The sequence below is a fragment of the Protomyctophum bolini genome, assembly GCF_963924005.1.
Source record: "Protomyctophum bolini genome assembly, chromosome: 20".
Taxonomy (NCBI): domain Eukaryota; kingdom Metazoa; phylum Chordata; class Actinopteri; order Myctophiformes; family Myctophidae; genus Protomyctophum; species Protomyctophum bolini.
In genome coordinates, this window is record NC_137881.1 from 39,485,025 (window position 1) to 39,551,682 (window position 66,658).

General features: G+C 42.4%; 7 protein-coding genes across 8 annotated transcripts; 5 read left to right on the top strand and 2 right to left on the bottom strand.

Annotated features, from left to right (window-relative positions):
• Positions 1 to 25,472: 25,472 nt before the first annotated feature.
• Positions 25,473 to 25,850, top strand: LOC308335414 (histone H2B 1/2-like; the record flags this gene model as incomplete). The annotated part of the gene is made up of 1 exon (XM_080792441.1): positions 25,473 to 25,850. The coding sequence occupies one exon, from the start codon at positions 25,473 to 25,475 to the stop codon at positions 25,848 to 25,850; it is 378 nt and encodes a 125-aa protein (XP_080648567.1).
• An 880-nt stretch (positions 25,851 to 26,730) lies between these two features.
• On the bottom strand, positions 26,731 to 27,114 carry LOC308335400 (histone H2A-like; the record flags this gene model as incomplete). The annotated part of the gene is made up of 1 exon (XM_080792427.1): positions 26,731 to 27,114. One exon carries the CDS (start codon positions 27,112 to 27,114, stop codon positions 26,731 to 26,733), a length of 384 nt encoding a protein of 127 aa, XP_080648553.1.
• Positions 27,115 to 29,764: 2,650 nt separating this feature from the next.
• Positions 29,765 to 30,175, top strand: LOC308335394 (histone H3.2; the record flags this gene model as incomplete). Its single annotated transcript, XM_080792416.1, has 1 exon — positions 29,765 to 30,175. One exon carries the CDS (start codon positions 29,765 to 29,767, stop codon positions 30,173 to 30,175), a length of 411 nt encoding a protein of 136 aa, XP_080648542.1.
• A 5,058-nt stretch (positions 30,176 to 35,233) lies between these two features.
• On the top strand, positions 35,234 to 49,864 carry LOC308335381 (histone H1-like; the record flags this gene model as incomplete). 2 transcript variants are annotated; one of them, XM_080792399.1, is made up of 2 exons in its annotated part: positions 35,234 to 35,830; positions 49,808 to 49,864. In XM_080792399.1, the coding sequence occupies 2 exons, from the start codon at positions 35,234 to 35,236 to the stop codon at positions 49,862 to 49,864; spliced, it is 654 nt and encodes a 217-aa protein (XP_080648525.1). The 2 variants fall into 2 exon arrangements, with proteins under 2 accessions (XP_080648525.1, XP_080648524.1); XM_080792398.1 differs by having other exon boundaries at positions 35,234 to 35,803; positions 49,676 to 49,864.
• Positions 37,240 to 37,649, top strand: LOC308335419 (histone H4). The gene has a single exon (XM_080792446.1). The coding sequence runs from the start codon at positions 37,251 to 37,253 to the stop codon at positions 37,560 to 37,562; it is 312 nt and encodes a 103-aa protein (XP_080648572.1). The 5' UTR covers positions 37,240 to 37,250; the 3' UTR covers positions 37,563 to 37,649.
• On the bottom strand, positions 40,131 to 40,514 carry LOC308335408 (histone H2A-like; the record flags this gene model as incomplete). The annotated part of the gene is made up of 1 exon (XM_080792435.1): positions 40,131 to 40,514. One exon carries the CDS (start codon positions 40,512 to 40,514, stop codon positions 40,131 to 40,133), a length of 384 nt encoding a protein of 127 aa, XP_080648561.1.
• LOC308335870 (THO complex subunit 4-like) lies at positions 46,273 to 47,076 on the top strand (the record flags this gene model as incomplete). The annotated part of the gene is made up of 1 exon (XM_080793089.1): positions 46,273 to 47,076. One exon carries the CDS (start codon positions 46,273 to 46,275, stop codon positions 47,074 to 47,076), a length of 804 nt encoding a protein of 267 aa, XP_080649215.1.
• Positions 49,865 to 66,658: the final 16,794 nt, after the last annotated feature.

The window sequence follows — 66,658 nt, forward strand, 5'->3', positions numbered from 1 at the left end:
CAGCTGTATAAGAGCTTTCTGCCCGTCAATTAATTCATACGTGGCATAGTTATTAATCTTAAAGTTTTTTCCATGTTTCCAAGGACAGTATCATACGTTATTGTTAATTCATCTCAATGGATTTCAGTCATGCGCAGTGTCATATTAAAGTAGGTTAAGATTGCAAATTGCATTTGCAGTAATCTCATGTCAAGTGTCATAGCCTTCTGTCTAGTTTATTTACTTCCGTAGATTTGTTTCTAGCTGTTATTTTGGATGTATTTCTTAATGGGCATTTAATTAGTGCTTCCTTTGTCGTTCTATCATGTCTCAGCTTCACTATCCGGGTTGAGCTGTCTTGGAGAAGAGCTAAAAGCTTAACAAACTGCTGCCTCCGTCCGCCCCCCAAGCCTATCTAGCTGTCGGTCCAGTCACTCTAGCGTATACCCTCCTCACTCTCTTTGAGGTCAGAAGTTCAGATTAAATATACGTATACGTATATAGCGTTCCGTCACCGTGCGTCCCATTGCCCATTCGTCACTTTAAATGTCTCAGATTCATATTGTATGTTCTGTTGATCAGTCCTCGAGTAAGATTAGGTAATGGCAGTTGCTTTGTGGGACTGAAGATGTTTCAGAAGGTGGTAGGCTAGCAGCTTGCTGTGTCGCTTCATTTCTGCACAGCTAACATCCACTGCCAGGAGCTCTAAATTGAAACTCCTAAGCATTAATTCATCACTTATCTGCGAGAGGATCTGGGTTGAAGGAAGGCAGCCATAGACTATGTCTATGTTCGCAGCAAGCTTGGCTTCTGTTCCCCGGTGCAGTCTGGGAAATGTACTCTGCCAGTTGTATTCAGATCAGTAATCGATTTGATGTCGCTCAGTGCCACTATAGTATTGAGTAACAGCATTAGGAAAATGTAACCAAATGTAACCAAGTGTAACCCTAACCCTAACCTTAACCCAACAGGATAATTATGTCATGGTATACATGGAGGCCTCATATCTGGTCTCGAAACGAGCCTCCAGATTCCTAGGCTGCCCCTGGTTAGTTGTGTGACCTCATGCAGCGTGTCATCAGGACGACGGATCCAAATGTTTGGCTCATGGTGCTCATTAAACGTTAAAGTAGTCTATAGTAGTGCAAGATGGCCAGTATATCTTGTTAACCTATTCAACGTTGCAGTTAGTAGGGATGGGGCAGATTTTCTTGTGGCTGCTTGGTAGCTACTTTTTCAGGTGGAATCCTACTGTAAGCCTACATTTTCTGGTACCAGCTCAGCGGCCTCGTGGTTAGACCCGGACTGGGAGGTTGCGGCTCGATCACCGGCTGGGTCATTCCAAAGACTAAAAATAAAATGGGACCCAGTGCCTCCTTCGATCCTCGGCACCAATGGTCGGAGTGGAGTAAGTCCCTGCGTCATACTAGTGTCACGTCCAGGGGCTGTACGTGTACATCAATCTGCTCACTCTGCTGAAACAAGAGTTAGGCTCCTGCCCTCGGGCCTCATGACTCGGCAAGGCTGTTTTCTGCCCATCTTAGTTATTGCAACTAATGGCATGACCGTAATCAATTCATAGTTAATTGCATAGATGTTGTCAAACAACCGTAACCTTTGTCATTGCTTCTTCATAGAAGCTGTTTAGCGTTGTGTTAAATTAATTTATAATATTAATTAATTATTAATACTAATTAATATTTTATACAAAAGTGGCTATTCAGGACAGGCACATATCTAGGCATGCTTTCTCTCAAAGCATATCATGTTTTATCTGTTATCTGTGGCTCATCCGTTCATCAGGTCATGACCCCCAGATGATCTTCTGGTCCTAAGCTTTCTTTCAGCACAATCACAGATGTCCTGGGTCGCTCAGTCAGGAGATTCACCAATACTTCTTCAGCCGGTGTGGGCCCGTTGGGGTTTCTTCGAAAGTGATGGTTCTAGTATCTAGCGAAGAAGTAAGTCCATCACCATCACCCACGTGCAGGCTGCAGTGCTGTCAATCCTGCAGCATTATAGATTTCTTGCATGGGACATAGTAGTGTATCTCATCTTAGTTCTGGACGAGGGTGGTCTCGAACAGTTCTCGGGTCTGTATGACATGAAGCTTATTTTAACTTCTTTAAAGCTCATAATCAATTGCTCAAAGGCTGCATGAAGAGCATATGCCGCTTATGTAAGTTATTCATAAAGGGCCTCTATCACTTGGGTGTTTAAATAGTTTAGGATTAAGATCTAAGGCTTCTCTCTTTAAGTATTGGTATCTCGGCTTGCGCGGTGTGGGAAGTCTCTCCTGCTGATCTCGACCCTCAGCATGATCTCTGTTTTCCGATCCGCGCTAGGATCCCCTATTCACTCTTTAATTCATTCATTCAGTCAGGATGAAGTATAAGTAACTCTGTCTCTGCTTGTGTCTTTAGTTCTGCATCGGGCAACCTGCTCTGGCTGTGTTCTGGACTCCTTCAGGTGGCGTGAGCCCTGCTTAATCGGCTATCGGTCTCCTCAGCTCATTCCCTGGCTACTCCCGATTCTACCGCCACGCTGATGCATCAGTCGCCACCTGAAACTCAGGCCAATGGTCCTCAGCTGCCCATGAATCATCATGTGCATCTAATCGGAAGAGCTTTCAGTTGTTTATTCAGAATGTAATGAGTGCAAGTGCTGTATTCGATCAGGGATGGTAATCTTATTTCCTTGCATATACGGTGGTCGCTGGGGGCAGTTAAATTGGTGGCATTTCACAAACTAATGTTAATAATGGTTCGTTGATGTTCCTCTACAGTGGCATTAAAGGAACATCGGGGTAATGGTGTTTTCTCACTCTGGCATTAGAGGAATGTTGGGGTAACATGAATGGTCGCACTACATGTAAGATCCGTTTCGCTGGGTGAAGTTCCTACAGGTCGTTATAAGCTAATGGCTTATAGTTCAGTTTCTCCTCAAGCTCATGTTTATAGTGGCTCTAGAGAAACAGCGCATGCCGATGGAGTTTCCTCAGTATGGCATAGAGGACGTCGGCATAACGGCGAGCATGCCGATGGCGTTTCCTCATACTGGCGTAGAGGACGTTGGCATAACGGCGAGCATGCCGATGGCGTTTCCTCATACTGGCGTAGAGGACGTTGGCATAACGGCGAGCATGCCGATGGCGTTTCCTCATACTGGCGTAGAGGACGTCGGCATACCGGTGAATGGTTGCACTACACGTAAGCCCTGCCAAAGCAGCATAGAATATTCCTCCATATGCTATGGAGGAATACCGGTGAACGGTTGCACTACACGTAAGCCCTGCGAAAGCAGCGTAGAATATTCCTCCATATGCTGTGGAGGAATACCGGTGAATGGTTGCACTACACGTAAGCCCTGCGAAAGCAGCGTAGAATATTCCTCCATAATGGCGTTATGGAGGAATGGCCTATCGGCTAGCGCAGCCATGCAGGCCTCATTCAGCTTAAGCTTAAAGTCTAGCATGCCTATTCTCAAAAATGGTTTTGAGTCCGGCGCTCACCCCACACATATAACTTTCCCAGATAAGCCTCACGATTACCAGCGTGGCGTCATGGCACACATAGCTCACATAAAGTTAAAATATCCGTGCAGATCCAGAAATTGCATAGCGTTGCATTTCGTCACTATCGAGTGGGATATCTGCCCGGATGGGTATCGGTTGAGGATTCCCGTAGGTTTGATAGATTGAAATATTTTCAATGTAGGAATACAGTACATTTTAAGCACAAACTCAATACAGAGACTGTCCACTGTGAGTGTAAGCCCCGCGAAGCAGCGTAGAATATTCCTCCATAATGGCGTTATGGAGGAATGGCCTATCGGCTAGCGCAGCCATGCAGGCCTCATTCAGCTTAAGCTTAAAGTCTAGCATGCTTATACTCAAAAATGGTTTTGAGTTCGGCGCTCACCCCACACATTATTTTTCTCAGCTAAGCCTCACGATTACCAGCGTGGCGTCATGGCACACATAGCTCACATAAAGTTAAAATATCCGTGCAGGATCCAGAAATTGCATAGCCGTTGCATTTCGTCACTATCGAGTGGGATATCTGCCCGGATGTGTATCGGTTGAGTCTTCCCGTAGGGCGTTCTCGGTTCTGCTTGTTGGGGGGTTATCCGTGCAGGTTCCAGAAATGCATATTCGCATTTCGTCACTGTGCATTCATAGTGGGTCACCTGCCCGGATTGACGGTGAAGGTTCACCGAAGGTATGCGTGTTGGGGGGTTATTGTATATCTATCTCCCTGCTCTTATGTTTTATGTTGTTGCTAATCATGCCGAGCAGGGAGAATTCCAGCAGAGCCGAACGCCAAGTCAAATATCATATGCACACTTGTTACTCATGCTGCAATAAATATTGTTTAATCTATTCGTGAGTTGTCTGACTGAAATCAAACGCAGCTTGCGGAGTCAGTTCAGTCAGTCAACCTCAAGGGAAGTTCTTGCCATGCTCAAAGGCCCATGCTATGCTCAAGGGGTTAACATGCTGCATTACTATGTGGGAGTATACGTGTGTACAAGTCTCACACGTCATTCGCCGATGCGGCAGTCAGCTGACTAACTGGGCAGGCTACTTAAGCTCACTAGTCTCCATGCTCTTCCTGCCTTCCTCTGCTCATGGTTTCCAGCTGCATGTGATGTTTTCTCCCACCACCACCCCAGCACCACCGGTGGGCTCTGCTATCTATGCTCCCCACGGGGGGGTTATTGTATATCTATCTCCCTGCTCTTATGTTTTATGTTGTTGCTAATCATGCCGAGCAGGGAGAATTCCAGCAGAGCCGAACGCCAAGTCAAATATCATATGCACACTTGTTACTCATGCTGCAATAAATATTGTTTAATCTATTCGTGAGTTGTCTGACTGAACTGTATGTGGCAATCCTGCAGAATCTTTTTTGCAGTCTTTGGCCCTTTCCCAATTCCTTGTTTAACCATACCCCTCATTCCCCTTGCCCCTACATAATGAGTGTCAAGGGGTAGGGGGAATTGGAACGTCCCTAAATATTGAACGTCCCTTGTAGATATTGATATATGTGATATACAACCTGTTCTCAGAAAATAGCTGATCTGCAAGCTAACTACAGGCCAGTGGTCCCCAAACCTTTTCATGTCAAGGACCCCCAAATTAGCCCGCAGACCGCATTTGAAGAGATATGCCAGGGACCCCATAAACTTTTACGAATCTAGCAGTGTCACGGACCGCCAGTGTGACATGCATTAGTCCATGGATGGACCCATTTGATGGCATTTCTGTCTCTGGGACCCCCAATTTATATTGTAAAATCAATGTTAATTAACTCTGAGAGTGTGGACCCTTATGGATCCATTTGGTTCCAAACTATCATTTAGCTGGGGACCCCCTGGAACTCTCTCAAGGACCCCTGGGAGTCCCCATAACCCACTTTGGAAACCACTTTCCATAAGCTGTAGATCGGCTATTTTGGGAGAAGAGATGGAACGTAAATATAACATTGCTGCGGTTATGAAGAAATCAATATATTGTAATTTTGTCTCATCTTGGTAGCCCACCAAAATGTAATTCAGCTAGATATATAGCTCATTCTGACACCTGCTCAACAGTTGTACCTGATTAATTGATTATTATATTAACAGATTGTATAGGGTACAGATATTTCATGTTTCATTTCACTTAAATCTGACACTGTCCAAATCCAAACTGTCACGCACTATGTCCTTCCGCAATATCAGAAACATTAATCAAACCGACCTCACCACTGGTATTGACCGTTTTCCCACCATCACCCCCCCATGCACCTCAGAACAACTGGTTTCCTCCTACAATGATGGTCTCCAGACTCTTCCCCCTGGTTGTCCCCCCACCTACGTCAGCTGAAAGCAGAAGGTCGCCAGCTGGAGCGGCTTTCCAGCAAAACTGGTCTCACTGTCCACAAACAGATGTACCACTCCCACATCCTTCTCTACAAAGATGCCCTCTCCTCAGCCAAATCTCAATATTTCACGGACAAAATCACTGCTGGTGCTGGTAACACCAGGGCCCTGTTTTCAGTGGTAAATAACTCACTCCGCCCCCCGAATTCCCTCCCCCCACACTTCTACTCCACTGACCACTGCAACTCCCTGATGTCATTTTGTAATACAAAAATAGCCACTATTCATCAGCAACTGACCCCTCACATGTCCAGTTGTCCACCTCCTTTTGTTCCCCCCCCCCCCTCTCTACCTCTCTCCTGCTTTGAACTCCCCTCTGCCACTGATATAGCTAAACTCATCCGGAAATCCAAGCCTTCCACCTGCCAACTTGACCCCCTGCCATCCTCCCTGGTTATAGCCTCCCTCCCCTCTCTGCTGCCCCTGATAACTGCCATCATTCACTCCTCTACAGGCAGAAATATTTAAAAGAAAAATAAGAATGAAAACGGTTAAAACATTCTGTGGACACCTAAGCAGCTAAAAGGTTAAAAGAAGCATACGGGGCAGCTTAAACGTCTGACTAGGCAAATGCCTTACTAAAGAGGAAGGTCTTTACACATAACACATACTTTGTTGTCATCCAATAATATAGGCAGCTATAAAGCCTATATATATATATATATATATATTTACCAGATGGAGACTTCTGGGAGGCCAGCAGACAGGTGAGCGGCTCGCAGTAGGCGAGCACCCTGAAGCCTCCCGTCTTGCACTTCAACACAGCCTTGTTTAATTTGTACTGGGCCCCCTGGGTGCTCCTGGAGGCTTCCCCGGCTCTCTGGGGGAACTGGGAGGAAGACTTTTACAATACAAGTACAAACAAACACCAAGTTATGAGGTGCATGCGAGGAATTCAAAAAAAGAATTGTCACACAACCCAAAATTAAAAGATTAACAGACAATGTTGATGTCCATCGGTCATCACCTGCAGCTGCAGATTGCACTGAGCAGACTCTAGCTCCGCCCTCCTCCTGAGACTCTGCTCCTCCTCCAGTGTCCTGACCATGTCCGACCTGTCGAAGCGCTCCGGGTTGTCGGGTAGCCGCTGCCCCGTATTCAGGACGTCCAGCCTCACGCCGGTGACGTCGTCGGACAGGACGAACTCCGGGTCGTCCGTGTTGGGGTCCAGGGTGACGGGGCTGAAGGACACCATCTCCTTCATCTTGTCCCACACGCTGAACGCCAGGTTGCCCAGGTGTCGGGCCTCGTCGATCAGCGACCCCGAGACCACCTGGGGTTCCGCGTAGGGCTGTCGGAAAGTCGATGAGACGATTTCATTGGTCACACAGATCATTGCCGATTAAACAATTGAATTGTGCTTCTTGCATTTAACCCATTTTGGGGCGGGAAACCCCTTTTGGTGTTAGCATTATGCTATGCTTTAGCTATTGAAAAATTGCAGATCTACAAGCTCATAGCGCGCCACTGAGTGGCGCGCTACGAGCTTGTAGGTCTGCTATTTTTGAAGAATCGACTGACATAGAAACATAGCTTTTTCAGAAAACTGTCAGGATGTAGAAGACATTTTTAGAATCTGATCTCAGGTCAAAATGGGTTAAAACATTATACTTGCCCTCTATAACTAAAATTAAAAACACTTGAAATATTGTATTTCTTTCATAAATAGAGAATATTTCACTCAATAGGAACTGCTCCTGTCGCAAGTTGATGATGTCATATGTCTGTCTGGTCCAGCCCTATGGAATGTTGTGGCGCTCCGCGCCTATAACACTCTCCTACACGCATGCACGCACGCACGCACATGCACATGCACGTCACTTCCTCAAGCGCGCTCCCGTTCCATTCATTCATTCTCGTAGCGCCCGGGCACGTGACGTAGGAGTGTCCATTTGTCTGCGTGACGTGCGTGCATGTGCATGCGTGCATGCGCGTAGGAGAGTGTTACAGGCGCGGAGCGCCACAATGTATGGATTGCACGTGCTAATACAAACTATTTAAATGTTTGCTTTGACACTCACATTATCCTTAGGAAGCATAAAGTTGCTTTTTAACAACTTGGTTTTCACAAGGCAGATATGACGAATAACTTAAATCTAAAAATTGAAATCACAGACACCGGCTTTAATATTTTTTTAACAATTAATATATTTTTACGCCACTTGTTGTAAGAATAGCAGATCTACAAGCTTACAACACGCCATGTGGTGTAAGAATAGCAGATCTACAAGCTTACAACATGCCACGTGTTGTAAGCTTGTAGATCAAATATTTCTGCCATTTGGTAAATGTTTTGGAAAGAAAAATAGCAGATCTACAAGCTTACAACACAAAGTGTCGTGTTGTAAGGTTGTAGATCTGCTATTTTTGAAAACGTATGGATATTTTTCCAACATGGAAACTATTGACGGTTATAATAGTTAAAAGTATTAAAAGATAATCATACTATAATTCAGTCAATGTCTGTCTGTGTTTCTGTGTGTGTTTCTGTGTGTCTGTGTGTCTGTCTGTCTGTCATTTGACACGTTAATGATTAATAATTAATTTATTAGTGAATTAAAAAAGCGAAAACGCACCCAGGGCACAGTGGGGGGGGGGGGGGTACTGCGCCCGTCTCACAACGGGTAAGGGCTAGTGTAGTAAATAGTGACGGGCCCATATTATTAGATACCTGCAGGGTGAGCTGGACCCGCTCCATCATGGTCCTGTAGTTCTGCAGGAAGGAGACGTGGTCCTCGGCCCTCAGCTGGTCCTCCACGGCGCCGATGGCGTCCGAGAGGGACGCCGCCTCCCCGTCCAGCTCCGCCCCCCTCTCCGCCACCGTCCGGCTCTTGGCCGCCTCCTCCCGCCGCAGGTCGGAGATCCTGGCCCACTCTTCGTCCTTCAGGAACCGCCGGAACTCCTCGAACTGCGCCTTGATCCGCGTCTCCGCGCTCTGCGCCTGGAGCGGGATGTGATCTCCCGTCCGGTCGCATATCGCCTTCGCCCTCCGGCAGACCTCCAGCTTCTCCCTCAGCGGCTTCAGCGACTCCCGCGCCGTCTCCCTGAGGCGGCCCGATGCCTCGTCCACGGGCGAGAACTTGTGCCCGGCGTGCCTGTCGGAGTCCCGGCACACGAGACACGCCAGACGCTCGTCGTCTCGGCAGAAGAGGCGGAGCTTCTCCCTGTGCGCGGCGCAGAGGTCGAGCTCCTCCGAGGCCGCCGCGGCCGCTGCAGCCGCCGCACTCTGGCGTTTCTCCTCCAGGTACTTCTCGCACAGGTTCTTCAGCACCAGGTTGGTGGGCGGCGGGTGTTTAGCGGAGGACTTTTTGGTCTTCTTCTTGCACACGGGACACTCCTGCACGGGTCTCTCCGTCCACCACTCCTGCAGACAGCCTCTGCAGAAGCTGTGGCTGCAGGTCAGCACCACGGGGTCCTTGAGAAGGATTGAGACATTAAGCCATTTTGACCTGAGATCAGATTCTAAAAATGTCTTCTACATCTTGACAGTTTTCCATTTTGACCTGAGATCAGATTCTAAAAAATGTCTTCTGCATCCTGACAGTTTTCTGAAAAAGCCATGTTTCTATGTCAGTGGTTCTTCGATTTTATAAAAAAAATAGCAGACCTACAAGCTTTTTTTTGTAATTTCTCTTATTTTATTCATGTTTTCCGAGCTTAATTGAACCCAAAAAAGAAAACGTGAACTTTTTAACATTCAGAAGATTTTCTGTGGTCTGGAGTTTTCTGGCTCAACTCAGTCCTTGTTTAACCCATTTAGACCTGAGGACGATTCTACAAATGTCTTCTAAATCCTGACAGTTTTCTGTGTCGTTCATAGACCCCCAAAGATATATTAAATTGGCCCGCTGACCACCATCTGAAAATATGATGTTCCAGCAAAGAGTTTCGTTAAAAACGTTCACCCTGAAAGAATACGATATATTCAAAGATTTGCGCCACATTTCCATGATTTTTCCAAAATAGCAGATCTACAAGCTCGTAGCGCGCCACTCGGTGCCGCACTATGCGCTTGTAGATCTGCTATTTTGCAATAGCTAAAGTATAACATAATGCTTAAAGCACCAACAGGTGTTCCCGTCCAAAATGGGTTAAGAGTCTAAAGAATATCCCATATATGACAATGGTGATTTGCCAGCAGATGTCACTGCTGAGGCCTGTTTTCACTGCAGCTCAAAAAGCTTTAGAACACACCGAGAAAAACGCGAGACCGCAGAAAGTCCACTGAATGTTCAAAGTTTACGGTTGTGTGAGTGTAATAATTGAGGTCATAAAACATATAAGAGAATTAAAATAAAACATAAATTAAACTTAACCCATTCTGACCTGAGATCAGATTCTAAAAATGTCTTCTACATCCTGACAGTTTTTATTCTGACCTGAGATCAGATTCTATAAATGTCTTGTATACATCCTGACAGTTTTCATTCTGACCCGAGATCAGATTCTAAAAAGTGTCTTCTACATCCTGACAGTTTTCATTCTGACCTGAGATCAGATTCTATAAATGTCTTCTACATCCTGACAGTTTTCATTCTGACCTGAGATCAGATTCTAAAAATGTCTTCTACATCCGGACAGTTTTCTGAAAAAGCTATGTTTCTATGTCAGTCGTTCTTCGATTTTTCAAAAATAGCAGACCTACAAGCTCGTAGCGCGCCACTCGGTGGCGTGCTATGAGCTTGTAGATCTGCTATTTTTCAATAGCTAAAGCATAACATAATGCTAACACCAAAAGGCGTTCCCGCCTAAAATGGGTTAATGTCAGGAAACCTTGAAGACGTCGCAGCACACAGGGCAGGTGAGCTCCTCTTCCAGGCGAGTGAAAGGAGACGCCATTTCCGTCCGCGGTCTCTCTGGAAGGCTGCAAACACCCGGAGTAGCAGAAAACAAAGGAAATGGTGCATTTTATATAGAAATGGTAAATGGTGCATTTATATAGCGCCTTCATCCAAGGTGCTTTACATAGATTGTGCATTACGTTCACCCATTCACACACACATTTATACACCGATGGCGACGGAAACCATGCAAGGCACCGACCAGCACATCAGGAGCAATTTAAGGGGTTCAGTGTCTTTGCTCAAGGACACTTCGACACTAAAGGCTCATTCATAGTCTGGATTTTCGGTGGTGAGCTGACCACCAGAGCTGAAATAACGTTGAGAGGTGGTGAGTAAAAAGGGCTGAGGGGCGGTGGTGGTGGTTTTCTCTTCACCGCGGCTCAGTGACGTCATGTTGTAGTTCGGTGGTCACCTCACCACCGAAAACCTAGACTATGAATGAGCCTTAATGAGGCCGATTCAAAGTAGCAACAACAGTACTAGTCTATAGAGATGCTCCGATCAGGTTTTTTGGGGCCGATCACCGATCACCGGACGCAGTACCTGCCGATACCGATATTGCCGATACTGATCACAGCGTTGTGAATTCACACCTTGCAAACTGCGAGTTTGGTGTCCTTTTCTGACACAGTAAACCAGGAATACTCAAATAGCTGAACATGTGGGCCACATTATGAAAATGGCATGGGGCCAGGGGCCGGTTGCTAAAATGACAACATTAATGTTACTTTATTATTTACCTTATTTCCACATGACGTATGAAAAGACGAGTGCAATGTGCATTATTTTATGGCTTGCCCATTTTCTCTCTTTTTAATAATTCTGTGCAATTAGCACTTTCAACACAAACAACTGTTTCCATAAAACAAACTAACATAGGCTACTTCTCTATAAGCAGAATCATGAATAGGCCTATTTAATTTATGCAAAAGGACAAGAGAGAGAGCAATGCGTTTGTGGCTCAAACTTTGTCTAATATTATTTTAGAGCAGTGGTTCTCAAACATTTTCATGCCAAGAGCAAAGGATTCCCAATATTTTTTCAATCTACAAAAGTAATCCCAAAATCGCTTATAAACAGATGTGGCAACACTGGCCAGAAACGACCAGTGTTGCTTCTTTTTGGCTTATTATGTATATACCTAGGTTGCTTGTTTCTGCCATAGAGTTATACTGGCAACACTTCTGGCTTCTAGCTGGATATGCTGCGCGTCGTCGTCGTGTCTATATGTGTCTGTGTCAGTCCGAGCTCCGTGACTGGGAGATGGTCTGGATAGAACTTTCTGTTACAGTTAAATCCACACAACTGAAAAGTCTGTGACCGCAAATTAGAAACTTGTGTGGCTATAACGAGGCACAGCTGTTTACAATGCGATGCAAAATTAACAGCGGGGGCATTGCTTTTGGTCTGGATGAAATTGCACAGGTTTCTCAATCGCTTTTTTTGGACTGGAACGTAACGTACGACACGAGCAAAACTTTTGTGAAATGGAATGGAAGGCAGTTACTCCACTGCAGTACAAGGGGTCTGGGAAGGGAGTGCATTGCAAGGGGGACTTAAACTTTTTGATTGATTGATTGAAATATTTATTAACAGTTTGTAGAATTACAGTAGGCTACATTTCAAGCACAAACTCAATACAGAGACTGTTAACTGTTAAACAGAAGCACGTTTGTCAACACTGCGTCACACAGATATTTCATGGTGGTGGTGGTGCTCTCTGGCTGGTGCTTTCCTCCTTTCTTTTCTTCCACCTCTCTCTCTCTCTCTCTCTCTCTCTCTCACACACATTTTGTTTTGTTACAGCCTCATTTCAAAAGGGATTAAATTCGTTTTTTTCCTCATAAATCTACACACAATACCCCATAATGATGAAGTGAAAAATGTTTTTTCAAATATTTTGTTAATTTATAAAACATAAGAAACTGGAAAAACACATGTAGCCTACATAAGTATTCACACTCTTGACTTAGTGCTAAATTGAGGCACATTTGGAGGCAATTAGAGCCTTACTCCCCTTTGAAATTAGGCTGTAACAAAACAAAATGTGGTAAAAGTGAAGGAGTGTGAATACTTTCCGGATGCACTGCCGTACAAAAATATTCTCTCACGGGGGTCCTCGGCATTTTAGCCCCTCTCGGAACCCTACATAAAGCTTTTATGAAATTAATCAAAGTGTCAGAAACTTTACTACATTCGGGTTCTGCTTGCGGGGCTATCGGCATTTATAAATGGGGGTCCGCGGGCTATAAATGAGTATCATTTTGGGCGTCCTTGACATGAACATTTTGGGAACCACTGCTGTTGTTGTTGTTGTTGCTGCTGCAGTAGGTTTAGTATCAATGTAATAATCATTATAGTTTCTTACCTTAAACAACAGTAGACTGTAGCTGTTGTAGAAGTGATGATAAAAGTCGTGTGTGTAGCCACATGAGCCAAATGAACCACATGAGCTGCACGTTAACACGCCATTGGTCGCTTAGTTGTTGGCAACAACGCTTGCTGATTTGCCAATATCGTCACACCCCCAGAGAGAAAGCTTTTGGTCCATGGCCGCAAGTTGAACGCACGCCAACGTATGGCATGACACTACCCTCTAGTGGTTGTACAAGGTAACGACAGCATTGAAACGAAAGGGTACACATAATTGAATTTGTTTATTTATATTTGTCATTTATCTTTTTATGTTGCTTCAGTTCAGTTTAACTTTCAACAGTTTAGTAACAGTTTAACTTGGTGAACTCTTGGTGAAGTTAAAAACGTGGTTCACTTTGTTTTATTGCCATAAATATGATGGCATACGAAGTATAAAAGTATTTGTTAAGATGTCTTCTATGGGGATTGCATTGAGTTAGATTGGATGATTATTGAAAAAAAACATTGAGATGTGATTTGTTAAAGGAGACCCATTCTGAACGGGAACCCCTTTTGGTGTTTCAAGCATTATGTTTTAATGTTTATATACTTTAGCTATTGAAAAATAGCAGATCTACAAGCTTGTAGCGTGCCACCGAGTGGCGTGCTACGAGCTTGTAGTTTTCTGAAAAACCCATGTTTCTGTGTCAGCGGTTCTCAAAATATTTCTTGTCAAGGACCCCCAGAATTATCTGTATTTGGCCACCGACCCCCCGTCTCAAAATATGTTGTTTCAAGGACCCCCCCCCCCCCCCCAGAGTTAAAAACGTTCGCTCTGAAAGAATATATATTCAAAGATTTGCGCCACATTTTCACGATTTTTCAAAAATAGCAGATCTACAAGCTCGTAGCGCGGCACTCGGTTCCGCACTATGAGGTCTGCTATCTGCTTGTAGATCTGCTATTTTCCAACAGCTAACGCCAGGAATGGGTTATGTAGTGTCATGGAACGTGTCGAGATATGGTGATGACACGCTGAACTACACTGGCTGCAGTCATCTCTTCACCCGTGAAGTTGTCTGATTCTTCTTCAGACTCGCTATGCTCACCCGTGACCTGCCGTGTCTTTACCATGAACTTTTTGTCCTCTGGGGGCAGGAATGGGCATTTACTCAGAAAATGTTCATCAGGTCTTCTGGCCTCCTTGCAAAGGGGGCACACCCTCCTCCTCGGCACATAGTTTGTCTGTTTTGGCTTGGGAAATCTAGAGCTAGGAAATCTAGAACTAGACCTGGAAAACCCAGCAACGGCTGTGCGCATAACCCTTGCATCCACTGATGCCTGTAGCTCATCTAACAGGGAATCAAGGGCCTGTGAAATCTCTGGCTTAAAGGGGGAGTGTCCCGGCCCGAGATTAACATTGCTGATAAGGTACATCACGTGGTCTGAATGAAAACAGTTTCAAACGACACGTGACTATATCTCAGGCTCTGACGTGACCTAGCATCTAGGCGAGCTGAGTGGCTAGCGCACCAGCGCTAGTGGTTTTGAGGTCACTTTTTGCGTCATACTAGGTGAATTATCATCAAAAAAAAAATATTCGTTAGAATGATATTGAGTTGACGTGGAAGTTTTAGCGTAAACTGTTGCATAATCGCAATTTCGCACTCGGACTTCCAGAGAGCTGGGATGCAGCCCCGCTCACGACCGTTTGTCCCCTCTCACCGCCGGGGCACAGAGAGCTGGGATGCAGCCCCTCTCACCGCCGGGGCACAGAGCCTATTCTGTTCATGCAGGCTGCGCAGTGCCTCTCTGCCCCGCATTGAACTGGGCATGTGTGTACATACACACACACACACAACATTGTTTCTTCATGTGAAATGTTTGTTTATGCATAATGAATTAATGAGAATCGCGTGTCCCGGGTTTACAGTACTTACAGTGTTTGCATAATCATTCAGGCTACAGGAATGTTTTAGCCAATAACCAGGTGTGAAACAGTTGTCGCACCGTCATTGTTCTGATTGTGAGGGAGGTATTTTTTATGAGTCTAAGACTCTACTTTACTCTGTGAGTGTGAGTCTGTACGAAATAATAAATTGCCTCAACTGATCATCTGACCGTCTGTCCTAGATTCTAAGCCATGAAAATATTCTGCATTATTTTCCATTCTGCAGCAAGGGGCGATATAATGCTGTGGTTCATTCCACTTTACCGACTGTTTCATTGCCTATATGTCCGATTGTCCGTCATGAGTGACTATACTCGTCGCCATAATATAAATATGAAATGGGAATATTTAGGTCAAATTGCTGATTGATTTTGAACATGCATTAACAATAGCCCCGAGAAGATAAGAACACAAGACGGACAACATGCATTTATTTATTCCAAGTTTATTCATTAGTCAAGTCAAGCCGATCCCTCTCTGCCCTGTCCTTGGAATTGACGTCGGCTATGGCTAAGACTGTCTACAGAATTCATGAGTGAAAAACATTGTATGGGTAATTGGGTATTATGAGGGCCCTCTCTCTCTCTCTCTCTCTCTCTCAATTCAATTCAATTCAACAGGCTTTATTGGCATGACGTTTTACAAGTGTTGCCAAAGCACAATCACAGATATTACAAATAACAACATAATATCAAAGACATGAAAAAATAAACTCTCTCTCTCTCACACACACACACACACACACACACCGCGTCTCGCCGTTTTGCAGTTGCAATGGATGACGGATAGAGCCGATGCTCTTGGTAAATAAACAACTCTTCGCGTTCACAACAGCTATACACAGGCTAAAACATATCGATATAATCAACTTGGTATGATTGCTCAGATGCCCCGCGCACTTTACCCGCGCACAGAATCTGTGCCTTTCAATTCAATTCAAAGGGCTTTATTGGCATGAGAAAACATACGTTTACATTGCCAAAGCAGAAAGAACAATACAGCAATACAATCAAAACAAAAATTATGTACTTTGAAGGTCAGAATCTTCAATAGATCAACTATGTACCAAGATCACTCGATGCAGGTATAGTGCAGGAATATACACAATGATTAGTCTTTATCTCCATAGAAAAGTAAGGGCTTACAGCACACATTTGTTTTGTACAGTATTTCACAAAGCCCACGTTGGAACAGATATTATACTCTTACTAGATCAAGTGGGGTGACGTTCATTTTAATACCAAATTGATTATATCGATATGTTTTAGCCTGTGTATAGCTGTTGTGAACGCGAAGAGTTGTGTTTATTATTTACAAAGCTTTGTCAAATTGTCACCCATGCGATCCTCCCTGAACCTGTGTGTGTGTGTGAGAGAGAGAGAGAGAAAGAGAGAGAGAGAGAGAGACCGCCCCCCATATCGGTGTGTGAGAGAGAGAGAGAGAGAGAGAGAGTGTGTGTGTGTGTGTGTGTGTGTGTGTGTGTGTGTGTGTGTGTGTGTGTGTGTGTGTGTGTGTGTGTGAGAGAGAGAGAGAGAGAGAGAGAGAGAGAGAGAGAGGGCTCAGGTTAGCCTGGCGCAGTCACAGTGCCGCTAGACAGGCAGACCAGTGGTAAACTGGCTGTGGTGAAGCTCCAGGGCTCCGGGCTCAGCACTTAGCCGTGGTTGAGCGCATGGGGAGCGGGGGAGACAGATAGACAAGATAGGTACAATGGAACCCGTCACGCGAAATTGCGATTATGCAACAGTTTTCCCTAAAACTTACACGTCAACTCGGTATCATTCTAACGAAGATTTTGGAAAAAAAATATAATTTTTCCACCAAACTTTTACCCAGCTATGAAGCTAAAAGTGACCTCAAAACCACTAGCATGAGTTGATAGCCACCAGGAACGCTAACTCGCAGAGCCCAGAGCCGCTCTGACATTTAGACCAGATACAAGATCAATTTCATTGGTCAAATTGAGCTGGCACTTACGTACGTCACAATCTAGATGCTAGCGTTAATAGCCTTAATAGCTTCCCGAGGGGCGTGTCAGTCCCGCTTTAATGGATGCGAGCGTGCGTGATCGTAGCTCTGTGCCATATCGCTGCTTCACCAGCCTGGGTAACTCCTCATGCAGTAGGCGGAGCCACGTGAGCACAATAAAGTTCTCAAGTGATGGTGACAGTTCCTCATCTTCTCTCACAGCCTCTCCCATGTGACTGATACCAGAGTCTTTGTGCAACAAATTGTCCTCCATAAATGCCATTAAGCGCTGGAATAAGTCTTCTGGTCTCTCATTGGGTTCCAATTTAATAGCAGCAAAGTCAATGAAATGTGCTCCTGTGCACTGAAATCCATAGTGCTGGCGGATAGCTTGCCATATATTGTCAATACATGTGGAATTTTTCACGAAGCTTTGACGTGAAATTACAGGGCAGTAATTGGCTATTTGCCCCAACATCAATTCCAACATGCTCACTTTTTGTTCCTTTGTGCGGCGCTGCGCGCGGGCTACGTCATCCTCGTCGTCAGTGAAGCCTCTGGGCGCGTTCGGAAATGCGCCCTGAACGCACTGGTGTGCTCTCTTGTCGTTCGTTTATTCAGTGCACTCAGTGCGTTGTCGTTCGAAAATCCAGTGCGCTGCGCACCGGGTGTGCTGAGTGCACGCACTGAGCAACCCTACCCTCAGGGTAGGGTTGCTCGGTGTGAATGGTGTGCTTACGTCACAGCTGTGTCTCTAGCGCTCCCAGGTGGCGTTCTGTACCTAGGTACAGAACGCACACAGTCAGTGGGCAGCGCTGTGATTAGCCCAAGGCTATAGTGCCTACTTTATACATTCTCAACTTCGCCGTCATCCTCGTCGCTGTCCACTATTGCAACAACAACAACGGCTGAACTTGCCAACAGAGAAACAACTGTAGCCATCGCTTCTGCCATGTTGCTCTTCTACAGTAGGCTAGGCTACTTGCTTGTGAAGTTGTACTTGTGCTGCGTTTCTCGTTGGCTGCAGAGACTCGAGTTTTAGTGCAGGCGTAGGATCAAAACAATCACAAACGTGCACGCCCCCTACAGGAAGGTGTGTTTGGTTGTAACTGGTCGTTCGTAAATAAGGCACACTGAACGCACTCTGTGACGTTACCGCCCACCACACTCAACAAACTGACCACATTCCCGGTGCGCATTTCCGAACGCGCCCTCTGTGTGGTGACGCTCTAGTCTTTTTCTCCCACACTGCGCCGTCAACAAGGAACGGAGCGAACTCGCTGTCAAGTAACAGCGTATACAGGAGATTCTGTCGCCAGTTTTCAAACGAGTTCACGTTCTCTATCTTTGTCAAGCACCATTGTTTAGGCGCTCTGTGTGACATCGCCATAATGATCCTCTCGCGTTCCGACGGTAGAAGTATATCCACAGTGCGGCTGTCTCTTTGCTTGGTATACGATCCTCTTTATGTGCGAGACGTAAGTCCGATCGCCGCTGCCACCACGCCAGTTTAGGCACAGGGATATATCCAAAGGAGCCACAGACACGGGAGGAAACGGTAGCGAACGTTTAATGGTAAACAAACAGATACAGGAGGAAATGACGGTACCCGATAGATCCGGTCCCCTGGGACTCGGGTGCCTATATACCGTTGCCATGACACTGTTGCCATGACACTACATAACCCATTCCTGGCGTAAAGCATAACATAATGCTTGAAACACCAAAATGGCGGCTGTGGCTCAGGAGGTACAAGCAGGTCGTCCAATGATCCCTGGGTCGGCGGTTCGAATCCCGGCTCCTCCTCCTGTCCACATGTCGAAGTGTCCTTGGGCAAGACACTGAACCCTGCATTGCGTCCAATGAGTCGGTCGGTGTGAGCTCGCCACCATTGGTGTGTGAATGTGGGAAGTGAGGACGCTGGCGTCGACTGTTTACCGCTTCACCTCCCAATGTATAAATGAATGAACCATTGTAAAGCGATTTGAGCACTTGGAAAAGCGCTATAAAAATGCAATTAAAATGTGCTGTCAAAATCAACAACAGTGAGGAGCCCCCACCGGGAGGATGTAGAGCCTTCGTCCTCCTCCTCCCGCACAACACTCCTTGATGGCAGGTTATGTTGGGGGTCCCCAGTTCAATAAGATTATTTTTTATTCAATAACAGTGGTTCTCAAACATTTTCATGTCAAGGACCCCCACATTGAGATTATATATTTGGCTGCAAAGTCTGCACTGCTTAGGCAAGTCAGATTTAACTTAAATACCTTATATTTAATATTGTGAGCTTGTAGATATGTTCAAGCTGTTACTTTGGACTTGTTTATCTGTAAAGAAAGACTGACTATAGGAAGGAGGTGGATCTGCTTACAGAGTGGTGCAGTTCGCATAACCTCTTTCTGAATGTGGACAAAACAAAGGAGATGGTGGTTGGTTTTAGGAGGAGAGCCAGCAGCTGCCACCTACACCACTGACCATCGGTGGTGCCCATGTGGAAAGGGTTAATAGTATCAAATTCCTGGGGGTGCATTTGGCAGACGATCTGACCTCCACGATCAACACCACAGCCATCATCAAGAAGGCTCAGCAGAGACTTTACCCCCTCCGGAGGCTCAGGAAGGCGGGCCTTCCCATTCCCCTCCTCACCACCTTATACAGGGGCACCATATAGAGTCAATCCTGACCTACAGCTTCACCTCTTGGTTCGGCAGCCTCAAGGCACAGGAACAACACCAGCTGAATCGGGTGGTGGAGACAGCTGGAAGGATCATTGGTGCCTCTGTTCCCCCCTTGTTGGAGCTCTATAAAGAGCCACCAGCATCAATTGGGACCCTCATCATCCCTCCCACGGCCTGTTTATGCTCCTACCCTCAGGGAAAAGGTACAGGAGTATTAGGGCAAGGACAACTAGGATGAAAAACAGTTTTTTCCCAAGTGCAGTGAGGCTCTTAAACGAACTGCGCCCCCTACCCCCCCTCCCCCGGCTCGTAAACGAGCTGCGCCCCCTCCCCCGGCAAAATGAATGAAGCGTTGGACTGAACTGGACAAAAAAATGCACTTTGGATGCACAATAGCACTTTAAAAAAACAGTGCTGGTAACGTTTTGTTTTTAAGGATAGCACCATGCCACTTTACTTATTTATAGGTTGTGCGTGGTGTTGGTAACTCTTAACTTTTCCATATGAATTGCACGTCATCATACATACTGGGGCTCTTTTTAAATGTTTTAGTTTTTAGCTTGTGTTTTAAATAGGCTCTATGTTTTATGTTGCACTGCCAATAACTGAGGGGAAACGATATGTCATGTTCTTTTGTATGCAAGTACATAGGAAAATGACAAATAAATGATTCTGATTAATCCGGCCGATTAATTAATCGAACCGATGCATCTATAAACGACTAAAATCAGCCGATACCGATGTGTTTGCTGATTAATCTCCCATCACTACTCTGAAAGAATAGATTCAAAGTTTGTGCCACATCTTCACGATTAAAGAAAAATAGCAGATCTACAAGCTAGTAGTCCAGTGCTATGAGCTTGTAGATCTGCTATGTTTCAATAGCAAAAGTATAACATAATGCTAAAAACACCAAAAGAGGTTCTCTTCCTGAATGTTAAAATCTCAACCCAGTCAGGCAGGGTGTGAGCTGTTTTGTTTGTAAATAGTAAGTATGTAAAAGGACATTAAACTGTCATAACACTGCTCTATAGCTAAAGATCAGGGGCAGGCAGATGACATGGAAGAACCAAGTCCCATCACACCTGCAAGGCTTCTTCAGTGGATCACAGGGCAAGGTCACATCCCACTACTTCCCTCAGAGAAGGATTTTGGGGTAGTTATCGACTTCAACCACGACTGCGCTACAGAGTTTAAGGAGCACACTGTCTGTTTCCCAGTTGTGAGTGCATGTGCCGCAGGACCATTACGCTTCCGATAAAACACGTGAGCTCCTCGGAGCAATTCAAAGCTGTTTTAACAGAGGCTTTTTATCTAGGGCAAGAATTTAGCCCAGTCTAGCTCTGTCTAAAGCATTTCTAGAACAATATCCATCCAGTTTTAGGGTGTCGTTTTAATTTTGTTCAGACAATTTCCACTACTTCTGTATGACATATTACAGAGAACATTTTCTTCAAGATGTCGTCTTGAACATTTGGTTAGGTACCCATACAACCAAAGTATGACTGATATATTTAGTACTGTCTGGCCTTTTTTCTTTCACTTAAAGGGCAACTTTAAGGTTCATGGTTTAAGTTATTAGAGAAACTAAAAGGTGAGTATTAATTACTTTCATTTTAGGGGATTTTAGCTCTTTTTGACAGGGGGGCAGGGGCATTCAAGCATGGGGCTAAATATGTTTTTTTTTACAAAATTTGATGGCGATTAAAAAAGAAATCACAGGGTATGCGCGTGACATCATCATCATACCTGGAAGTTATGCGGGAATGCCTACTGAGTGGCAAAAACTACTTTCTGGCCTTGACAGCCCATACATCCAAACAGAAAAGTCTTATTTGATTGCATTAAATTACTTTAAACAACATTAAATTCACTTTGCCACTCGATCTGCCATTCACTTTATGCATGCACATACCCTCTATAGAATGTAACAAACATGACACACAGTATGGCTTCCCCCAGTAGGCCTCCTTCACATTCAGTTTGGCCAATTCTGTGGCCAGATTTAATTTCCTGTGGTTTATTAGGACTATAGTAAATAATAAAAATAAATCATCATAAAATGTTGTATTTTTTTTTTTACCTATTTAGCCCCATTCTCGAATGTCAAAAAGAGCTAAAATTCCTAAAACGAAAGAAAGCAGCAAATGAAAAAAATGAACACTCCTTTATTTCTTCGAGTGCTTATTATTCTATTCATAAACCTAACCTACTACAAAATGAGTGGACGAGGCAAAACCTTACTGAATCAAATGTCGAATTATGGGAAGAGATGAAGAGATGCGTAAAAAGGCAACTCATTTTAAAATGTAAATATTTAAATATGGAACGGAATAAAGAGTATAATAAACTAATGCAACTATATGTTGAACTCAAATGTAAAAGTAGCACATCAGAACATGATGAAAAGAAATTAGACGACATTACTAGCACTTTGAAGATTTTTAATAATGATTATTTTAATGCAGCTAAAGTACAAGCAGGCTTCGATATGGACGAACCAGCAAACATACGAAAAGTTATAGAGAAATATAAAGAGAGACAGGAGTTTAACTGTATAAATGCACTGACAAATAAACATGGTCAAATTGTAAATGATGATAATGGAATAATGGAATTGATTGTGGAACATTTTAAGGAAATGTATTGTGGTGATGGTACTTTGTTGGATGCAGAGGCCTTTTTATCAGAGGTGAAAAAAATAGATGGAGTGCACTTTGACACACTCCTGGGTGATTTCACAAGCGAGGAAGTAAAAAAAGCAATTTCTTTGTTAAACCGAGGGAAGTCTCCCGGCCCGGATGGCCTACCCTCCGAATTTTATCAGGTCTTTGCTAACGAACTTGCTGATATTTTGGCCTCTGCATTTAATGACGGGTGTTTTAAGAAGTCAATGCATGACGGGTTTTATCAGGGTACCATCTCGATGATCTTTAAAAAAGGGGATGAAAAAGATATAAATAATTGGAGACAGATCACACTAACTAATATAGAATATAAGATACTCGCCAAAATCATAATGATAAGACTAAATACAGTATTAAACGAAATAATTGAAAAAGAACAGACATGCGCCATTAAAGGACGTATGATGTGGGACAATTTAAATAGGATCAGAGAGATGATAAACTCACGTCATGAGCCTGGCTTTTTTATTGTTGGCTTTGACCAAAAGAGAGCTTTTGATTTTGTAAATAGAGAATATTTATGGGGTGTTTTAGATAAATATGGGTTTCCACAGGTATTTATAAAAATGGTTAAAATGTTGTATGCAAAATCTCAGGTGGCGGTAAAAGTAAATGGAAGGACGTCTAATTACATTGACATAAAGAAAGGGGTGAAACAGGGCTGTCCGCTGAGCGCAGCGCTCTACGTTCTGGCCATCAGCCCATTACTAAATAAAATAAAAAATGATAACCGAATACAAGGAGTTCGGATTAATAGAACGGCAGCCAAGGTGTCCGCATACGCGGACGATGTAACTGCCTTTATAAAATCGCAGAGAGAACTGGATTATGTCAGAGAACACTTCCACCTCTATGAGCAGGTCGCGGGGGCCAAGCTAAATGAGACCAAAACGGAATGTATTTGGATAGGAGAGGAGGATCGGAGGCCGGCCCTGCTCATGGAGGTGAAAGAGGAAATGAAAATACTTGGCATTTTCTTTGCTAATAGGGACTGTGCAAAAAATAATTGGGACAGAAAATAAATGGAAATACATGCCGAAGTTGAAAAATGGAAAGTTAGGGACACAACTTATAAATCGAGAATAGAGATTGTAAAAACATTTATTTTGTCAAAGTTATTGTTCCTGGCCACCATTTTTCCGCCACCTGAGAAATGCATAACAAGAATTAATAGGATGTGTGTACGCTTGATTTGGGGAAACAACCGGGAGGTTACCAAAAGGATTTTTATGTTTAAAAATGTCAAACAGGGAGGCCTTGGCGCAATGGACGTCGGCAGCAAAATAATGATTGCATTTTGTAAAAATGTGGCTAGGGGCATTCTGTGTGGAGCAGCTTGGGTAGGAGACCACAAAACATGGAGAAAACAGAGGGGCAGGGGCAGACTGTCACTGCCATACTATAAACTGGCATATGGGGACTTTACCACAAAACATAGCAATTGAAATATTAACTGGGGAACCCAATCAAATAAAATAATATAAGTAATAAGATATATGGAGGTATGGTACTTTTTAAACACTGCTCCTTTGAAGAAAGTAAAAACCTAGTAAATAATTTTAACAGTGGCCTCGTCACTGGGAAGATGCAGGACGTTATGTGGTTAACTGCCCACTTCCAACTAGAGCAGTGGTTAAATGGAGCTGCTTTGTAACCACGACGGAATGCCCCATGCCAGACTGCAGAACTAGAGACCATATGGCACTTACTCGTAGACTGCAAGAGGTCAAAAGCAATCTGGAGCAAGATGCACGATTTAGGTGTGAAGGTGCCATGCCACAGAGACATTTTGTACGGTAATTTTAACTGCAGAAAAGAAGATTATGATATATTTTGGGTTTGTATTTGTGTGACAATTTTTAGGATCTGGATAACTCGGTGTAAAATGTCAATAGACCACCTAGTAATTGATGCAAACACTGTGTTTAAACATATTAAAACGGAACTTAAAAGGAGAAAAAAACAATGGATCTGAAGAGATTGCACACACACCTAAACTGGCCCACCTTGGCACTGTAGCATGTCTGGAACAGTCCAGACAAATATAATCTTTGTAACGTATATATATATCTTTTCTGCCCTTATTCTGCCTTATCCTGATGTGAGGACTCCCTCTTGGACATGTTATACCTTTAAGTGTTGGTATTGAGTGTGGGTGGCTCCGGGGGTTTTGTTGCATGCCAGCTGATAGTCACACATGGCACCAAAGCATGGTGCTATTTGTTGGCGAGTGGCGAGACCCTCGGAGCAGCACATACAGACGCAGGCATTTGGGCTTTAGGGGGTGTCGCGGATAGTACACATCGCACCAAAGGATGGTACTGTGGCGCTCGCGCTCCCTGGCGCCTATAAGTGGCTGTGAGCTAAATGTATTTGATGTATGTATTATGTATTGATGATGTATTATGATGTATGTATTTGATGTGATGTTTTTATACGATGACAAGCAGTATGTTTTTATATGGATTTCCAAGCTTTGATTTATGTGATGAATTTAATAAAATACTTCTGGTAAAGCTTGTACTCTCTCTGAATGAATGAAATTTGGTGCCAATAAAGAACATGTTAATTAATGTAGTAGGCTATAGTTAATCCGGTTCCTGGTTTCAGCAGGCCGGTTTCTGTCAGGTTTTATCATTATCTTACGTTGCAATATTCAGAATACAGTGTTTCCCTGTATAGTTAGGTAAAGTTAGCTTAAGTTGTGGCAAATGAATATGCAGATATACCTTTATAATGGGGAAATGTGGGTGTCATAGCAGCAACAGCAGTCATAAAGGAGGATCAATGCAAAATCAAAACAAAACACATTATGATAAAAATGGGCTTTCAATTATACATTTACAATACATATTAATAATGTATAAAGAGGCTAGTATATTTAGCCCCTCACAATGATACAGGGACAATAGAGCACACGAGCGGAAAACATAATACAGAAAACAAAGTCTCTTTGTGGCAGGATCAGCCAATCATATGCTAGGAGTCCCACGCTTCATTTGCATTGGCTTTGTATAAATAGTGGTACGAGAGCGTCTTCTTACACATTCTTCACTGCAACTGAACTATTCTACTGAATACAAGCACGATGCCTGAAGTAGCAAAGCCAGCGCCCAAGAAGGGCTCCAAGAAGGGCGCCGTCACCAAGACCGCCACGAAGGGCGGCAAGAAGCGCAGAAAGGGCAGGAAGGAAAGCTACGCCATCTACATATACAAGGTCTTGAAGCAGGTCCACCCCGATACCGGTGTCTCTTCCAAGGCCATGGGCATCATGAACTCCTTCGTCAACGACATCTTTGAGCGCATCGCCGGTGAAGCCTCCAAACTGGCTAACTATAACAAGCGCCGCACCATCTCATCCAGGGAGATTCAGACCGCCGTCCGCCTGCTGCTCCCCGGTGAGCTGGCCAAGCACGCAGTGTCTGAAGGCACCAAAGCTGTGACCAAGTACACCAGCTCCAAGTAAACTGTTCTGTCTGCTCTAAACACAATGGTCCTTTTAAGGACCACTCATCTTTTCCAAGAAAGAGTTCATTCAAATACTATAAGCAAATGGCCTTTTCACAGCCTGTAGGGTGTAGGCTAAACCAGTTGGTCCAGGTCAGTCTTCTGACACTCTTCTGAATAACTGCTAATACTGGGCATGTAACGTTTTTAATAGTACTGCAGATTAATTCATAAGCCTGTTGAAATTAATTTAATTTACTCTACTACACTAGCAATCATGTAAAATGAACATATGATCCACAAGTTAAAAAATATATAAAATATACACAATATAACAGCTGCAAGCATGGCACATGATCTAAAAAAATATATAATTCGTCTAATTTCTTCATATCTTGACTTCACTGAAGATCTTATCTCAACACTATAAGCAAATGGCCTTTTCACAGCCTGTCAGCTAAACCAGGTCAGACGTCTGACGCTGAATGATAATACAAGGCTTGTTTTAATTATATATTATATTATATATATTAAGTACCAGGTAATGATTGCTGTAAGTGGTATTTGTGTATGAACAACTTTAAAGAAGCTTGTAAAAATAAGACTTCATTAAAAGGTCTGTCATGGGCCAATGTGTGTCAAAACAGCTGCAAGCATGGCACACATGATCTTTAAATAATAAATGTATAATTGTAATCTCTTCATAACCTCAATGTTTAGAGACAAGGTTCATTTTACTACTACTTATTTAAATAATACTAGAGGAATTAACAAGGAAGTTAAATAGCATAATTGATACATTTATATAATGTGGAAGATATCAGAAATGACCCTCATATAGAAACAGTGGGTGGCTCTTAAAAGAGCCTTTGTGGGGTTTGGTCAGTCGAAATGAAGGTTTATTTCTTGGCAGCTTTCTCAGTCTTCTTGGGCAGCAGAACAGCCTGGATGTTGGGCAGCACACCGCCCTGAGCGATGGTCACTCCGCCCAGCAGTTTGTTGAGCTCCTCGTCGTTGCGGACGGCCAGCTGGAGGTGACGGGGGATGATACGACTCTTCTTGTTGTCGCGGGCAGCGTTTCCAGCCAACTCCAGGATCTCAGCGGTCAGATACTCGAGGACAGCCGCCAGATAGACCGGGGCGCCGGCACCGACTCTCTGGGCATAGTTGCCTTTACGCAGCAGCCTGTGGACACGACCTACGGGGAACTGGAGCCCGGCACGGGATGAGCGGGTCTTGGCCTTCTGCCTCACCTTTCCTCCGGTTTTGCCTCGACCACTCATTTTGGTTTTGTAGAATAATAAGCACTCGAAGAAATGTGCTGGGGTAGAGGCGTGCGAGACATTTTATATATTCAGCTTAGTAAAGTATAGTGTGGGGTTGAGCGCCCCACCAATCATAGAGACGGATGAGAGCGCGGGCTGAGTGTGTATGAGTTTCCCACCAATCACTGCTAGTGGAGTGATCGGTTCCTCCCAGTGTAAACTCTGACTCCTCCCAAATAGGGAGGTTCCTGACCACACATCTTCAACAACACTGAAAGTGTGTGTGCTGCACTGCAGCACTGCTGCCTCTCAGAGCTAGTGAGATAAAATGCTAGCCTGATTGTCAAACCAGGCTAATAAAATGCTATGAGCAGGTCGCGGGGGCCAAGCTAAATGAGACCAAAACGGAATGTATTTGGATAGGAGAGGAGGATCGGAGGCCGGCCCTGCTCATGGAGGTGAAAGAGGAAATGAAAATACTTGGCATTTTCTTTGCTAATAGGGACTGTGCAAAAAATAATTGGGACAGAAAATAAATGGAAATACATGCCGAAGTTGAAAAATGGAAAGTTAGGGACACAACTTATAAATCGAGAATAGAGATTGTAAAAACTTTTATTTTGTCAAAGTTATTGTTCCTGGCCACCATTTTTCCGCCACCTGAGAAATGCATAACAAGAATTAATAGGATGTGTGTACGTTTGATTTGGGGAAACAACCGGGAGGTTGCCAAAAGGATTTTTATGTTTAAAAGTGTCAAAGAGGGAGGCCTTGGCGCAATGGACGTCGGCAGCAAAATAATGATTGCATTCTGTAAAAATGTGGCTAGGGGCATTCTGTGTGGAGCAGCTTGGGTAGGAGACCACAAAACATGGAGAAAACAGAGGGGCAGGGGCAGACTGTCACTGCCATACTATAAACTGGCATATGGGGACTTTACCACAAAACATAGCAATTTAAACATTAACTGGGGAACCCAATCAAATAAAATAATATATAATCGAATAAGTAATAAGATATATGGAGGTATGGTACTTTTTAAACACTGCTCCTTTGAAGAAAGTAAAAACCTAGTAAATAATTTTAACAGTGGCCTCGTCACTGGGAAGATGCAGGACGTTATGTGGTTAACTGCACATGGTAGACTTCCGACTAGAGCAGTGGTTAAATGGAGCTGCTTTGTAACCACAACGGAATGCCCCATGCCAGACTGTGCAGAACTAGAGACAATATGGCACTTACTCGTAGACTGCAAGAGATCAAAAGCAATCTGGAGCAAGATGTACGATTTAGGAGTGAAGGTGCCGTGCCACAGAGACATTTTGTACGGTATCTTTAACTGCAGAAAAGAAGATTATGATATATTTTGGGTTTGTATTTGTGTGACAATTTTTAGGATCTGGATAACTCGGTGCAAAATGTCAATAGACCACCTAGTAATTGATGCAAACACTGTGTTTAAACATATTAAAACGGAACTTAAAAGGAAAAAAACAATGGATCTGAAGAGATTGCACACGCACCTAAACTGGTCCACCTTGGCACTGTAGCCTGTCTGGAACAGTCCAGACAATATAATATTTGTAACGTGTATATATCTATATATCTTTTCTGCCTTATCCTGATGCGAGGACTCCCTCTTTGGACATTTTATATATTTATTAAATGTTTGTACTGAGTGTGTTGCTCTGGGGGTCTTGTTGCATGCCAGCGGATAGTCACACATGGCACCAAAGCATGGTGCTATCTGCTGGCGGGCGGCGAGACCCTCAGAGCGGCACATACAGGCGCAGGCGCTTGGGCTTTAGGGGGTGACGCGGGGAGTACACATCGCATCAACGGATGGTACTGTAGCGCTCGCGCTCCCTGGCGCCTAGGTGGCTGTGAACTAAATGTTTTTGATGTATGTATTGATGATGTTTTATGTATTATGATGTATGTAATTTGATGTGATGATTTTATACATTGACAAGCAGCATATATTTTTGTATGGATTTTCAAGTTTCAATATATGTATGACTTGTAACTTTGTGGAAATGTAATAAAATACTTTAAAAAGCTAATAAAATGCAGCAGTTTGCTCAAGTTACATGTCAGTACAACTGCTTTACAGAGAGAGAAATGTTAAGAACCATACAAACAGACCACATGTAAATAAGATTAAGAAACCCCAGCTGACATAATACATTTAGTGTCACAGCATGGATTTCAGTGCCTGCATATAATATTCAAGTGCAAGACACGTTTTAGCTCTAGTCCACAATCATCACTTCTGTGCCAAAAGCACATAGGCCTACATGTAAGATTGACCACATTAATATTTTGCATTAGTATTTTACACACATACATCCTTGTGTTTAGTGACAAAAGGAAAGGTGTCCATGGAGATGCAAACTAGAACAAATGCCCTTCGATTAGTTAATCCAAGATTCGTGAAATAGGCCCCTGGTATTCCATAGTATTTATTAGCTATATTACAGCAGTCCCAGTCAGATTGACGTGTGTAAGAGCTGCCCTCCAATCGGTGCCAGTGATGCATGGTACCTCCCCAAACAAGGAGGTTTCAGAACACTGACCAATCATAGGACGACGGCGTCTCCGTGGCGCTAATAAAATCAGCAGTTTGCTCTGCTTAGTCACTCTATTCTAGACCTCTATACAACAGACAATGGCCAGAACTAAGCAGACAGCTCGTAAGTCCACCGGGGGCAAAGCGCCCAGGAAGCAGCTCGCCACCAAGGCAGCTCGTAAGAGCGCGCCGGCCACCGGCGGAGTGAAAAAGCCTCACCGTTACCGTCCCGGTACAGTGGCTCTGAGGGAGATCCGTCGTTACCAGAAATCCACCGAGCTGCTGATCCGCAAGCTGCCCTTCCAGCGCCTGGTGAGGGAGATCGCCCAGGACTTCAAGACCGACCTGCGCTTCCAGAGCTCCGCCGTCATGGCTCTGCAGGAGTCCGCAGAGGCTTATCTGGTCGGTCTGTTTGAAGACACCAACTTGTGCGCCATCCACGCCAAGAGGGTGACCATCATGCCCAAAGACATCCAGCTGGCCCGTCGTATCCGCGGAGAACGTGCTTAAACAAATCCGTCACTGTCACAACCCCAAAACGGCTCTTTTAAGAGCCACCACATGTGTTATTTAAAGAGCTATTATCCTTTGGTATTGACTAGTTATGCACTTTTAACTAACTGAACAATGACAATGAGCCAAAAATGACAATTATTAATTTGGTAATGTGTGCTGAGAAAATTTGACTAACTCTCATGTGCACATTAAAGTGTTTATTCATCAATGCCATTGCACAAAAAAACAATACAAATACTGTATCATTTGAGTTACATTGTGTGAAGGCTATAATAAGTCATTAAAACTGCTACCTGTGTGTGCTCCTTACTATTATCTCAGACACCCATTCACATGAAATTATTACTTGCGCAAGCAGAGCGCGCAAGTAATCGTTTCGCTTGGTCTCTTCGAAGTGAAGACAAGTTTTCTTCAACGGTAAATCTGTGCCTGGTTTGCTGGGACTAGTTACAACATTACGTCATCCTTGAGAGAGTACATGGTGTGTATATGACGTAATGTTACAAGTTACAAGTTACAAGTTACAACATTACGTCATATACACACCATGTACTCTCTCAAGGATGACGTAATGTTGTAACTAGTCCCAGCAAACCAGGCACAGATTTACCGTTGAAGAAAACTTGTCTTCACTTTTTGGAACCAAGTAACCACAGTATACTGCTAATCAAATTACAACTACATACTCTGTATGTAGTTGTAACTAGAACAACTACATACAGTCTGTGCCTGGTTTGCTGGGACTAGTTACAAGTTACAAGTTACAACATTACGTCATATACACACCATGTACTCTCTCAAGGATGACGTAATGTTGTAACTAGTCCCAGCAAACCAGGCACAGATTTACCGTTGAAGAAAACTTGTCTTCACTTTTTGGAACCAAGTAACCACAGTATACTGCTAATCAAATTACAACTACATACTCTGTATGTAGTTGTAACTAGAACAACTACATACAGTCTGTGCCTGGTTTGCTGGGACTAGTTACAAGTTACAAGTTACAACATTACGTCATATACACACCATGTACTCTCTCAAGGATGACGTAATGTTGTAACTAGTCCCAGCAAACCAGGCACAGATTTACCGTTGAAGAAAACTTGTCTTCACTTTTTGGAACCAAGTAACCACAGTATACTGCTAATCAAATTACAACTACATACTCTGTATGTAGTTACTTGCGCAAGCAGAGCGCGCAAGTAATCATTTCGCTTGGTCTCTTCGAAGTGAAGCCAAGTTTTCTTCAACCGTAAGTCTGTGCCTGGTTTGCTGGGACCAGTTACAACATTACGTCATCCTTGAGAGAGTACATGGTGTGTATATGACGTAATGTTGTAACTTGTAACAGTTACAAGTTACAGTTACAAGTTACAACATTACGTCATATACACACCATGTACTCTCTCAAGGATGACGTAATGTTGTAACTGGTCCCAGCAAACCAGGCACAGATTTACGGTTGAAAAAAACTTGGCTTCACTTTTTGGAACCAAGTAACCACAGTATACTGCTAATCAAATTACAACTACATTACGTATATGACGTAATGTTGTAACTTGTAACAGTTACAAGTTACAGTTACAAGTTACAACATTACGTCATATACACACCATGTACTCTCTCAAGGATGACGTAATGTTGTAACTGGTCCCAGCAAACCAGGCACAGACTTACGGTTGAAAAAAACTTGGCTTCACTTTTTGGAACCAAGTAACCACAGTATACTGCTAATCAAATTACAACTACATACTCTGTATGTAGTTGTAATGTGATTTGTAATTTGTAAATCTGTGCCTGGTCTGCTGGGACCAGACTACACAGATGACCATATCTCTTACGTCATCACTGAGAGCTAGTCATACATATACACACACCGTGTACTCTGGTCCCAGCTCTCAAAGATGACGTAATGTGGTATCTGCTGGGACCAGATTATACAGATGACAATTGACAATTTACAATAAGTAATAAAATAATTATACTGTATAATATATTTTAATTCAGTTTATATACCTTTTTTTTCATCACATATCAATGATTCATTTTTCTGTAAAAAAGTAGTTAGGTAGCAAATAGTTACACGTAATGATTATACATTTCAAACGTTCCTTCACAGAGATACTGAGATGTGATACTTTCCAGCGGTCGAAAGTACTTGCGCGCTCTGCTTGCGCACTAGTAGGCCATTTATGGCCTACTAGTGTGCAACAAGCAAGTATGCACTCGGCAGAGTGCAGTTCTAGTTATCATTAGTTTAGCATTCATTTGTAAGTAATCACTTTTTTGGTTTACTATGAAAGGCAATGCCAATTTTATTTCAACAAGGCAATTCAATGTGCTTTACACAGAACACCAAGCAAAGGAAACATATTTGTGAAATGACATTAGAATACTGAATATGCAAACAAATCACACCTGTGTGAATTGAGGGGCGCTCTTATACGTCATCATACATCATCTCATTCTGGCCAATCGCAATGTATGTCCTCGTCTTCAATGTTTGTGTTAACACAAACACTCAGAACTGGCCATTCATTGTCAATGGCATTAAATGTTTGTGTTTAGGACACACTGTTTACGTGCACACTAATTGCCTTCAGCTCCTAGTCCTGTAAATGTTTTAAACCTTTTTGTAATCAGTAGGCTTTTTTGTTGTTTCATGCTCTTTAAATGTTCTAATATTGTATTTTTCTTATATGAAGTATTGCTAAACGTTTATTTTAATGTTGTATTTTATGATGTAATTTTTATATGGAAAGCACTTTGGGTCAACTTCTGTTGTTTTTAAATGTGCTATATAAATAAAGGTGACTTGACTTGACTTGACTAAAGGCTCGACATAGATGGGGCTTGTGCCCCGCAAATAATAACAATACTGCAAGTCTGTGACTCTGTGTGATCTTGTAGATCTGCTATTCTGCTATTAATCAGCATCGCTAGGGGGGGGGGGGGGGGGATACATCCTGACCCAGAGAATCACAACCTTAGATTTACTCCTTTTATGTTGAACTGACACATGCAATACTGGAGAATGAAAACAGTTTGATCTGCACATCACTGCATTCATTTCTTAATGTTTACTTGAGTCCAGCTGTGTGAGGCTCCATAACCATAAAGGCCTATTCATAGTCTGGATCTTCGGTGGTTACGTGACCACCGAACTACAACATGACGTCACGAGCCGCGGTGAAGAGCAAACCACCGCCACCGCTCCAGCCCTTCTCTCTGTTTTTACTCACCGCCGCTCAGCGTTATTTCAGCTCCGGTGGTCACCTCACCACCGGAGCGGTGGTCACCTCACCACCAAAAATCCAGACTATGAATAGGCTTTTAGGCGCCAGAGAGCGCGAGCAAACAGCACCATGCTTGGGTGCCATGTGTACTATCCGCAGCACCCCCCAACGCCCAAATGCCTGCACCTGCATGTGCTGTTCTGAAGGTCTCGCCACTCGCCAACAAATAGCACCATGCTTTGGTGCCATGTGTGTCTATCCGCTGGCATGCAACAACACCCCCAGAACCGCACACTCAGTATAAACATTTAAAAGTATAAAACATGTAGACATACCGCAACCGGGAGTCCTCACATCAGAATACTACTCACTGTGGCAGAATAAGGGCAAAAAATATATTTACATGAATGTTACAAAGTACATTTGTCTGGGCTGTGCTAAAATTACTACTACTACTAACCCTACAGTGCCAAAGTGTGCCAGTTTAAGTGCGTGGGCAGTCTCTTCAGGTCCATTGTTTTTCTCCTTTTAAGTTACTCAAATTTGTTTAAAAAATACCGTACAAAATGTCCCTGTGACATGGCACCCTCACGCCTATATCGTGCATCTTGCTCCAGATTGCTTTTGAACTATTGCAGTCTTCTATGAGCAAGTGTCATAATGGTCTCCAACTCTTCACAGTCTGGCATGGGGCATGGTCACCTCACCACCCAAATTCTAGACTATGAATAGGCCTTAACCAAGCTTGTCTCAGAGTCACCTCACCTAAATATGCACTGCCACCTCTGTCATGAATCCATCCATTACTACTATAATGTACTTTGATATCACTGTTGAGAACGGATTACTTATAAGTACTTAATTATTGGCCTCATTGATCATGACACTTAGCTGAATAAATATTGAAAGAAAGTGTGGGTGGCTCTGAAAATAATACATATGAAGTAGTGTCCATAAAATACATTATAGTCTCCATGTTGTCCATAATGTCACGACACTACAACAAATACTTTTGTATTAATACAAAGGTATAGTCTACTGTACACACCAGTTTAAGTAAAATAATGCATGCCAACATGCAACATCATGTTCCAAAGTCAGATTTGTCTGCTCACATCATCAAGCATGGAAGTAGTGTATCAGTGTAGCTTATGTTTGCCATAACCAAAGACATAATGTACCTGCAGTTGATTGAAGATGAAAACATATTTTTTGTATTTTGATAGCAATACGTTTTTGACCACAAAAGTATTACAACCTCTGGCATTGGAATGTGGTATCAACTCCACCATGCTGTTGTCAACTGGAGTGTGTTTACTTGTGTCAGAAAACCTTCTTTTTATAGAAAAACGGAAGACAAAACAAAAGTATAGTTTATGTTATTGCGTCGCCATGAATGTCTGCTAAGAGGAGTTTGAGTATCATTGTCAATTTATCATAGTTTAAATTGTTTTAGAATACAAATGATAGGAAACACTTGTGTCGGACTGTGGAAGGGTGGTGTTTTTTATCATATAACTTAAACACTAGAGTGCTGTTTTCATATCAGATGTATTAATGTAAAAAAGGAGCATGTGTGTTAACTGATCAGCTCTTTGTTGCATTAAATAATATACCCAGTAGATAGTTATATGATGTTTTAATTGAGGAGAAAACACAAAAGTGTCACATTAAGATACTACAGAAGAGCTGCTGTGTATGTTGAGTCTAGATGGTTCTCATGTGGCGTTTAAGTCCAGCCCCTTCAGAGCGTTCAGCATCACACTGTGGGAGTTTACTTTCGAGAAGGAACAGCAATCTACTATCCGAGAGAATAATGGCAGAAGTCGCTCCAGCACCAGCACCAGCTCCGGCCAAAGCAGCCAAGAAGAAGGCAGCAGCAGCTCCCCGACCCAAGAAGACCGGCCCCAGCGTCGCTGAGCTGGTCGTCGAGGCCGTGTCCGCCTCCAAGGAGCGGAGCGGTGTCTCTCTCGCTGCGGTCAAGAAGGCTTTGGCTGCCGGTGGCTACGATGTGGAGAAGAACAAGGTCCGCGTAAAGACCGCGGTCAAGAGCCTGGTCACCAAAGGCACCCTGGTCCAGCTCAAAGGCACCGGCGCGTCTGGCTCCTTCAAGATTAACAAGGCAGAAGCGGTGAAGGTAAAGAAGCCTGCAGCTAAGAAAGCAGTCAAAGCAAAGAAGCCCGTTGCAGCCAAGAAACCCGCAGCGGCTAAGAAATCGCCCAAGAAGGCGGTAGCAAAGAAGCCCGTAGCCGCCAAGAAATCACCCAAGAAAGCCAAGAAGCCTGCCGCAAAAAAAGTAGTAGCTAAAAGCCCGAAGAAGGCCACCAAGAGCCCCAAGAAAGTGGCTAAGAAGCCTGCAGCAGCCAAGAAAGCTCCAGCCAGGAAGGTTGCCAAACCCAAGGCAGCAAAGAAGGCAGCGCCCAAAAAGAAGTAAACTGTCTGCTCCATATTTATACCCACAAAAGGCTCTTTTAAGAGCCAACCACATTGTTTTATAAGAGTATCCTATCCTCACTATAATGGTGTTCATGTGAGCAGCAGGCACTTTATACCCGTTTGTTAGAAGTCAAACACCACGCAATTATTAAAAGGCCAGTTCTAATCTGCCATTTATCTTCACACTGATAAACCATGAATCAGTTTGGTTCAAATCAATTTTGAATAGTGTACAATGACATATGGTAGTTCCAAATAAATAAAATAAAGGACTAGGGTTCCCCAATTAGCGTCCCTCCTCTCCTCTGCATGTTGTAGTATTTAGATAGTTCTGTTATGACTTCTCCTCTGCATGTTGTAGTATTTAGATGGTTCTGTTATGACTTCTCCTCTGCATGCTGTAGTATTTAGATGGTTCTGTTATGACTTCTCCTCTGCATGCTGTAGTATTTAGATGGTTCTTTTATGACTTCTCCTCTGCATGTAGTATTCAGATGGTTCTGTTATGACTTCTCCTCTGCATGTTGTAGTGTTTAGATGGTTCTGTTATGACTTCTCCTCTGCATGCTGTAGTATTTAGATGGTTCTATTATGACTTCTCCTCTGCATGTTGTAGTATTTAGATGGTTCTGTTATGACTTCTCCTCTGCATGTTGTAGTGTTTAGATGGTTCTGTTATGACTTCTCCTCTGCATGCTGTAGTATTTAGATGGTTCTATTATGACTTCTCCTCTGCATGTTGTAGTGTTTAGATGGTTCTGTTATGACTTCTCCTCTGCATGCTGTAGTATTTAGAATTATCGAGAGTACAGCATAGGAAAATAAGCCATGAAGTCATGTAATGTTATTATTTATGCTTTCCAATGGTTTCTACAAATGTTTACATATAAATTATTGTCTTTATTGTCTCTTGCATGATAATAAAATTTGATATTTAATTTAATATCTCAAACTTATGTAGCGCTTTTTCTCAGGTTCTTCTTGCCCCTCATGTGTAAAGTGTATTCTCATGTGTAAAGTGTATTTGAGTACTCACCCAAATACACTTTACACATGAGGGGCAAGAAGAAGCAACATGAAAAATCTACTTTATTAGGGAGTTAAAAAGAAGATTAATGCCAAGGAATAAAACCAATAAAAACAGGGAAAGCAATATTGGAGTGGAAAACATAACAGCAATTATATGATTATAGAGTTGAATAGCAATATTACTGTAAAAACAAATGGGTGATGTGACCAAGGGGGAGGAGTATGTGTGTGGGTGTGGGGGGTGCACATTGGCAACGCCTACGCAGCTCTCTCTGTGCCTGTCCTCCCTTACGTCCTCAGAACACACATAAAAAGGCAAGGCTCTGCTTCTCAAATCATTCACTTCTTGAACTACTGCTAAAGCAACGATGTCTGGAAGAGGCAAGGGAGGAAAGGGTCTTGGAAAAGGAGGCGCCAAGCGTCATCGCAAGGTGCTACGTGATAACATCCAGGGAATCACCAAGCCCGCTATCCGCCGTTTAGCTCGCCGTGGCGGAGTGAAGCGTATCTCCGGTCTGATCTACGAGGAGACCCGCGGTGTCCTCAAGGTGTTCCTGGAGAACGTGATCCGTGACGCCGTCACCTACACCGAGCACGCCAAGAGAAAGACCGTGACCGCCATGGATGTTGTCTATGCTCTGAAGAGACAGGGACGCACTCTGTACGGATTCGGAGGTTAATAACGCTGACTTGATCTACCAACAACCCAAAGGCTCTTTTAAGAGCCGCCCACACTTTCTCTACAGAGCAGATTCCATTATACAATTTCTAGAACCTTTTGAAGATTTGTACTTAACTACGGTAGTATATTACTGGTTTGCCCTGAAAAATAAATCCTGGATTTTGCAATCAGAGTTTTTAGTAGCCTTTGACTAGTGTGAACAAACTGTTGTAGTGGAGCGTGCTTAAATAACTGGCACAAACTTGGACATGGGCCATAATTTTTTTTTATTTGATTCCGTATACATTAATGACAAAGTACTTTTATGAATACAGATGAGAGCTGTGCATCATAACAGCAACAACTATGACACAGGATCAAAGCAAAATACGGTATGCATTTTCTTAAAGTATTATTATAGGACCTCTTAGTATATTGGGTCCCTTATGTACTACTTTTGGCTGCTGTTGACGACACAATAGCACCCAGCTGCAGTCTCGCAGACGAGACGTTCTCCGTGAGGGGGCTGTGCTCTGTGAGGGCGGTGATCCGTGAGGGACCGGAAACTTTGGTCCATTATTTCTCCACTTTAATAATACCAATTGGTATTGTGTTTTACATCATTTTAATCGTTGATTAGTCACCTTTACAACGAGGTACAGCTTGTCATGACCACGCGTCCGTGGAATGAGCAACATTGCTAAACGTCTCCACTTTAATATTACCAATTGTGTGTGTGTAGTATTATGGCTGTCAAACGATTACATTAAAAAGAAATACATTACATTTCTTAAAAATGTATTAGTCATGATTAATGATGTCCAAAATATGCCATATTTTTCTGGAGACTATATTGTTGTGGGAATAGAAAGATAAATAACAGTAGACCATCTTGCCAATCCGACTATACCAGTAAGACGCCCTGAGGGCGAGAAGTGAGGTCACGTGCACACATCTGCCTGGGTGACGGCAGACTACTGGGCGAGCGCTGGTGCTTTGGCATGGGGGGGTCAGATCAACATATGGAATTAATTCTGTACTGGCATTGGAGCGTGTCTTGAGTGTACAGGGTTTGATGAGGTCAGATCAACATATGTAATGTCAGAACAGGTCAGCTCCATATATGGAGATCGAAGGGTGGCAGCGGGGGCAGTGTCTTGAGTGTACAGGGTTTGATGAGGGCCCAGGTAGGGCCGGGCCTTCATTTTTGGGCCTGAGAACTCTACTAATAACTTTGGGTCTAGAGTTTGAATGGACAGGTATCAGTCAAAAAGGAAACATCGAAGAGGAAGGACGGGTGGGGAAGGATCAACATATGGAATGTCAGAACAGGTCAGCTCCATATATGGAGACCTAAGGGTTTGAGGTCAGATGTAGAGTTGCTGGCCGGCTCAGCTCCATATATGGAGATATAGGTGATGATCCAGTCTTTTCCATGTATGGCTATCCAGGGTTTGATTAGGTCAGTGTCGTGATCTTATATCATATATGGAAACGGCCATATATGGTGGTGTGACGTGTCATGAGGCATGATGTCATGAGGCGTGACAATATATGGAGGCGTGACATGACACAATTACTGACTGACTGACGGGAAATGCAGGTTTTCATAGTAAACAGTGGCCTACAGTCGCAACACATTGTTAAGAACTTTGTCCCCCAATGCATATGGTCCTGTGTCTGTGGTCTATGGTCTGTATCAAGTATCACTTGTATCATACGGGGTTATAGCAACTTATTACATTACTTAAATGCCTTGATATCATGTCATATTCGACCATACAGGCCTAGCCTATTGCATATAATTTTATTTTTGTTAGATTTGTATTTCTTCAAATATGCTCACTTGCCAACTAATAAGCTTTCAATTAAACTATTACCTACAACAAACTACATCAAACTTTTCCAAACCGAGCACGTAATTATGATTAAGCACAGCTGGTACTATACACAATGCATTTAACCCTCTAAGACCCAGCGTTGCTTTTTAGCAACAATTTTATTTTAATTAATTACTAAATTATTATTATTTTTTCTGTTCTTGCAATGCCATTTCAATGGCATTAGTCATGATATTTGCATATAAACACCCCCCACAGAGGCTGAAATTCACACAAATAAAAAATGTTTTGAACATTTTTTAACCTAAGACTTTTGACCTTTACCCTAATAAAAGTAGGTAAAATAAATGTAATATGTTTTTTTTGTGATCATTAGAATGTCTAGAACATGTTTTATTCATTATTGTGAAAGATATCCCCCAAATGTAAATTATTAATTTATTATATCATTATATCATTATTATACATTTTTCATCAAACTTTTTTTTTTTAACATATTTTTTAGTCTTAGTCCTAGTAGTAGCCTACAAAGTAGTAGTAAGGTTGAAATATATTTTTTGCAAGTAGAAATGAATGCGGGTGTTAGAGGGTTAAGCACACCAGCAAGTGCGTGTCGTGCACGCGCATGGTGTTGCGCGTGCGTGCATGTGCGCTTGTGCAAGACATTGGAAATTAACCTTTACATGGAAAGAGTGGTTGGCTCTTAAAAGAGCCTTTGTGGGTTTCGTTAAACGAATGAAGCAGATTTATTTCTTAGCGGCTTTCTCTGTCTTCTTGGGCAGCAGAACAGCCTGGATGTTGGGCAGCACACCGCCCTGAGCGATGGTCACTCCGCCCAGCAGTTTGTTGAGCTCCTCGTCGTTGCGGACGGCCAGCTGGAGGTGACGGGGGATGATACGACTCTTCTTGTTGTCACGGGCAGCGTTTCCAGCCAACTCCAGGATCTCTGCGGTCAGATACTCGAGCACCGCAGCGAGGTACACTGGAGCTCCGGCGCCCACTCTTTTGCCATAGTTGCCTTTACGCAGCAGCCTGTGGACACGACCCACGGGGAACTGGAGACCGGCACGGGATGAGCGGGTCTTAGCCTTCGCCCTGGCCTTTCCTCCCGTTTTTCCTCGGCCACTCATTTTGGTGTAGGCTTATTTCTGGAATTGAATATAGAAGAAATATGCTGGTGGAGAGGCGCGCGAGACCCTTTATATGTTCAACAGCACACGTTCTACTGCTACTGTCTATGTGCGGCTGTGCGCCCCACCAATGAATGAGAGCGAGGGCTGAGTGTGTACGAGCTCCCCTCCAATCGGTGCTAGTGGCTGAACAGCTCCTCCCAAGGAAGGAGGTTCCTGACCAGAGACGGTTTCTTTCAGAGAGAGAGAAATTTGGGCTGGATTTTGAAGGTGCGTTTTACCATGTGGTAATACATAAATTGGCCTCGCTCTGCGCACAATCGTATTATGAAAGCCTTATCGTCCCGTGTTGAACGCACACACATATGGAATACGACGTTGCTGAATATTTTAGCATTGTGGGAGTGTCCATATGTTAATTATTTTCGCTTTGCGCAATTTGCTATTAAGCCCCTTGACCTGCGCATAACGATTAGACGTGGGTCTAGGCACCTCATAAACGCAAAAAGAATTTAAAGCACTGTTTGATTTTACACTTGAGCGGCTCTGGGACGCTGCTGGAGTGTTGCCAAGTCTGTTTATTATAAGCGGCTTCTTTTTCTGTAAAGTTGCTTGTAAATATTGGTAGTTGTGGTTGCTTTTCTTGTTTCTAAAGGTTTCTCCTAATGTTGTTTAAACCAGTGATCCTCACACAGCACATTCCCATGTCAAGGATCCCCAGATTAATGCATTTGCCCAACTTAAGGACGGCTAATACAAAAATGTAATTAAAATGTTACTTTTGAAAATAGCAGATCTACCAGCTCACAATGAATCACATTCATTCATTAAAACTATGAACTCTGACTGCAGGCGGATATATAATGATCATTATAACAATGTGCAAGAAAATATTTAAATTTTCTTTATATTTGTGGACAATCAAAATATGTTTTTTATTTTAATGTGGTGTCATTAAAATTAATCTGGATATAGCAGACTCACTATCTAGAAAATAAAAACATGGCACTTCATTTAAAATAGGTTACAGACCCCTGTTATATGCGCTTATTTTGGGATTATTTTTATAGACCTATTTACTTGTTTCTATGAGACATGGCAACAGCCAGCAAAAGACGCATCCATTCTTTTTGAAAGGTTGAGATTAGAAACGACCATAATTATTTCATTTCTCAACCTTAAAAATAAATAAAAACATCTCCATAATCCTTGAGAGGTTTGCTTTCATACGCTGTATCACACTCGATCCAAGTCTTCTTCAATAAAATGCTACGAGCGAAGACCATACCATCACGGGCATACGCACCACGCATTCAACTCATTACTCATTTCAAATATAATATAATTATAATTTAAATTAAAATATAATTTTACTGGTGTTTCTCAATAGAAACAACTTATTTTGAGGCATAAAGGTGACAGCATGCAGTGCAATAGGAATAATTAACCCAAATGTGACAAAGTCATATGTCATGTCTTCTATGGTGCCAGCCTGAATAAATGTAATAATAACGATCCCCAAAGTGCGCATTCCGTATGTGACATCAGCTGACTGGTAAAGAAAATAGTACGGACATGTTGATTGGGTAACTCTCAAACACGCCTTAAACACTCCCATGACTAATTCAAGGCCGTTTTGCGCACTCCACGGGGTGTCGAAAGCGCTTCTTAACATGCTTAAAATTGCAATATGACATACCTCACGCCCCCAGCTCATATTACTGTAATAGGTAAAACGCACCTTCAAAATCTAGCCCAGAGTCTTTATTATACACAAGGGAAATTTGTTTTGCTCAGGTCAATGCATACATATACAAATACAATAAAATACCCAGCAAAGTACCAGACAATAATTCTAAAATGTAAAGGGTATATTTAAAAGAAAGCAAAGTCTCTCGCCACACATATACACTGTTCATAATCATTTTGTAGGCAAGCATTACTTGTATGTAAGGTAATAATACAACTTTATTTGTATAGCACCTTTCATGACATGCAGCTCAAAGTGCTTTACAGAGCAATGGAGAAAAAAATTAAGAAAAGCAATTGGCATAAACATTAAAAAAAAACAAGCAGTAGGCCTAATGCAATATAGTGAGGACAAAAAATAAAAGATCAATTAAAAGCAAGGGTGTAGAAGTGGGTCTTGAGCTGTGCTTTAAAAATGTCTACAGAGACTGCCTGTTGAAGGTACAGTGGGAGTTTGTTCCATGCCGTCGGCCCGTAGAAGCAAAAAGCTGCTTCCCGTATTTTTTAGTTGCCACTTTTTTAGGCAAAGCGAACAGGCCAGCAGTGGAAGATCTTAGGGGGCCGTATTCAAACATGAATACGGCAGTTGGTGGCATAACGGCTACCAGTGACCACTGTTCATGTGATATATAGATAACAAACTGCAACAGATGGTTTAATTTAATGTAACTCGCCATGGTCTTATATATATATAATACCATGGCGAGTTACATTAAACCAGATGGAAACATTATTCAAGGGTTAAAGGACATCGCTAACAAGCTAAGGATTCACTCCCTCAAAGCGACATGCGCCTCAAACTCTGGTCACCCCACCTCATGTCAATATATATATATATATATATATATATATATATATATATATATATATATATATATATAGGGTTGTTATCTGTATTTGAAAAGTTAAAATCTAAGGGTAGTTGAATTACTTTGTTAGTTTTCTAGCATGTATTACGTAATTTGAACAGTCTGTCCACCAATGCATGACATAGATTATGCCTCTCAGTCGATCACGTTAGGTCACTCACGTATACGATGACTGTATTATGACTTTGCCTGACAATGTCTAAAAACTAAACATTGCCTCAACATGCATGTGTAGTAGCTGTTATCAGTGCTGTGGGTATAATGATGGCAGTATTCCATTGCCACAGTATTTGGGGTACAGTCTATTTATTACGTCAGTCATGTGGTAGACTATGACTGACGCAACAATTTGGGCAAATTCAGGAATTTCCATATATGGGGGATAAAGTGACAAAGACAACACAGACAGAATATCTTCTCTCTGTGCCACTTGTGTTTTCTCCTCGATTAAAACAACATATCACAAACTATACCTTTTATTTTATGAAATGCAACAAAGAGCTGACTAGTTATGCACACGTGCATTTTTTTCATTAATATGTCTTAGGTAAAAACAGCACTCTGGTTTTCAAGTTATATGCTCAAAACATCATCCACAGTCCGAGCAGTGTTTCCTCCTTTATATTTATTCTAAACCATTTTAAACTATGTCACATTAACAACAATACTCACAATCCCTTTGGCAGACATTCATGGCGACTTGATACCATAAATAAACTATAGGCTACTCTTCTTCTGTCCTTAATTTTGATATAAATGAAAGGTTTTCTGACCCCAGTAAACACATTCCAGTTAAAGTCAGCATGATGGTGGAGATGATCCTGACTTCCAATGACAGATTGTCAGCTGAAAACTTGGTCCATTTGTGGACAAATAACTTACTGTGATCAACTACAGAAAACAAAACGTGTTTAAATCTTCAATAAACTTTGGTGTCTGATCTGATTATGCTTTCACTGACACAGTCCTGCATGTACCACTGATAATGTGTAATCAGTCAATTGTGATAACATGGTGTATACAGAACGAATTATTTGACTAATCAGTGTTTTTTTAACACATTATATTTATAGTTGATATACAGTTTCAGTTTGTAGCCAACGCTATTGTAGTATACATAATGTAAAAAGAACCATGCTCATCCACTGAAAAAACGTATACATATTGTAAAAAGAACCACCGCTCATCCGCTGAAAAAACTTAAGTGATTTGCTGGAGCCACAAAGAGAACATGAGAAAAAATAAAGGGAAGCTCTGCACACTCAGATCTGTTGCACAATCAATGTATTTATTTAGCAAGCTTTCGGTCTACTGACCTTCTTCAGGATAGGATCAGTATACATATTGTAAAAACGACACATTTTACACGGTCCCACCTTGTAAAAAGGCTGGTGTGAGACAAAATATGTTATTATTGCAATCACATCATCATGGTTAGATATCACAAATTCACTATCCTCACACTATCATGGTAAGCATCTTGTCAGTATCATTTGAAAGGATAGGTAATGTAATATGTAATAGTGATATATAAAGTTAGATAGACAACATTGGAATGCCATTCATTCATTTGTTTTGTTGTAGGACTATTAGTAATATCAGAAATATTTCAAATATAAGCCAGTTTGTCTCAAGTATGTATGTTTAGAATCCATACATGAGGGAGTTAAGCTTAAACCTTAATGTGGTTGTGATATTGTACTGTGATGTATTAATTACTCTGATTAGTCTGATAACAATTGTTACACTAAATTCGGATGCCTAGAAACATGCTCAACCCCCACCTGCGCTTTGAGAAGCTACTGGATAGAGATTAGATTTAAACCAAAACTCTAGACTTGCTTTGTAAGTTGGTACAGAAGTGTGAACAACTGCTGGTTTTGGTGTGAGTTCAATACAATGAAACAATGCCTCCCTTCCCCAACAGGGTAGAGCTGTGCAGCGGAATGTCTGAGTGAGTGATTGAGGTGATGTAAATAATTTGCATGTTGATCACACGTTAAATCCTTGGTTTTATTTCAGTTTAATAATATCTGGGATTTATATAGCGCTTTTCATGACACTCAAAGACGCTTTACATGTGTTGGGGCCATGGGGGGACAAGAAAAAATGACAACTTTATTAGAAAAAACAATTAAAAGAATTAAACCAATAAAACAGTGCATATAACAATATGGGAATATAGCATGGGAATGCGATTGTGAACAGGTGGGTTTTCAGTGAAGATTTGAAGGTAGGAAGTGAGGGGGCATCTCGGATGTGTTTGGGGAGAGCGTTCCAGAGGGTAGGGGCGGCCACGGAGAAGGCCCTGTGTTCATTGGAACACAGTGAAAACTCTAAATTAGAAAATAAATATTACAAATCAATGATTTCATAGTTTAACAATAATATCTGTGCATTAAATACATCAATTGATTACCATCAACAATACAATGGTTAATTCATAGTCAATATAATACAGTGTGAGTGATACAATCAATCAAATCATTTCAAAACAAGACCAATACAATACCAAGTAAACCATAAGTCCATAACCAAATATACCAAACCAAACGAACCATCAAACCCAAAATACAATTAATTAAAGTAAATCATGAATGAAACCTAAAACAGAAAACATAATAAATATTAATATACCTCACTCCACTAGGGCTAGGGCTGGAAAGGCCACAGTAAACACTGTGGACAATGTAAAAGGCTCAGTCAACTGATGCTACAAGTCTTGATAGTTCAACATTACCAAATAAACAGTGTGAAAACATGAATGTTGCAAACAAACATACATAATATATATATATATATATATATATATAATATATATAGTAAAGGTTTCAGCTACAACCAGTCAATGTGCAAATTAAATCCATGTCGGTTTCAGACCATTGGTGAGAACAAAGACAGCAAAACAGGTTTGGCACCGCCCAGTGCACTGCAGAGCAGTCTGCCTGTCCTCACTTAGGTCCTCAGAGCACACTTATAACAGGGAGGATCTGAGCTCATCATTCATTCACTTTAGAATCTTCAACGTTGTCCAGGCAAGATCGTTCAGTGAGAGACAGGGTTTCGGACCAAGTTAAAGTCTAGGTTGTACTACCATTTTCCATTTAATTCTAAGTTTAGCGTTATTAGGCTCGGGCATAATGGCAGATAAAATTGATATGTCCTTAGACGACATTATCAAACAGAAAAGGTCGCAGAGAGGAGGAGGCCGCGGAGGCAGAGGCCGCAGTGGTGGCCGTGGTGGCGGCCGTCTTGGAGGAGCCACCGGGGGAGCCACCGGGAGAGCCACCGGGGGAGCCACCGGGGGAGCCACCGGGGGAGCCACCGGGACAGCCACCGGCAGCTCCGTCCCCATGAGGAGCCGAGGCAACCTCAACCGGGGTCGAGGCAGATCTACGCCGTACAGCAGGCCTAAACAGCTTGACATGTTCGACAATGCTGGTGGTGGAGGAGCTGGTGTGGAAACTGGAGGGAGGCTCCTTGTCTCAAACCTGGACTTTGGTGTCTCTGAAGCAGATATCCAGGAACTTTTTGCAGAGTTTGGTACACTGAAGAAGGCTGCTGTCCATTATGACCGCTCTGGAAGGGGTTTGGGGACTGCAGATGTCCACTTTGAAAGGAGGGCAGATGCCCTGAAGGCCATGAAACAGTACAACGGAATGCCACTTGATGGGTGCCCCATGAACATACAGCTCGTCACCTCAAAGATTGATAACCAGCGACGGCCTCCCATGCAGGGTCTGAACAGAGGTGGAGGTATGAATACCCGTGTTGGTGGCGTTGGAGGCAAGCAGAAGGGACGTGGAGGCCGCGGAGCAGGTGGTGCCAGAGGCCGGGGGAGAGGCGGACGCGGTGCTGGTGGTGCCAAAAAACAGCCGCTTTCTGCAGAGAAGCTTGATGCCCAGCTAGATGCATACAATGCCAGGATGGACACCACTTTGTAGAGCTTATTGATCTACCAACAACCCAAAGGCTCTTTTAAGAGCCACCTACATGCACTTTACAGAGTTTATTCCATTAAAGTAGGCAACATGTGCTTAAAGCTTGCATATGAGCTATATGATTCATGGACTGACAGTGGTTAGGTCTAATACAATCTCTTTACATGTATTACATCATAGTGCTGCATTGAACAGCCAACCTTTTGCATTGTGTATATTCAGAGGCTATATTAACATATCCACAGTTATGTAGAAACTGAATTTTATTCATTACCATAGGCTTTGGGATCTGGTCTTACTGATCTAATTTACTAATGAGTAATAATAATGCATCTAACTGAATTAACTAGATTTTAATGTGTGATTTAAATCACTCCATCATAAACTAGAATAAAATTGCGTGACTATTTTTGGTTAAACAAGTTTACCTCTCAAGTTTACATGACAATGGGCTATTTGCTTTAAATGAAAAGTGTGACTCATTGGAGTCACATGGGTTGACCAAACATTTGTGTTTGATTGCTGATTGTTGGTGGTGTTCTGCCCCTCCCCCCTCATCAAACACAAATGTTGTTTAAAGTAATTTAATGCAATCAAACAGGACTTCTCTGTTTGGATGTATGGCTGTCAAGGCCAGAAATACGTTTTTTGCCACTCAGTAGACATTCCCGCGTAACTTCCGGGTATGATGATGTCACGCGCATAAGGGGTTAAAGTTCTCAGTCCTGGGGACTGATTTCAGTCCTGAGGATTTCATATGGGTCATTTAATGAGATCACTGCAGATTTGCAAAAAAACATTTTCAGTCTTGGGATTGTTTTAGGCTTTAAGCCCTAGGGTTCAGATTAATTGATTGATTGATTGAAATATTTATTAACAGTTTGCAGAATTACAGTGCATTTCAAGCACAACAAAGACTGTTAACTGTGAGTGAGTGGACGACCCAAATAAGCATTACACTTGTTTACAACAGGGTCCACCTTGTTCAATTCATCAAAACGTACAAATAGACACTTCTAAAGTTAAAGAACAGAACAGGAATTCATCATACTGTAAAGGAAGCAAAAAGGGAAAATAAACAGTGAGGGGGAAAGGGTGCAAGCGATCTATGCCTGTGATACATGAACATTTACGAAGTATAATTAAATGATCACAGGCATTCTAGGTCTAATTGTCTCCCTAAAATATAACTAGTGTAGGGACTACCCAGAATAGGGATATATGATAATAAATAAACATTTAGGGTAAATCTATATTTCAATTCGAATTAATAGCTATTCCACTCTCCAATTTAAATGTAACACATACAGTATGTATACACATACATGCTGGCACAATGTTTCTTGAGGGGGAAAAAAATATATAAGACATTTTAGAAGCGGTCAAAAATTGTGTATGTAATAATAGTTAAAGAAAGAAAAAAAATATATATATATATATAATAGTATAACTGTGCTATATAAGTTGCCTGCAAATGTGTGGTGTTTCATCTATTTTACATTTTATTGAGCTATGTCATATTTTTTGTAAATGGCACCATTGGTATTGAATTGAATTGAATTATACATTTGAGTGTGAAATTACCTGAAACATGTCAGATTTCTCATCACAAAACAAGAGCTTAGCAGAGTGAGATAAAGTGCCCTCTGATAAGTCTCCACAGGGCCAACAGCTGTGTTTGCAGACACTGGAAAGTTGTACATTTAAAAAAGAAATCTTCACCACAAACGACTAGATTTACTTTCATTCCAAACCCAGACATCTCTGCTGGCTCTGCAGCAAATATGGAACAGGGTATTATATGGTAAAACTATTTTAAAAGACAAATGACAGAGGAAAGTTGACAAACAACTGTACATGTAAGGGTGTACAAGTGAGGTTTTAAACGTCCCTAAACAAAACACAGCACTCCTCAACCCTCCACATGGTTTGATTATGAAGCTAAACTCGTCTGCTATCTGATCGAGTTTTTTGTATGACTTTAATACATTTCTTTGTATGTTATTTAGTTTTAGTTGTAGAGAAAACACAACTGTCTCAGTATTCTGCAGCACAGAGTACTGACCTAGTGGGTTGAGTCTACATCGTTCTCACATATCCTTTAAGTTCCACCCCCTCCTCCTCTTACAACATTCTCTACTAAGAGTTTAGTTCAGTTCATCTGAAACTCTACAGCATGGCAGAAGTCGCCCCAGCTCCCTCCGCCGCCCCGGCTAAAGCCGTCAAGAAAAAAGCAGCACCTCGACCCAAGAAGACGGGCCCTAGTGTCGCTGACCTTGTCGTCAAGGCCGTGTCCGCCTCCAAGGAACGCAAAGGTGTCTCCCTGGCTGCGGTCAAGAAAGCTCTGGTTGCCGGAGGCTACGATGTCGAGAAGAACAAGGCCCGCGTCAAGATCGCCGTCAAGAGCCTGGTTGCTAAAGGCACCCTGGTTCAGACCAAAGGTGCCGGAGCATCTGGCTCTTTCAAGATGAACAAGGAAGCACCGAAGGAAAAGAAACCTGCAAAGAAAGCAGTCAAACCCAAGAAGCCTGCAGCCAAAAAACCCGCCGCGGCAAAGAAGTCTCCGAAGAAGGCAGTGGCCAAGAAGCCCGCAGCCGCTAAGAAATCTCCCAAGAAGGCAAAGAAGCCTGCTGCCGCTGTAAAGAAACCAGCAGCCAAGAAGAGCCCGAAGAAGGCGACGAAGAGTCCCAAGAAGGTGAAGAAGCCCGCTGCCGTCAAGAAAGCACCAGCTAAGAAGGTAGCGAAGCCCAAGGCGGCGAAACCCAAGAAGGCTGCCGCTAAGAAGAAGTAAAAAATAACACAGCCCCTTTACCCCACAAAGGCTCTTTTAAGAGCCCCCCACAACTTCATTTAAAGAATGTTCCTTTATTTAATATAGTTGTCATGTCAATGAATGGTATGTGTAGGAAACAAAGTTAGCCAGAACAATGCGATTACTTACGGGGAAACGAATGCTCAACACCATCCAGCCGAAATAGGCTACTCTATTTTGCATACAAATTAAGTGAAGAACAGAAGAATATATACCGAAGAATACCCGAACATTTACAGTTTTACGATAACTAAAAGCCTAGGAGCATCAGCGTTATATTATATATATATTGTTACTGTTTCGTAACTGCGTGTTTATTAAATCACTTCATTCCGAAATCAGCCGTTGCTTATTATACAAGTAGTTAGTGTTCCGGAGATGAATGCCCTACTTTGTCACTACAGTACATATAGCAGATCTATAAGGTCTTTGATCTACATGTTTTGAGCCTGTAGATCTTTTATTTTCTTGCAAATTTTGAAATGCTGGAATAATTTGGTAGGCCTATGGTATGGTTGGCTAAATATAAAGGTGTCACTCACGGGGAATATATATATATATATATATATTGTTTTAGGCAATATAAAAAAATAGCACAACATATATGTAATTATGTACATAATGTACCATTTATCATTTCTGATTGGGTGGGCAGCATTTTTAGAGAAATTTCTCTAAAGGGACTCCTGCACTTCACCCTTTTTGCAACCAGATTCCAATTGTTTAGGACACAAGTAACACTTTCCTGGGGGTTGTATGTGTGCAATGTGGTTTCTAGACATTTTAGTCATGGCGCCATGTTCATGACGAAAATGTGTCATGAAAATGTGGTCTCACTTCCTACCTGGACTACAAGTCACACCTCCATGCAGCCTTCCCCCTCTCCACAAGGAGGGGCTGGGCACCAAAGCATTATGGTTACTGTAGGAATTCAGCAATCCAGTCAAACCCTTGTCAAACACATAGGCCCAATCCCAATTGCCTCCCTCAAGCCCTGAGCCCTGGACCCTCATTGACTTTAATGACGTCAGCTGTACGTGCTTGAGGGTGAGAGGCTGCAAGGGCTCCAAATTGTTGTGAAAGAAATGGGACAGCACTTTGAAGATGAATCCGCCATTCATGACACTTTGCATCACTTCATAAAAACTGTCCTTATTCACAGCCAGTGCCTACCTACATGCTTGGCCTATTTATACATGTCTATTTTAGTATTTAAGTTGATCGTTGTATTATTAGTTTCATAACACTTTCCTGTGTGATAGGGGTGTAATATTCATATATAATATTCATTATAAATTGCATTTCCATATTCTTTTACTTTGCTCATTAGTGTTTCCCTTATATTATTGTTATTAAATATATAGCCTATGCTTCCATTCCGTCTCCCTTTGAGCACAGTGAGAAAGCACTATTGTGTTTGTTGACATTCTAACCGCGATATATAACTAATTTGCATACTTAAATGATCAGAGGATCCCCTTCATTCCCCTGGTAACGCTATGAACTGTGGGTAATTTCTGAACCCGCCATGATAACGCAAGACAATGAGGCAACGTGACATGACCTTTGGGAGATATGCCAGGAACACACTTACACAAACACATGGGAAATGAACTTTCCACCGAACTCCCCCCCCCCCCTGCAGCTAGGTATCTTTGTTCCTCCCCCCGCGCAGCTCATCCCTTCGATGGCTTGCGTAGGAAGAGAGCTTTTTTGTGCCTGGCCCAAGCCCCCGCCACCCCCACCCAGAAACGTGCCTGCACAGCCGAGTATTATCATCTTACTTGAAATGTGATGTCTTCTTACCCACCCTCCTATCCTTTTTCTTTTCTGAAGATGCAAGTAGACCGGGCGCAGCGCACGCTTGCGACCAGCAGCAATAACTTTGGTCTGACTGATGAAAGATGATTGAAATATCCCTTTAAACATTGAAATGCAATGCAGATGTGCAGAGATGTCATTGAATGTGAGGTATCTTTTTTTTAGGTATGTTACATTATTCATGAAAAACAAAAGGGGGTATAGTCTGGACTAGAGGTATTACTTAATTCTAATTCCAAAATATTATTCACACAAGTTACCTTATTTATGGAAAAAAGTCAGAGGTTTATAATCATCTGAAGATTATTCAGGCGAGTGAAAAACACAAGGGGTTATAGTCTTGCAAACTCCAGACATCAATATGCAGTACAGACTTAATTAAGCAAATTACAAGAGCTGTTAGTTACTTACTAAGGTATTGCTCAGACAATTATAATGGGGATAACACAAATTAGTAACAGGTAGTGGGGTTAATCTGGACTGAAAAGGTTTCGGCGTAAAGCCTTCCTCAGCGTGTATCTGAGTATCTCTGAGTATCTCAGATACACGCTGAGGAAGGCTTTACACCAAAACGCGTAAGAAAAGCCCGTTAGCAGAAGATCTGAAGACCTCCTCACTCCATAGCCATAATAGATCCTTTGGTTCTCCGGCTTTTGATGATTCCTTCAGCTCTGGGGACGTTTATCTTCCTTTTTTCCCCCCTCTCTTTTTTTGGTTCTCTGGGCTCTTAAAATAAAGTGTAATGATCAGAGTTCCGTTGGCCTACAATATAGTTTATGATGGAGTTTGATCATGGCTACGATTTCTTCACTGCATTATAAATTCTATTGGTACATACAGTATAACACATCTTCACCTGGATTCACCAGCCAGCTTAGCCAGCAGCTGATTGGCCTTCAGTATATTGTCTGGCTCCTTCATGCGATAATGCTTTTCTGCCACTGTAACGGTATGAGTGAGGTAGTCGGCCACCAAAGACTTGTCTATGTCGCTCATACACTTGGTAGCAGTCTCAAAGACTCGGCGTGTCTCTTGGCTCGTAACTGACCGTCTTCCGACTCTATAATGAAAATTAAGAGAGGACATTTTAATAACATTTATCTCGACACAGCTCACCTGAAACATCTGTTAACCCATGCTGAACGGGAAACCCTGTTGATGTTTTAAGCATTATGTTTATTTATTAATAATGTATTATTACTTCAGCTATTGAAAAATAGCAGATCTACAAGCTCATAGCGAGTGCCGCGCTATTTCTAAAAAATTGTGAAAATGTGGCCAAATCTTTGAATGTATATTCTTTCACAACGAAATCTTTGCTTCTGGCGGGTGCCTGGAACTACATATTTTCAGATGGGAGTCCACGGCCAAATACAGATAATTCTAGGGGTCCTTGACATGAAAAAGGTTGAGAACCACTGATATAGAAACATAGGTATTTCAGAAAACTCTCAGGATTTTGAAGACATTTTTTAATGTCGAAGTCAGGTCTAAATGGGTTAATAGATCATATTCTCGTACTTGTTGTGCAGACGTTTCAGGTCACTGGATGGATTGTGGATCTGCCTCCCTGTGGTGGAGATGAAGAAATAGTTTGCATCGCTGGCCTTCCGCTTGCGCTTCCTGTTGTCAGGCTTGGCGCTCAGGAGTATCGGCCTCACTTGGTTGAAGTAAATGTCAAACCACTGATGGTGGAGAATTAAGAATAAAGATCAATGTCTCCCTTTGAACCTACTTAATACAGAAGAGAGCAGTACGAATCATGTACAAAGTGCATTATAGAGAGCACACAAATGAAACTTGAACATGTCGTGAAGCTACAAACCTTATTAATTATGTTCAGGGCAAAAAGCAAAACATTACCAGTTCAACTACAACAGCTATTCAAACCTAGTTCAGAAAGTGGGGATAGTAGGAGGAAATTTGACTTTAAACATACATTTGCACGGACCACTCAAAGACTGATGTGTCCTTCGATAACAGGAATCCGAACGTGGAATTCTCTGGATGACAATTTAAAGGGTTGTGCAAATATTTGCGAATTTAAAAGAAAAAATGACAAAAATCTAATATTTAGGCAATATGAAGCCGACAAATAGGTTAGCTATCATTTCTTGCACGTTGCTCAACTTCTTCAATCTTGCTTGTTTTGTGTTACTCTTTTTTTTTTCTTCTTTTTTTGTGTATGAGCCAATCATTAAAGTAAAAACTAACTTTTGAGTGAAAAGGGGGCAGGTATTTATAAGAATTTATTCTTCTTCCTGCTCCTTTTCGTCATGGGTGTATCAGATAGGTATGAAAGACTAATGAATTATGAAAGACAAATGAATTGTGCAAAATAAAATAAAATTAAACAGTTTTCGATTGGGTTCCGACAGGAAATCTGATGAACATACCAGCTCCTGCTTCGGTGACAGGGCAAACATGGCGACTTGTTGAGCTCCGTTCTTGTGGTCCTTTACTCCAATGATTGCATGGCCCGACTTCGTTGTCTTTCTGCCAATCCACTCCTCCACCTGCATAAAAAAGGACATCACACATTTTGCCAAATGGACGATACATTTGTGCTAGAAAAGTGCCAGTGTCAGGTTTCTATATGGATGTGACTGCACGTTGTCAATGAACAAACCAAGACCATGCACCAATCTCACTCTCTCACTGAAAAATATATAAATATTTATATTAATTGGCTATAGGCTATTCCCAGCACAATTAAAATAAAGATGGATTGGTCGTGGTCCCTCTAACTACGTATGCACGATTTTGTGTTGGTTACTTAATTGGTTTACTGATAATCAATAATGCTCAAGATTGTGTTGGATATGCATGGACTGCAGCCGTAGAGCAATAGGTGTATGCCGGAAGTCGGCATTTATTGATTTTGAAAACAGTAGCCTGGTGTGTAGTTGTTTAGTCTTTAAATTAATTATTTCGTTAAGTTCACGCTCTCATTTCATCCGGCCGCATTAATAGCTGTGCATTATTGCTTGCTTGTTTGCTGGTGTGAAATTGCTCCCTAAAGGCTGTTTTCTGGGGGAAGCAAACCGGGAAAAAAGCCGACCAAATGTGTGTGTTTGGGGATAAAACCAAAACAAACCTGTGTGCGGGACATAGCACCTCCATTATTAATCAAGCTCCCTTATAGCACCCTCAGTAAAAATTGGCTAGTTTCTGCCTGGCAACAAATTCTGAAATTTTTGTATTTTTTTCAGAGTGTGGGTACCTCTCACAAAGTTTGAAGCCAATCGTATCTAGTCAGGTGGAAATGGGCATGGCAGCATGTCATGAGCCAAGAAATCAGGAAGTAATAAAACAGAATTGTACTGTATATGACCTACAGACAGTACGGTTTATAGGCCAAAGTGTGAAGAGACCTGTTATAGGAAAGGGACGATTCACTTACCTCCTCATTCGATACCATATCAATATCTAGGGTGCCAATTTATATTGCGATTTGATTCGATATTGCAATTTTTTCTGATTGTTTCCAAAGTTACTTTGCTTTTATAGTGCTAGACCGTTTGGAAAATATATAAATAAATAAATAAAATATTATGAACATGCGATTCCATGTTAATATCGTGGCATTTTTGTGATATAATCATTAATCTTTATTTTTTTCCCACCCCTACTGTTATAGTGCCACCATAATCTGAACAATGTGGGCGTTCCTCCTTGGCCCACGGGGAGTGTGCAATGCATGCAAGTTTCATGTGGATCGGTCCATGTGGATCGGTTTCATGTGGATCAGCTGTTCACAGACACGGCCCGGGATGAAAACACACCATCGGATATAAATATCGCAATCAATAAAGAATAACATAGTAATACTCACAGTCATGCTCTTCACCACACCTGGTCGTTGGAGGTGTTTGAGGATCACCAGTGCCTCCAGATAGTAAAGCACGAAGGCACACTCAGCCACATGCAGGGTTGTGCTTTTCTCTGGGTAGACCTTTCCCAAAATGATCAAGAAGTCCTTCTTTGCAGCCCTCAGCACAGCAAGGCAGTCATTTGGTGTCAATTTGTTTTCCTCTATCAACATGTTATACCTATATGAAAAACAAGAGATACCATGATGTAATCACTTGAACCATAGTGTCCCTTTCCTCAGTGTCCTGGGGTGCACCCAGAAAATAGACAATCTACAAGCTCACAATGACCCGTTGAGAGCTTGCACATCAGCAATGCTTTGGCAAAGATGACAACAAATAGTACAACAGTAGGGTTATCGAGCATAGCGGTCCATGACGTCATGTTCAAACAATCAAGACAAGAGGTGATCAAGAAATAAATGTAATCATCCATGCTGGCACAAACATCTCGGTCTAAAAGTGTATTGATGCCTGCCAACCATCGCTGCTCGGGTAAACAAAAAAAATGTGACGGTACACATTTTAACCAGTTAGTTTCTGTAATATTATTTTATTCGGAAAAAGGTCAATTACCTTCAATCTAGTAAAAGATACTGGTTCTCTTCAGAATTAATTGTCATCTCCCGTCTTTCCACAAAATAGTAGAAATGTAGGTGTTATGGTCTGTCACTCCACAGACCATGTCTCCTCCCTGGCCACTCCCTCAGGGGGGTCTCGTCCCCTCGTGGGTCCCCCGCGAGCCGGTTTGGCCCGCATCACAGTGAGCCAGTGTTTGGTTTAAAAAGGAAAGAAAATGAGCCTAAAACAATGACTGTGTGTTGTTGTGGCTTTCCTGCTGTCCAGCTCATAAAATTAGCAGCTGTTGTCGCTTCGAGGCTGCTGTGGTAAAGCTTGGCTTGGCTGTGGCCAATACAAGCTTTTTTTTCCAACAGCTCACAACTAAATACAACCAATGATCACATTTACAAAATGTAAATCACTCCGTTTTACTGAGAATAAGGTTAGACATAAGGTTTTTTCATTGAAGTGTATATTGGTACGTCTTTAAATGTTCTGATGAATTGAAAATGGAGGTCCCTGATGTAAATACATCTTAGTGCTTTTATCTGGTTTTATCCCCAGTTTTTGTAATTACCTGTACTTTCGTTAAAATGTACCCATTCTACAGACTGTGAATACCATTTTTCAATCAATCAATAGGTTACGTTTAGGAATACCAGGCTGAGCAGTTCCTCCGGCTGTACGCCGAGTTGGCAAAAGGGCGACCTCTGTAAACAAGTCAACTCACTTCTTTTTGGTGATCTCTTTGCTCACTTTCTTGGAGGAGCTTTTCTGGAGAGCTCTGGTGAAATTAATGAAGTGCACACAATCCTCATAGAGCTTCACATTCTGAAGCCTCAGGTCGGTGGTGTACGTGTGGTACTTCAGGAATCTGTCCAAGGAGGTACCAATATTTGATGGTGTTAAGTGATATTTCTGGTTAAATCGAAATGTTTTATTAGACATTCAAATGTTTAAATTCTGGAACGGGGTCTTCCTGTCTCTCAAACGCTTTAATGAACAGAAAATACATTTTCAGGTGGGCATATGAATTCCACTTGCACTATATAAAGCGTGGGTCGGCAAAAATAATCCCTGCTCTAAAGCAATCGTTATTGGAAGAAATTGCTATTTAATATTTAAATATACACAATTAAAAAAAAAGAGATTAAAGGTACAAAATATCAAAAATGTATCAAAGTCAATGAAGTTCATATACCATATTAACTGGAGGTTTCCCAAGTTATCACAAGAGGGCCAGTAATTCACACCAAATACTACCAACCTTTTCACGCTCTTGATGTAAGTCAGCTGAGTTTGATGTTTCAGTTTTGCATCATCGAGCTCACGGAGGTACTTTCTGGTCTTTTCCTTGTTCCTGACAAATTCAAGGGACACTTCCCGTGGGTTCATGTAATAAAGGAAACGGGCCACATTCTGAACCTGAAAATAAAAGCATGTTACATTGGTAGCTTCAGAAGCTGCAAGTGTCAGGTGTCAGTTTGTAACTTTATGTCGCTGGCCTCCATTGGGACAACAGTAGGGCTGATATGGGAGTGGGGGTCCGTGCAACTAGGACTGAGGTGAGATGGAATGGATTATGCTAATATTCCTCACCTCCTGTTTATGATTAGACCTATCGATGTCCACCTTCAGGTATGTGCTGAAGCCCTTCAGCAGTGGATGTTCCAGAGAGTGCTTCTTGTACAGACCCTTTGCTGCCATCATCTTCTTGGGCATGCTCTTCCACTTCACGTCTGGGCAACTGCAAGGTGATACGGTATCAGATGTCATGCACATGCTCCACAATCCACAACGAGCAAAACATGTGAACACCAGTGAAGTAGTAAAAGTGTCACTGCTGAGAGGTGGAGCCAGGTCTGTGGAGTTCTCGCTGGACATCGGTCACCACCATGCGGCGGCGCTGCAGCTCCTCAATCATACTTGAAACAAACAATACAAATACATATTACAACATTATGAGTAAATTAACTGATGCCGACCAAAGACATGGTTGACATTAGCATGTGATGTATGTGTACAAATGTGGCCATCTGTGCACAAATCAAATATAATTTAAGACTAGATATATTCCAATTATATGGCCTCAAATGTGATTACAAGCCAGGATAATAAATGCTTTTGTTTTTTAAATACATTTTATACCACAATATTTGCAACACATTTTTCACCCATAGTGCCAATTGCCTAAGCTGTAAATCCTGGGCGCTACTCTCCCTCTACCAACCTGGGGAGAGCCCTGAACTGAGCTCATGCATGAGGAGTGAGCAGGGCGCTTCTTATTACGCATTTCCCAGGTAGGACGTAGTGAACACATTATTCCAGTTCCTTTCCTCTCCATCAGGCAGCCCCTGACCGACCATGGGGAGGCAGTATAGAGACCAGGATTACTGTATGTTTTTCGTGAGGGTAGGATCCCCGGGGGTCCTTGAGGGAGTTCCAGTGGGTCCTCAGCTAAATGATAGTTTGGAACAAAATGGACCCTTATGGGTCTGTAACTCTGAGAGTGTACAAATGGAAGCAAATTAACCCTTAGAGTCCATTTGTACACTCTCAGAGTCAAATTAACATTGATTTTACAATATGAATTGGGGGTTCCAGAGATAGAAATGCCATTAAATGGGGTCTGTAGACTAATATGCATATCAAACTGGGGGTCCTTTTTTATATAATTTGAATCCCACGGTTTTGCAACCCATTTTTTTCACCCAGTGTCAATTATCTAATGTAATCCTGGGCGCTACACTTCCTCTGCCAACCAAGAGAAGGAGATGGAACCCCCAGGTAAGAGGAGGAAGAGGCGATTGAGGCAATGGCAGGTGACATGCAGGTGGTCCCAGTGGAAGATGTAGAAAGCGGAACCAGGTGCATGCAAATGTGGCGACCCCTGATTAGCCCAAAGAAGAAGTTTGACTAAACTGTGTGTGTCTCCCGTAGCCACAGCCTATAAGTGATGAACAAATGCCCCATACTTTTTGAGCAGTCGGGCTGTGCACGTCTTCCTGGCCGCATAAGAACATCCAATGGCACCCCACTAACAATGGAGAAAATGTCAATATTGTGCAGAACATGGCAGAATAATGTCTGACGCTTTCCCTGGTGTAGTGTGTACAGTCCCACCCTCCCAATCTAAGCAGTTAAGCGTGTGTCCCATGTGTATTTGGCACAGGCATGTGTATTTAGTACATGAATCACACAACTATTTGTCATGATTGGAATCTTATTCTTTCAGCTACCTCTCATCAGGGGTCACCACAAGAAGTCATCCGTTTCCATCTGCTTCGGTTCTCTGCATCGTTCTCGGTCACTCCAGTCCTCTCTCACCACAAAGCCGTGCCTTTTTGGCCTCTGTTTAGATTTCCTGTTCCACCTACCTGCTGAGTGGATCAGCATTCGTCATCATTTTGCGAAGGTGTTCGTAACTAAACACCCTGCCATTCGCCAGGACCTCTTTAGCTTCCTTTCTTGCCTTCCGCACCGCTGCTCTCCACAACTCCGGTGTTCCTCCATATTTGACCTTCATGCAGACCCTACGCAGATGCGTTGACAGGAATCCCTGGGTTTTCTTGCAAACAGGGCAAACCAGAAAGTACCTGTTGGTTTAAAAAGTAAATGATGAAAACATTTTATGCCACAATGCAACTCCAAATGTTACAAGAAATAAAAAGTTGAATTTCTGAAGTGGTAATGATTTGCCCACCTTTGGAGATACATCATGGCAAGGTAACTACATAACCCAAACCTCTACCAAGTTGCCGTTAAGTGTACACTGGCTTTATGCTTTATGGGAGACACATGATGGATTAAACAACATTGTTAAGTGTATAATTTGAAATACACTGTATGTTTTAAAGTTTAAGATGGAAGTTGAATGTCATCATAAAAAAGCCTCACATCTATTACTGTTTGAATGCTTAATAACACAAACAAATACAATGAAGCTTACCTCTTCTCGGATTCATTAGCCTTCCTCATAGCACTTAGGGACAAGAGAGGTGTGTGTGTGTGTGTGTGTGTGTGTGTGTGTGTGTGTGTGTGTGTGTGTGTGTGTGTGTGTGTGTGTGTGTGACACTGTTAACGCCATAGTAGGCTATACCTGGTCAACACGTCACAGGGGGGAACTAAATAATGCACAGACCGGTCCGCCCTCCTAATGATGCCTTCTGAAACGGAATCTGTGTAAATGGTTCCTACTTTGACAATGAAAATAAATATTACACCCACATGAATTATGCTCTAAACTGTAGTTACTGTGGGCAGGGTTTGAATGATATAATGCAGTAATGCAATCATAGTTATTTATACTAGTATTACTGGAACGTGGTGAGTAATTATGTGAAGACAAGGTTTGCCATGTCCGCTTTTTATAAGCAACGTTGGGCTTGTTTTTGTTTTTCTGTAAATTTGCTTGTAAATATTGTTTGCAGGGTTGCATTTTTGTACGGCTTGTTCCTGAAGTGTAGTTGTTCATTTGGACCTCCAGATTAAGTACTTTTCCAACTAAGGATCCTAAAAGTATTTTGTGCCAGGAACCCCCATACAAGATTTGTGTTGTTGCTAAAACGTTTCAAAGCATATTCCACATTGTCATGATTAGAAATTGATAATTCAAAATATGCTCTGCATGGACACTGGGCTCACGTACTTCCTGGACTACATCAAGGAAGCTCTGAGAAGGAAGTGAAGTGGTCACGTGACTGGGCTGCGCCATGACACTTTCATGGACACTTTCATGGGAGCCAAACTCACACAGGAAGTGCAATGAATACATGGCAGTGAATGGAGCCGGCTGGACCAGCTCATAACAAACATTATTCATGAACAATTGAGACCTTTTGTAAAGTAATCACTTCTGGAAAATAACAGAAGACATATCACAGGTTGTTTTCTAATCACTTACTTTTCGATGTGCACAGAGTGCACAGTATATCATTTTATCTGAGGATCTAAACAGCAGCAGGTATCATTTCTGGCTCCGAAGTATCGCAATATTTGCCAGACAGGAAACGGTGGGAAGTCTTGCGATACTTGGTGCGTTCAGAAATGTACTTTGTACTTTATGGTATCTCTATTTTTATAGAGATACCATACCTCTATAAAAATTACACAGTGTAAACATTGAATAACAACACAGCAGACAATAATGTGTTACATGTCTTCTGTTATTTTCCAGAAGTGATTACTTTACAAAAGGTCTTGTTCATAAATAATGTTTGTTCATGAGCTGGTCAGTGAGCTCTCATTGACTCCTATGCATTCTGCCAAACTTCCGGGTAGTTTGGCTCCCATGAAAGTGTCCATGAAAGTGTCATGGCGCAGCCCAGTCACGTGACCACTTCATTTCCTTCTCAGAGCTTACTTGGACTAGGGGCACGGTGGCACAGTTGGTAGTGCTGTCGCCTCACAGCTAGAAGGTCCTGGGTTCGATTCCCGCTCGGGGCGCTGTGGGTGCTGGCGGCGTGTTTCCTCCTCCGCGTCATCAGTGCCCATACCCGAAGGTGGGGTTGGCGAAAGGGCCTTTCTGTGTGGAGTTTGCATGTTTTCCCCGTGTCCCCTAGGGTAGATACCCTCACAAAAACATGCAGTAATCCTGGTCTCTAAACTGCCTCCCCCTGGCCAGCCGGGGCGCCTGATGGAGGGGAAAGGAACTGGTTGGAATAACGTGTTCCTTCCACGCGCTACGTCCAACCAGGGAATCTCCCCCCTGTCAGGTGTAAAGGAGCAACTTGGACACTCAAGCATGAAGGAAGCATGAGTTAAGTCTGTTGCTCTCCCCAGGTTGGCGGAGGGTGTGTAGAGCCCAGGATCACATTAGATGATTGACACAGGGGTGAAAATGGGTTACAAAATCGTGGGATAAAATAATATATTTAAAAAAAAGAGCTTCCTTGGACTACATGTTGTCTCAGTAAGACAGCCCTCCCCCTAACCACAAGGAGGAGCAGTGCACCAAAGCATTATGGGAATTGTAGTCCAGGAAGGAAGTGAGCCCAGTGTCGATGACATCAGAGACACTGGGCTCACTGCTAAAATATGTAACACCACATATTACACACATAAAGTCTCCCAGGAAAATGTTCTACATCTTCTAAACGTCATTAACATATGCAAAATGTCCCTTTAACTTTTAAACTCAATGACTTCCTCTTTCCATGTGTTGTGCGTTAGTAGTCCGACATACGTGGCCGGTTAAGACTCACCCGTGGCATCAAGTGACATCAAGGCCAAAGAGAAACCTGTCCATCCATGGCCCCCCTCCCAGGCCCGGTTTGGCCATCGGGAGCACCGAGACGATTCCCGGTGGCCTGCCTCCTAGTAGCCTGGCTGTCCTGGCTGCCAGCAAAAAAGAAATCTCTCCTAAGCTCAGGCCAGGCCAGCCACAGTCAATTTCAATTCAATTCAGGCAGTGTTGCTGCAGCACAACTATACGTTGTGTGTCTTGTGTTAATGGAGGGAAGAAGTTCATAATATAAATAACATCAGATGGTACATTTATCATGTGAAATTACTGTAAAGGCCCTCAAAATGTCCCCCAAGGGCCCCCAAAATTTTGGCGCGCGGTGTGGCCTGCCAGGGCGTATAACTCCCGGCCTGATTTGGAGTTCCACTCCGGGCCAGCCCCCTCCTGTCCCTGTGGCCTGCGGGGCTGGACTGCAATGAGAAAAAGGTGGCATTATATCAGCAGCCAGGTACAAAAGAAGGCTAGTGAGATCAGGAGAGAGGTCCGGTGGTGGGCCAGAAAACAAAACTCTACCCCTGAGCCACTGGCGCCAGACACCTGCACCTGAGACCATTTGAACACATACCTACAATAGGCGGAAATGTAAATCTATATAGAGTGCCTTCTTTACTTTGTAGTGACTCTGCCATGGATTGTCATAGCAACACATATGGGGGCTTGAATGGAAGGTGTGGTTCTTCTAAATCCAGCACTAAACGTATATGGTTTCCCAAATGGGAGGAAATAAAGCAGTACTAAATTAAATCTACAGTATCAAACAGATTCGTTTTATTTTGACTTCACTTATGCAAGGGTGGGAAAATAACAATTTCCCTAAAATATATGAAATGTCACAAATGAGAAATTGTGAAAGTACAGCTTAAACAATAGTAGGCAAACCAAGCTCAATGCTCAATGTTATCCTCATACCAGCAAGTCATTCATTCATGTAGAGTTGATATAATCATTTAACATGTTTGCTTAAGGTAAAGTTTATTTAGCTCCACCGCATCTACATTGTATTGCCTATGGCTTTCTTCATAAACCGACAGGTAAATCATTAATCCTCCTTGCTTCGCCCGCCTCGCTGCGTCGCACACTAGCCGCCTTCCTACAGGCTTCTCGCAACCCACCCCCACACCTCCATAGCAGCTCCTCTCCCCGCTCCCCCCAAAGGAGCTACTACATCCACCTCGCCAAAAGTGGATCAAACGATTAAAACAAACTATCTCCCCTCCTTATCAGGTTCCTGCGGGGGGATATCGTCCATGCGCACCGTAAGACGAACGCCTTACGACGAACGCCACACGACGAGTGCCATTCGACCTCCTCCCCAAAGACTCCAGGGTCGGCGACCCCCCGGAACCTACACATCCGCATTCATTCATCCCTCCTTCATCCTTCCATTTCTTCACTGTCAATAAATTCCTTAAACCTCCCCAATGGCGTGTTTATTCCTACTAGTGAACAAATACAAAAAGGAAAGTGACACGATCCATAATGTCAAAACTTCTGCAGTAGAAGACCTTCAACACTAAATGTTGCTCAACAGAGAAATGATGATGATGTTCATAAAAACCTGGCTACATATACCAACACTATGCTCTCGTAACCTGATTTTATGAAGATACATATACAATACAGTATATAACCTCTGACTGGGAGTTATAATGACATACTGAAGACTCTGAGCTCTGAGGAAGATGTGATGATGGTCTAAATACAGATCCTGGAAACTGAAGGAAAATCTCATACATTACAATTTGAATTGTAGATTGAGCTGAAAGGTCTGATGTGGTATGCTCTGAAAGTGTGCCCGTGGAATATGCACATCTGTTGAGCACCATTGCATCTGCTTTGGGGTTTGTGACATTATGTATCTTGTTTCTTTACTTTTTCTAAATGTTTACCACAGATGATACAAATATTTGGATCCAATGTTTGTACATCACACTCCATTCTGGTATAAAAAATATCATCAATCAACTATGTTTTGACCCGACCGCACACTATTGTTAGGTACAATGCACAGTAACCATGCTGTTACAAGTGATACTAATTAACCATTCTGGTGAAACACAGTCTGGGCTTTGCTATTAGGCTACTGGACAGGATCTGTTACACTAAATGGAGCTTAAAGCTAGGTCACTCCAGCTAGCTAAATAGATACTAGACTTCACAAGGTTCTTCTCATCTTCACATTCCAAAATATTTGCTGTCAGTTTATGAAGAAACCCATATAGGCAACACGCAAGCAGATGGACCCAAATACTGTAAAAACTTGACTGTAATTATTATGAAAAATTATATTGCATGATGATATTGATATTGCATTGTTCCATAAGTCTTGTCTTATTAATACTGGTAGAACTTAAGAGGGACACAGGACATGGGGACAACATGATAATTGATTGTGTTTGTTTTGTATAAGAGATGAAAGTTACTGTACATTGCTTTTCTAAATAAAGTAAACAATAACAAATAAAAATTGTGGAGGGCAGAGATCCAGGAATCCCGAGTTGGTGTTTGCTAGACTCTCGCAGTAACTAATGACTTGCTGTTATGAGGATAACATTGATCATTGAGCACCCTCATCCAGGTGTGCTATCTAACAGTAGTTTTTGGAACTTCTACAAGTCAATTTGTTATAATTATTCCACCATTGATAAGTGAAGTCAAAATAAAACTAGAAAGGTGCAATTCTGGGAAATTTGTTAGTGTGGTTGCACTGACGTGAGTCACAAAGCATATAGGGACCTGGTAACTGAATTCAGTCTTACCGTTTGTATTCTTTATTGTGATGTCATGTGAAGCATGACAACAGTGTGTGAAGCATATGACAAAAAGCTTCACTTTTCTGTTGTGCAAAAGTTAACAAATATCACACCTGTGTGAAGTGAGGGGGGCTAATATATTAAAGTCTAACTCATGTTGGTGATGTAATGGTGATGTAAAACGGTGCCAACACATTAAATGCCATTAACAATAAAGAGACAACATGACGTAATGAGGGACAATATTCAAATTCATCCTTCATTGGCAATGGCGTTTTTAAAACAAAAATTGAACAAATAAACATTAAACATCCCTCAAAAAGCACCTTGCTGGCAAAAAAATATTGGACAGAGAACAATATGGGTGTCGCTAGACTCTAGACTCGAGCAACGACACTAACTAATACTGTCGATTTCATTAGGAATGTTTTATTCCCCCCATTTGGGACACAATTTACGTTTAGTGCCATAACTCCACGAGTATGCAAGCTACAATTACACAATTGGTATTGCTGGATACAGTAGAACCACACCACTCACTCTCTCTCTCTCTCTCTCTCTCTCTCACTGAACGGCCCTGCGGCCTGCGTACCGTACTGTTTTGAATGTGCACATAATGCAGGAGACGGCAGCACGATGCATTAATGAAAAAGACAAGAGTGGTTCCAATCACCTGATGTATACATTCATATTGTAGCCTAAGCCTATACCATAACCATTTGACTATAGGCTATAAGCCTAGCATTCCATCATCCATCTGTATACAGTACAGCTGTAAAAAAAAATGTGTCTACCAAATTCATCCCATCTTAACATAATGTGTTTCGTTTCAATACAACAGCTCAATGCCCTTTACTAACTTTATCAAACACTATGCGGCCACCCCTGCATGGTGTAGACTCAGCAAAGTGATGAGATAGGATGCTTAACACATGTCCGGTGTGGGTATGTGTTATAACATGGTCAGAGTGACACACACACACACACACACACACACACACACACACACACACACACACACACACACTTGATCACATACTCACCACTGCAACAGGATCCCCCATCTTTATATTTTCACAGCAACACTAAGCCATTTTAAACACACAACCATGCCAAAAGCCCTATACACACACGCACGCGCACACGCACACACACACACACACACACACACACACACACACACACACACACACACACACACAGCCATCCGTCGCTGTTTATCATCATTATGTGTGTGATATTCAAACCAACTGTAAACTTTTTCAGGAATAAAAATAAAGTGCTGGCATTTCAAATAAGATAACATAACGTAGGCTAGCCTTAAAATAGGCACAAATGCATGCATATTTGTCCTCAATAAAAACACGATTGTTTATTATTATGGCAATTAGGCCCCATATATGTATTATTATGCTGTCACCCACTTGGGCCACTTGTGGGGTGGGACCCACAATTCCAAAACTCATTTGAGCTTTACTTTCGTTCTGACTTATTGTAGCTATAGCCTATGCAAAAATGCCTT

Excerpts from the sequence above, each read along its gene's own strand:
- LOC308335419 (XM_080792446.1), top strand. The coding sequence starts at position 37,251 with ATGTCTGGAAGAGGCAAGGGAGGAAAGGGTCTTGGAAAAGGAGGCGCC.